We start from the raw sequence: 72,089 nt of genomic DNA on the forward strand, positions 1-72,089 counted from the left end.
GGTTTACCTTTATGACATGACAACAAAGAAAGGCAAGTTTTGAGACCGTTTCTCTTCTGACGCTCATTTAATTCATGTGGTACCCATCTACCCAGCTTCTTTACCTTGCCCATTTGTTTCAAATGATCCAATATTGTTGGAATAATAATGTCAAACCTTGCTGCTAATTCATGTGTAGGTTGAGATGGATTCGCTTCACTATAGCTTTTAGTTCATCATTATCCACCTTGGTGTCAGGTCTTCCACGTGGCTCATTTTCAAGGCTAAAATCCCAGAATGGAACTTCTCAAATCATCCATGTACTGTGAGTTCATTAGCACATCCTTCCCAAACACTTCGTTGATATTCCAAGCTGCTTGTGCTGCATTGGTTCCAGGATAGAACTCATGGTTTGACAAAACTTTTTCTAAAAAAATTTGAAAGATAATCAAGCCAAAATGTGCATTTGAAAGATTTAGTATGTACCTTCACAACATAAAACAAAAAGTGTCAAGGTGAAACGTCAGAGAGATCAATTGTCAAACTTGGTACTTAAGGAAATCGGACATTTCGTATTTAATAACCTAATACAAAATATGTCGTGGCTATTGCACATATACACAGATGAGCAAGACGTAGAGATTCTTTGAGCATATGAGACTTCCAAATACTCTCAAATAAAGCCCCAACTAGCCGGGTGCGGTGGCTCACGCCTGTAATCCTAGCTCTTGGGAGGCCGAGGCGGGCGGATTGCTCAAGGTCAGGAGTTCAAAACCAGCCTGAGCAAGAGCGAGACCCCGTCTCTACTATAAATAGAAAGAAATTTATTGGCCAACTGATATATATATATAAAAAAAAAATTAGCCAGGCATGGTGGCTCATGCCTGTAGTCCCAGCTACTCGGGAGGCTGAGGCAGAAGGATCGCTCGAGCCCAGGAGTTTGAGGTTGCTGTGAGCTAGGCTGACGCCACGGCACTCACTCTAGCCTGGACAACAAAGTGAGACTCTGTCTCAAAAAAAAAAAAAAAAAAAGCCCCAACTAAATGTGTATTGGGCATAAGGTGGCAACATAAGCTTAATTTATTGAGAAGCAGTAGAGAAATTTGATAATTTGTATCATTTTAAGCAAATATCAAGACATAAATCATTCATTCAAAAAGACTTAGTGGTTAAAAGTGCCATAATTTCAAAAGAGGGTGGGAGAGGTTGGTTAAGGGCAGACTGTAAGCAATCTTTCTGTATGGAATAGGCATCTAATACATCATGATTTAATAAGGGAACTAATGAATAAAAGCAAAAGTCATTGAGGTCAAATTAAAACATGATATCAAATTTAAGTGAGAACTAAAACACACACACAAGCAAAGTTTCCTGGCTATCCTAGATCCTAGTAATCTTTGTCCTCTCTAGTTCCATCCTACCCAAACCTTGGACTCCACTCTCTACTGCTAGGCAATAAAAACAAAATAGGAGGTATCAATTTACCAGACTTCAAACTATACGACAAGGCTATAGTCATTCAAACAGCTTTTTATTGGCACGAGAACAGAGTTTGTAGAATTCTAATGCGGAGATTCAGTTTCATCACTCAGTCCTGAGCCAATATTGCCTGAGCATGCCAGAGCCCTATCCTCAGAAGCAAATAAAGTCTCGGGTTAGTTTTATCATCCTCAATAGTATCTGGTATGCTATGATTCTGAGACACATCATACCCACCAAACTTTAGCTTTCAAGTTCTCACTTTAGTTCATTTAGCAAGACCTTTGTCAGGGTTTTGTGTTGGGGAACTGTTTGCTCACTTTCCTGTGATATGTAAAGATGACTTTTTTTTTTTTTAAAGGAACTATGTAAGAGGAAATTGACCCCTGATTTTTGTTACCTCTGCTGTCTGGAGTCCTGCTTCTCATGGAAAGGATCTTCTGAGATATAACAATGCTATTCATCTAACCAACTGCATAAAGTCATAGCAGAATGATCCCTTGGAAAGTGATATCGAGTCTATTGCCTATTGTTTCACATCTTTTGCTCCTCCAATCACCCTTGCAGCTAGATTAGTACTCATATATTCCTCACACTCTGCAAATATATAATGTAATGAACAGTGTGTTAGGAACTCAAAATAAACTAAAAATTCTTGTTACTTCCAAACAACTTCCCAGACTAGTCATCCTGGATATAACAATTTGAATCTTCTTTTCCTTTCCCCATAATTTAGCAAGTCAGATTGTGAAATGCTGTGTGACACTTGAGAAATTTAGATGAAATCGAATGTAATGTAATTAATTCCCCACATACATCCTAAGTCAAGAAGAATTTGTGAGACTCTATCACTTGGGTCACTCAACATTAAGTCAAACTTGCTTTTAGTACATATTATTGCCTGATCTTCGAAAGCAGATTTCTTATCTTCTTTCCGTTTTCTAGTAATAAGATTCACATTCTTGTAATCTTCACAGTTGCCTTTTATTCTCACTAAAGCCAAGCAATCATGAACCTCCATCAGCCCAGTATCATGCACTTTTGACCTACTGATGCAAAATTATTTCCTGTCTCAGTTGTGTTGAGGAAATGCCTAAAAGTGGAATTTCTGGCTACTTTCAAGATTTTGTATCACTTCTTTTATGAAACTTTATTATGCTGTGTGTACATGTGTGTGTGTGTGTGTATGTGTGTGTGTGTGTGTGTGTATTTGTATGATTGTCTATCTGTATTTGTGATACACTGAGATTCTTGGAACTATCAGTTTACAGTTTCTCAAATCTGTGAAAGTTTTGGCATTATTTCTTTAAGTTTTTTTTTCCTCTCTCATCTGGCCTCCTCTTTTTCTTGGATCTTTAAGTACATATATTCTATACCATCTGGTAATGTATACAGTTCACTAAGTTTTTTCTTCTCTTTTTCTGTGCTTTATTTTAGATAATTTCTATTGCTAAGGCTTCTTCTCCCTTGATATTTTCTTGTACAAGTCTATTCTTCTGTAATCCCAGCCAATGGAATTTCCATTTTAAATGTTGTAATTTTCATTTTTCTAAATTTGAGTCTTTTTTACATCTCCCATTTGTCTCTTTATTATGTTTCTGTTTTCTTTTATATCCCTGAACATATTTACAATAGCAGTAGAGCTGTTTATTAAGTTGATTTAAAATAAATTGAATCTGGAAACCAGTGGAGAGTTTATTGTAATAATACAGGAAAGCACCAGGACAAGTGGGAAAGGAAAGAATGGAGTAGATGGAAAAGAGACTGGGAAAGTGGATTCCACATGAGTAGATAACTAATAGTGTGACAATCAACCCAGAAGGGAAAATATCACCACTGAATCTAAAGGTTTCAACGTGAGTACCATCAAAAAGAATGATTCTTTTGTTATTGATTTACTTATTTACTTATGAAAGATAAAAGGGAAAGCAACTCTATTATAATGAGTATTAACATTCAGAATGTTGCTCAAGAAACAGTCTTAAAAAAGCTTTTGAAAACTTTAGGCAAGACTTCTAGAGGAAATAAAAGGTCATAGTTGATATCAAAGTTGATAAGGTCATGAAAGTAGAAAGTCGCGACTGAAGACAGAGCCCTTGATCACACTTATATTTAGTGTTCAAGAAAAATTGCACAATACACAAAACCATTTTTTATGAGTGGAAAATAGTATGTTTGTGGAAATTTGGGATCAAAATTTGTACTTATATAAAATACTTACAGAAAGAGAGGATTTTATATACTTTTGTAAAAACTTCTTAAAATTGGGATTAATGAGTAAATGATAATAATCTCAAGAAAGACAAAAAGGCTTGAGTAAAACAATGGCATGCTTACTTGGCTTCCAATTGTGTTAAATTTAATTATTTGACAGCTGGGTTTATTTTCAAACACATAGAGCTTGTTCTTTACTCCCAGTGGGAGAGAAAACACATGTTAATCAGAAAATAGTATACATAAACTATTTATATTGCTACACTAAATATCCTATTGTTTAATAGGTGATTGAGCTTTTAAGCAAGCCTATTTTGCAAGTTATCAGAAGTGAAATAATATCACATTAATTTTAAAGCCTTATATATACAAAGAACTTGTCTATTTTTTATTTTCCAACCAAAGTGGAGTCTTAATGTAACATAATGTTATAGGAGGAGAAAAAAATAAACAAATAAAATGTCTATCTGTGGTATTTGCTCAAGAAAAGAGGATGATAAATATTCTCTTCACCCCTGGCTCATACACACATGCATATAGGCAGAGAAACATAGGGGCTCTGACCTTCAATCCTGCTTGAGTAATTGATCTAAGACCTGGGCGGTTATGCAAGAAAAATAGCCATTTCAAAGACTGAGTTTTGCTAAAGATGGATTCTCCAAATCATTTTTGAGGGTAGAAAGTACTTCTCTTTTGGAAAATACAGTTGAAAGGATCTTGAGTCAGATCAAGCTAAAGAAAAACCCAAAATGGCAAAGTTCAGAGCAATAGGGAGCTTACTGAATACTAATGTACCATGGTTATTTTATTTGAAGAATTTTTAAAGGATATTTTTAGTTTTCCCTGGTGTCTAAGAGATCAGCTTATTGAAAGAATCTGGAAATAGATTAAAGAAGATATAAGAGAAATTATTAGCTACCTCTTGATTCCTAGGAAAGGAGTTCTAATACAGGAAGCCAAGGATGGGCGGGGTGGGGTGGGGGGAGAAACCTTGCCAGTTAGGCATTCCTTGTGTCAGACTTTGGTAACAGTATTATTTGATATACAAAGTTATCTGCCTTGCATTCTGTAATTACTCTTTTACCTCCATCCTACTTTCAACTTTCAATAGATAATTAAAATACAGAAGTATGATAAGTGTATTGATTTGAAATCTAAGAATAAAAGAAAAGAAATTCAAATATATTGTAATAAAATTGGCTGTGACAGAAACAAAGTCAACTATTTTGAGGCAAGTTATAGTATCTTTTCAACTCTCAATGTTACATTTATTCTCCTGAATGTTTCAACTTTGTTTTTGACATGGAAGTACACACAGTTTAATATCCTTTGCTGTCTTATATTTTAAAAGTTTTCTTTTAAAGTGACTCCTAGAGACTTGAATATATCAGAGTACAATTTGCATAGATAGGATAGTTCTGCCTCATTAGTTTGAATTAGAATGAGATATGTTTGAATCACAGGTGGGAGCCTTGGACATCATCTACTAAACTTGTGGAACAACTAATGAGTCTTTTCTTCATGAAGAAAGAATCATAAAGACACACTAAATTGCCAGCTTAGACTCAGTAGTTTCAAGAAAACTCTGTTATTGCAGGGAAAAAAAAGAGGTTTTAGAAGTCTTACAATCACATTGTCTTATCAAAAGAAGAAATGGCAAATGAAATAACATTGTCCTTTTTATTAACTTTCAGGGAAATATATACCTTTAGATGTTCCTAATAATACATATAATATATCGGATAAGCTACATATAAAATGGTCTATAACATAAAGAAAAAATTAAATAACTTAAATAGAAAAACAGATTGGATTCTGGGATATAACTTTGAATTACGGAGATTAGTTATTTCATTGTGATCTTTTAAAATAATTTTATTTTCATAATATTTCACAAGTCCTAGAAAATAAAGACCATTTTCCCTCCAGGAAGATAAAAACAGTGAGAAGATATGATAGATGTGAGGAAATGAGGACAAAATGGCAAATCCGTCTTAAAAAATGATAAGTAAAATTTTCGTAGTCAATTCATGTGCATTGCACAAATTTTATCTCTACTTCTTTAAAAATATAAAGAATTGTGTAGATTAACATGTCATTTGGAGATATCCATAAAAAATAAATATTTATTTCTTCCATATATACTTATATTTCTCCTACACATATACACACATACATATATATACATACATACATTCATGTAACCTGAGCCACCAATCAGGACTTTAGGTCTATGCTGATAAGTATTTTAGAAATATTGGTCACTGAATTTCATAGATGTAGAAATTACAGGAGTGAAAAGTCGCTTTGGTGTTTAGTTTCAACTCTCTTAAATTCAACTTCTTCATTTTGCTGCCTATTATTTTTGTAATGGCTGATTCTCTTAAGTGATTTTGTGACTTTTTGCCTAAAAGTAAAGATATCTGCTCTCAATATTCATGTTTAGAGAACCTAATGTTTGGGTGATATGAAATACGAGCCGGAAAGTTCTTATTCTATTTGAACATTGAATCCAAAAGAAATATTACAATAACTACCTAATGATATTATAGCACATTATACTAACACTTTGCTTATGCAAGCCTTATTTTTCCAAGAGCCCCATCCATCCAGAATGCAGCTTAGAAAAATGAAAATATTTTTAAAGCTTTTGAACATTTGAAATCAATGTCATTCATTAAATATTCTTAACATAAAGAAAACTCTCAGACAATCACTAATACCTTATTTCCCCTTCCTTTAAATATTTTGCGATGATATTTGGTTTTGTGATTGCTTAACTTAGGAAGCTTAGAAAAGCATGAAGCTGCAGGGCAAAATGGGCACACTGATGATTGTCAGAAATGATATCTGCTAAATGGAAAGTGCATGGGAAATCAGAAAACAATTCTAATATTTTGAGAAAAAAAACAGGATAGAAGAGCAATTGGGGTACATGTAGGGTAGGAATAATGAGTTACACATATTTCAAAACTCCCCAAGGTTTTATCTGTCTTTTGCCACTGTAAAATAATTGGTGCACAACCCCATAACCTTCATTTTTTATAAACAAGCTACAATTAATCTTGATATATTTTGTTGAAGTCATCATAGTATTGTTAAAATGACTCTTAGATGGATTTTTAAATCTGCAATTTTGGTAATTAAAGGATAAATTTGAATTATCTAAAAAAATTCAATTGGCCTAGAATGGAATCACTCCTTTCTTTGTGGGTTTGATGTTATGGAACATTTCATGTTTCCTAGTTATAGCTGAGAAATGATGTCTGATAACATTCATTACATATGTTAGATGTAGTACACTAAAGGAGTAGTCTGTGAAATAATACCACCCCTGGAAGCAGGGTCAGCAGCTCAGAAATGCTTTAATCCTCATATCTTTGTCTTTCATACAAAGCAAACAAAAATATCAAAGCCTTTAAAACCTATATTTTGTGTGTGTGTTTGACAAATAGCATGTTGTTTGTGTCCTTCATTCTCTGATGTGGTAGATGCTATAGAATCATTTAATGATATTTCTAGATGCTGTCTAGTCCAACCCTCTCATTAGATCGATGAGGGAAAAGCACCCAGAGAGCTCAGAATATGTTTTCATGCTCTTACCATTAGTACTGTCGACTCTCGAGCTCAGATCTAAATTTCATCGTTTCCAGTTTTTTTTTTTCTCTCTTTGACTATGGCTCTAAGTAAAACTTGAATCTTTGAAAAGATACATCAAGTTGAAATGGGTTCATAAATCTAAGATACCCTAGAAATATATTCTTTGTTTTCCCCAGGATAAAAGCTTTGTTCCTTGGAACTGAAGTAAGTCTTTTTAACCTGCTCCAAACTAAACTGGACTAGACTTCTTGGTTTTATTCAATACTAGGCTACATTTCTGAAGCTGCATGACTACCTAGAGTTCTTAGTGACTTCTTCACTCTGCCAGGACAAGAGTTGCTAATTTGAAGTTCAGAATCACTTATAATAATGAAGCTAGCATCATCAGGTACTTAATATGTATCCTGAGTAATTTTCATGCATTAACTCACTTTAAAAAAAAATTTTAAGACAGGGTCTTGCTCTGTTGCCTGGGCTACAGTGCAATGGTGTTATCACAGCACACTGGCAACCTCAAAACCCCTGGGCTCAAGCAGATCCTCCTGCCTCAGGCTCCCAACTAGCTGGGACTACAGGCAAATGCCACCACGCCCAGCTAATTTTTCTATTTTTTGTAGAAACAAGGTCTCACTCTTGCTCAGGCTAGTCTCGAACTCTTGGCTTCAAGCAATCTTCCCACCTGGGCCTCCTAAAGTGCTAAAATTAAAGGCATGAGCCACTGCACCCGGCAACATTAACTCACTTAATCATCCCACCTGGGACTATTGTTACTGCCTTTTTTGCAGATGACTAAACAGATACAGTAAAGAGGTGAAAGAGTTGACATGTTGACTAAGATTGCATCACTATTATGAGGACAAAGTTTAGATTCATATCCAGGCAGATAGGCTTCAAAGCCCACACCTTTGGACCACTACCCCAAACTATAGCTCAAAGTCTAGTGGATGAATCTGTATTGGTCCCACCACACCTAGGAGATAAATTTTATATTTTATTAGGAAAAGGTTTTCATCTAACTAAGCATTACAAGAAGAAAAATAAATGTTTTATACAAGTAAAATTTTTATCTCTCAAAGTCAGTTGTATTCACTCAACCAATATTGGAAAAAAAAGAAGTGATTGAAATGTACAAAATCAATCTGCTCTAATAGGACACAACACAGAACAACTAAACAAATAAGCATACATGCTTATTGGTTTATCTGAAATTATTACTTGTTTATCTGAGATTAAAATTTGACTAGGCATCCTGTATTTATGAGGTGGTGAGAAGTACCATAAAAGAGGGAGTCGATTTTACTTGAGTAATTTGAGTCATTGAGTATTTGGGATATCCTAATTACTTAACAATTCTCAGCTGAATAAATGCATTAATAACAGTGTCTAATATTTACCATTGCCCCAATTTACAATTAAATTTGTCTTATATAGCCATATTTTGGCCATAGAAAGGGGGACGGTCTAACCTGCTTGCCTTAAGATGGTAGTACCTTGTCCTCCCTGAATTGGCTAGAATCACCTCCTCTTTGGGCAAACACCGTCATCTAGTGCTACTTACTATGTACCTATGATTACATCCTGTCTCAAGACCTCCATATAGCTGTCTTTAAAACTCCAGTTCTCTGATGGTTCACCTACCCTTTCAGCTTTTTATTTTCCCTATTGTTTCGTAGTGGGAGGAAAGGTGACTCATAGGAGGTCTGAATCACCCCATATAGAAAAAAATTAAGCCATGTCAGAAATTGATGGTGAAGGGAAATGAGAGCATTTTTCCCATATTTCGAGAGAGATTTGGGTTACACCAATGTATGCATTTGTCAAAATTTAGTAAGTGTACACTTCAAATTTGTGCACTTCATTGTGTGTGGCTTTTATCTCAAAATAAAAATTAACTGCACATGAGTACAAACATTTATGCTGAAATATTTAGAGAAGAATTGTAGAACAAAAGTCTGTAGTTAACTTTGGAATGTTTCAATGAATAAGATGGGCTGATGGATGGATAAAAGTATAAACAGATGATAAATGTACTCCAATGTTAATGGTACAATGCATGGAGGGGTACACAGTTATTTACTATAAAGCTCTTTCACCTTTGCCCTAAATGTGAACATTTTCATAATAAAATGTTGGAGTGGGTCCTGATTTATAGGAAGCCAGTACATTATCTCAGGGATTTTTTAACTTGGAGAAACTGTATCTTAAGAATCCCATGGTTAGAATTTATGAGGTCCATACTGTGGGACTGAAACAAATCCTACATTTTATTTTCACAATACCTATGAGATTTTTACCTATAGAAATAATTTTGAGAGGCCAATATGGTGGGCTAAAATCAGCCTTCTCAAAGAGAAGATAGAAAGTTGCAAGTAGATGGACCCTCTTGGAGAGAGTATTGTGAATCCTCAAAGAGGTGATGGAAGACACTCGGAGTGAAGGAGACAGGGACAGGGAGATCCACTCGCCAAGATCAGAAGGTACCTGAGGGAGATGGCTACACTTGGGGAATTGATAAAGAAGGGAGCCCCAGAGCCCCACGCTCCCTGCACAGACACTGTGACTTGAGCTGTGGGGGGCTCCCCAGTCACCACTGAGGACTGCTATTCTGATCAGGAAACTGCTTGCAGACTATATGGTAAAGTTGCTTCAGAGAGCAGGCTCAGCAGGGACTCGCCGACCTCTGTTCCTGGGTTGTTGGAGCTGATGCCACTAAAAGCTCTTGAGCTGGAGCTCCCAGTCTATACAGGGACTGACTTCACTGCAACTGCTCACATATTACCCCTTGCTGGGCCAGGGAGGGAGCAGGAGAGGAGACACTCTCACACACTTGTGACTGACAGCCAAACATCACCCTCCACCAGGGACTTTGAGGTGAGTGGGCACTGATACTATTCAAGGGGTCCAATGGTAGCAGCCCCAGAAAGGCCTGAGTGAGGAGGGAGCCCCAACCAGCAGCCCAGCTCAAGAGTCCTGCCTGCTGACCAGTGAAACAAGCCCCACAACCCGGCATGCCACCGCACAGAGGTCCACACCCCCTCAGAACTGCACACCAGCTGGTGGGAACACAGCCCCTTGGATCCGTGTACCAAATGGAGGAGAAAACCCCTTTCCCCATGTGCCATGTGAAGGTACATGTCCTCAAGGACCGGCAAACTGTGCGGTGGACAATGCCCCCAGCCCTGTGTGCCAACCAGCAAGCCACAGCCTTTAAGACCCCAACACCATGTGGAGGGCCATGATTCCTGCCTGGCCTTGTGCACCAGGCCTAGAAGTAATAACCCCCAGCCCTGTGTGCTGTACCATGGGCCACACCTCTACAGGCCCCAATCCTAAGTGGTGGGTCACACTTCTTGGTCTTGTATTCCAGCAGTCAGGCCATGTCCCTAGGACCCACAGCTCAATATACCACATTGAGGTTCATTTCCACCCCCCTGCAAACTTGCACTGCAGTGACAGGCCACATCCCCCAGCATTGTGTGCCAGTAGGAGGCCATGGCTCCATGGCACCATGTGATGCCACATGAGCCATTCAGCTCTCCACCATAAACCTGCTAGCCACAATCTGCCCCCTGCTGCATAACACCAGTGCATCTAAATCTGAGTGAAACAGACACCTGCAGCCCTGACACCTGTGACCACTGCCCAGATAGCCTCATTAAGCAGCCACTGCCACTGTAACCACCACTGCCACTGTCTCAGGGAGACTGAGAACACATGCCTCTATGAAGTGGAACTTACCCAGTCCCCTGCCAGAGCTTCCAACAGTGGCCCAGGAACAAACAACTCCAGAAAATGATCCCCCAGCACTGTCTTGGACTATGACAACTACAGGGGAACTGGACAATGTAGAATAGCTACATTGCAATATCACAGTTCATCCACCCCTCTTCTACCAAATCAATCTTCTAGAATAGGACACAAAAATGCCACCTAGGGACCTCTTCTTCTTCTCACTAAATAGAAAAGTTCTCAGCAAATGAGAATAGGAGCACTGAAAACCTACTTGTCCTAAACTGAAAGAAGAGTTTTCAGATGAGAAAAACCAGAAATGAATTCTGGTAACATGAAAAAACAAGCTAGTTCGACACCCCAAAGGATCACAATAGACCTACAGCAAGCGACCCCAACAAAAGGAAATTGTTGAAATGTTAATAATGAAAATCAGAATATGGATGGAAAATAAGATGAAAGTGATCTAAGGGAAAGTTGAAAGTGAAAACAAAAAGCTAAAAAATATTTCAGGACATGAATGAAAAAGAAAAAAAGTAGCTAGAGAGATAGACAACATTAAAAAAGATATAACAGAACTTAAAGGAAAGAGCCACTTAGGCAAGTTCAAAATACAGCAGAAAACTTCAAAAACAGGCTAGACTAAGTAGAAGAAAGAATTTCAGAGCTTGAAGACAAGGCTTTCAAACTAATCCAGTCAGTCAAATATGCAGAAAAAAGAATACAAAAGAATGAATAATTACTCAGAGAAATATGGGACTGTGTAAAGTGAACAAACATACGAATTGTAGGTATACCTAAGGGAGGGGGAGAAAAAGTAAAAAGCGTGGAAAATTTATTCAAGAGAATTATTGAAGAAACTTCTCCTATATCACTACAGATTCATATATCCAGATACAAGAAGGTCACTAAACGCCAGGAAGATATCTAGCAAGAAGGACATCTCCCAGATACATAGTCATCAACCTGGCCAAAGTCAGAAAGAAGGAAAAGATTCTCTATAGGCTGAAAGACGAAAGCAACAACTAATTTACAAAGAAAAACCCATCAGGCTAATAGGAGATTTCTCAGCAGAGACCTTACAAGCCAGAAGGGATTGGAGCCCCATTTTTAGTCTTTTTAAACAGAACAACTGCTAGCCAGGGATTTTGTATCCTGCAAAACGAAGTTTCATAAATAATAGAGAAATAAAGACTTTTCCAGCAAAGCAAACACTAAGGGAATTTGTCACTACTAGACCTGCCCTACAGGAAATGCTCAATAGTGTACTACAAGTGGAACAGCACAGGAGATACCTGTAAGTGTAAAAACACCTGAAAATTAAAGCTCACAGCTCTTGTGAAAAAATAACACAAGAGGGAAAGCAAAGCAACAAGTTATCATTCAACATGATGAGCAGCACTCCACGTATCGATACTAACACTGAACATGAATAATATTAAAGAGCTTCTGCACAGCAAAGAAAATAATTAATCAACAGGCAGCCTATAGAATGGGAGAAAATTTTCACAAATTATACATCTGAAAAAAGTATGATTTCAAAAAATCTCAAACTAAGCAGCAAGATAAAACCAAACAACCTGATCAAAAAGTGGTCAAAAGACATGAACAGAAATTTTTTCAAAAGAAGACAAATGGCCAACAGACATATGGAAAGATGTTCAATATTACTCATTATCAGGGAAATGTAAGTTGAAACCACAAAGAGATACCCTATTACTACTGTCAGAATGGCTGTTATTAAAAAGTCAAAAAGCAACAGATGCTGCTGTGCATACAGAGAAAAGGGCACGCTTATACACTGTAGTGGGAATGTAAACTAGTCCAATCCCTATGGAAATCAGTATGGAGATTCCTCAAACAGCTAAAAGTAAATCTACCATTCAACCCAGCAATCCCACTACTGGGTATCTACCCAAAGGAAAATAAATCATTTTATCAAAAAGATACCTGAACTCGAATGTTTATTGCAGCACAATTCACAATTGTCAACATGTGGAATCAACCTAAGTGATCATCAATTCATGAATGAATAAATAAAATGTGCAATATATATATACCATGGAGTATTACTAAGTCATAAAAAGGAATGAAATAATATCATTCACAGTAATGTGGATGGAAGTGGAAACTATTATCCTAAGTATCTTAGGAATGGAAAAGCAAATACCACATGTTGTCATTAGTAAGTGGGAGGTAAGCCATGGGTGCACATGGGCACAAAAGGACATAAAGGACATTGTACTATAAGAAGGGGGAGGTTAGGTGGGGTGCAAGGGATAAAAACTTACTTATCAGGTACAATGAAGAATCCCCTGGTGGCAAGCACACTGAAATCCCTGATTTTAGCATTATAGAGTGTATCTATGTAACAGAAACTTTTCTACCTACTTAATGTTTTGATATAAATAATAATTTTGACATCACACTACAATTATTTCACATAATTTGAATTATGTTTATAACCATTACTATTTTGAAATTAAAGATTTTTAGATCTATAACTAGTACTTATTATTTATTGTCTTAATTATAAGCAAATACAACATCACAACTTTTTAAAATTACTTTGATAACTATAGTTTATGTTTTATGTATTTGATAACATTTTTTTATTTTTAACATTTTTAAATTTTCAATTATTATGGAGGAAAAAAACCTCATTATTTTGGGAAGGAGTCCACAAGCACCAGACTATCTCTGTGACACAAAAAAGTTGAAGATCTCCTGACAGATTCTCCACCATGCTCTGCTATTCTTCCTGTGCCATGTCTAATGTGGCACCCCATAGCCTGTTAAACTTCTATGGAAGCTTTGCAGCATTCTCCCAGTCAATCTCAAGCCCTGAGGACCTGTCACCTGACTGTTCAAATTCAGAAGTATGACTAGATACCGATATTTTCACTTTATCACTTTGTCTCCTTTCTTCCCATGCAGTATTTGGAGGACATACCTACACTAAAAAATTACTTGTTTATCTGAAATTGAAATTTAACTGAGTATGCTATATTTTATCTATTCATCTTAGAGGATCCAGAAGTGTCCCCATGGGTAATTGAGCCAAAATATACAAACCTCATGAGGTGACATCAACATGCAAGTAGGGCCATGTGGGTTTGGATCTGGCAGTAGAAGTCCAGGAATTACCACCAGCTAGGTGTATGAGTTTGTATTGGTTCTCATTCTATTAAGTTCACAATGACTCTATCATGTGCATTCAATGCGGATTGACTTTTTTGGACCTCATTCATTGCATTATAATGAAGTTTTGCTGTTACTCAGTTGTTCCTATTCATTCTCTAATTTAAATCTCATAACTGTGTTTCTCAGTTTAGAGAGGAGGTTCTGGGGGTTTAGGGAAGTTAATAAAATCACCTTAATTCATACAATCATTAATTGTTAAAGAGAGGGATTCAACCTAAATTTGTCTGGTTTATGCTTTTTCCACATACTACATTGTTTCTCATGTCTAGTCAGAAAATGTCAGAAATGGAGCACATTATGCTAAATGTGTTACAGAATTTCATATTTTAATGGAGGGAAATAATAGGGCAGAACTAAAGAATATTTACAATTGTATAGTTCCACTGATACTAAAAACAATAAAAATAAAATTGTTTCTTTTTTTAAACATCGAATCAGATTGTATTAACAAAGCAATGTTTTTCTCCCAGCATTAGGAAATGCTCTGAGAGATGTGATAAAAATTAATAAAGATGGGGGACAAGGGCAATGTATGTAACCTTAACAATTGTAGCCCCATAATATTCTGAAATAAAAAAAATTAACAAAAATAAAAATGTGTAAAAGTTGGTTTTTAAATTAAATATGGTTAAAATATCAAAAGCCCAAACATAATAGTACAGGATGAAAAATCCTAATGTTTGGCATGTATACTAATGAAACAGCAGAAATCAAGTGATTCTAAAAGAAAAGCAAATAATATATAATACAAAAAGTAAGCGATGCAGAATATAGTATTTAAACAATGGAAAGCATAGTTGAATGGCTGTACATGCAATGTCTTCTTTGTATATTAGAAAATATGAACTCTATCTTCTCTAATGTAGGTCCCTGGGAAAAACAAAACTATTGGTGATCCTGAAGAGGATGAGATATCAGAAAAACAAATAAAATTTATGCTTGTTAAGTACAATGGCAATAACTTTGCACTTTTAATTGAATTATAATAAACACATCAGTTTTGTTTAAGAAAGAAAAATATTTCTAGAGACTAATGGAGTTTTTCAAAAAAGATACTATGCAACTCTAGAAAATTGCCAAAGAAGTTTCCTTATTGTGTACAACATAACTGCTTTTCTAATATTTGGGTGTTGATTCATGTGTGGTGTGTGTGTGTGTGTGTGTGTGTGTGTGTGTGTGTGTGTGAATTAAACATTGTAAATAAATTAGTGGAGGTATTTTTAAGAACCATTTATTATATCTGTTAAAAAGTATATTACTTTATAATAAATAAACACCTAATAAACTCCTCATAATTTGACTCTACAAATTTTGTATTTTGAAAACTACCTTTATAAGTGCAGGACAACTCTTTATAACAACACAAGTGTTTATAGTAAAGTATGGTTTTTCTTTTTGCTAATTAATGTATTCTGTTGTATAGCATATATTTTAATTTATAAATATTCATCACTGTATCACAAATAATTTGAATGAAATCATAAGGCCATTCAGGGAAGCTGGCAAGCTACAATTATGTATTACAATCATGGAAATAACTATTATTATTTCACTTACATACAATTTATTATAGAGGTGTGAGTAAAAAACCAGGTGGCCTTATTTTTATGTCTAACACCCCCTCCTCCAAATTCTGAATGGTGGAATTTTCATAAGAGTTGTTTCTATATTTGTTTTGCTAAGTTGACTCTTGATGTGCCAAGCATTTTCTTAAATGCCAGATATGGGCAAGGATGAATAAAAGATTTAAAATGAAAAATAGTCCATCAACTTGTTGATTTTTCTCCAGGATACCAAATAATATATTTTATTCTTATGATGTTCTATAAATTGACTCCTCAGGATGCTCTTTCTTCACCAATGATACCTCTGACTGAATGTACATCTATTCCCTTAAATACTACCATGCGCAAATTAGCTCGTGTGGAACATCAGCCTAAAAAACCACAGGCAATTTACTTAAACCCTTAAACACAGAACTCATGTTAACACCATTGAATAGACCTGACTCTTCACTTTTGCATTCTGTGACAGACTCTGAAATTTCAATTATAGATTAATATAAAAATCACCAGTACAGGGTATACACTGGAGTTGAAAGAAATGCATTTCCCTGAAATGCTCCCTGACATACAAAAAGAAAGAATCCAGGGATGGAACCATTGGTAAAAGCTCCACAGGTATATTGTGTGTGCCATGACTGAAAGATGGCTCTAGACTTGTATTTTTTGTTCCCTTTCTTCCTCTTTCTGCCTGTCTCCTGATATTTGGCCTTTAACTTTACACAGAAGCCCTGTGTCTAATATCCCTGAGTTTAGATCCATAAACCATTTACTTGCTTGGGCCTTACTTAAATTATTTGGTTAATTTATTTTGGTTTCAGTTTCTACTTTCTCTCTATGGTCGCACTTGTGTGTGTCATTCTCCCAATTCCCACTTCCCCAACCCCCCAAAAAACTTTTTTTCATTCTTCAGGATATTTTGTTACATCTCAAAATATAATAATGCCCAGGATGTTCCATCATCTCAAAATTAGAAAAACAAACAAAATCCTGTTATATTTTTTGAGAATGTATTATTATTTTATTTTGTATTATTATTTATAATTAAGCATTCTATAAATATGCAAGGGTCTCACAAAAATATTTTATAAATTAAATTCTATCATTAATCCTTACAGCTAGGGAGCATGGCAATATTGCTATATAATGCTATGTATCATTTTTTGCACGTGAGGGATTTTAGTGATACTTTCAGGTAGACGTTTTGAGTCAGAATTTTGGGGTCTGGCAAAGGAACTATTATGCTATTCAGATGTTACCCTAACACCTTTGGATCCCAAGGCCTAACTCACATTATTGAATCACTGTTTCAAAGGCATAAAGTCATTCAATATTAAAAGCATTAATATTTTATTTTTTGCCTCCCAGCTAAAACATTTCTTCTACCACTGTGCATCATAAAGTCATGCTGATAAAGGGTGGACAGGTGTAGGCATATTATTCGGTTCACTTATTCCTAGTTAATTGCCTTTATGGTTCAAATACCAAGTGATAATAGAAAAGCATGATAAATAGTTCTCCATTAAAATGCTTGGGATATTATAAAAAACGGCTTGCTTTCTGCCAGCCAATTCTCAGCATATTTTTATCCATATCATAGTATATTGTCTCCAGAACAAGACATAGATACTTTTTCCCTATCAGAGGTATATGTGATAAAGCCTCAAGCCAGCTACAACATGCCAATAAAATATTTGCACTTTATTGCAACATGCCAATAAAATATTAAGCACTTTAACAAGTAATTTACCTTTTTCATTTACTTAAGAAAATATATTTAAGATTAAATTTCCATATGCATTTTACTTGTAAATTCATATATTATGAAAGCATAGAAAACATGTCTATTCTGTAAGATTAATTGATATTGCTAGAAAGAGATTTCATTTTTTTTATTTATTTATTTTTTTTTTTTTGAGACAGAGTCTCGCTTGTTGCCCAGGCTAGAGTGAGTGCCGTGGCGTCAGCCTAGCTCACAGCAACCTCAAACTCCTGGGCTCAAGCAATCCTGCTGCCTCAGCCTCCCGAGTAGCTGGGACTACAGGCATGCGCCACCATGCCCGGCTAATTTTCTATATATATTAGTCGGCCAATTAATTTCTTTCTATTTATAGTAGAGACGGGGTCTCGCTCTTGCTCAGGCTGGTTTTGAACTCCTGACCTTGAGCAATCCGCCCGCCTCAGCCTCCCAGAGTGCTAGGATTACAGGCGTGAGCCACCGCGCCCGGCTCTAGAAAGAGATTTTAAATATTAGTGTTTGAGGATACTGCTATCTTTGTTGGGAAAATATATTTCTAAACTTTTCATAATGGTTTACATGAGGTAGAATTAAGGTTAAATATAGTATAAGTGTAAAGTCCTCAAAAATTGGAATGATTTTCTTGAAGAGAGGGACGAATAAAATGTTGAGGATTTAGAAGGACAAGAGGTGAGGAATGTCGTGGTAGGCAGAATAATAGCCCTATCCCAAAGATATTCACCTTCTAATTCCAAGAACCTGTGACTATGTTACCTTACGTGATAGAGAGAAATTGATGTTGTAGATGGAATTAAAGTTGTCTATCAGCTGACCTTAAAATAGAGAGATTAGCCTGGAATATCCAGCTGGGCCCAATGTAATCCCAAGTGCTTTTATGAACTAAAGAAGGAGGCAGAAGTGAAGAGACGGAGAGGGACATGTGCCTATGTGAGGCAGAGCAGGGAGACACAAGATTACTGGCTTTTAAGACAGAGGAAGCAGGCCAAGGTTGCCTCTAAAAACTGGAAAAGGGAAAGAAAGAGGTTCTCCCTGAAAGCCTCCCAAAGGAACATAGCCTTGTTGAAACCTTGATTTTACCTAATGAGGCCTGTGTCAGATTTATGACCTACAGAACTGTAAGATAATAAATTCCTATTGTTTTTAAGCCACCAAGGTTTGATAATTTGCTATATCAGCAATAGAAAACTAATGCAAGTTGTGTTATTCTTCAAAAAAAGATACCATTATTCTGCTTTCTGATAGCCACTGAGTTGGAAATATGTCCAAGGAACTTCATTTTAGGTTATATGCAAAGGACGTACTTTAGTACTTAGACAAACTTGATACTTACGTGAGTGGTAGCTACTGGAATATGGTATCACTGTTTGAAAGAAGTGGTGAGCTATATTCTACAGGTGTTACAAGAAAACATCAGAGAGAACTGGCCATGGTGGCTCACATCTGTAAACCCAGTGACTTGGGAGGCTGAGGCAGAAAGATATCTTGAGCCCAGGAGTTCAAGACCATCCTGAGCAACAAAGTGAGAACCAATCTCTAAAAAAATAAGAAAAATTAATTGGGCATGGTGGTATGGGCCTATACTCCTGGATGAGGCAACACAATTGCTTGAGCCCAGGAGTTTGAGGGTGCAGTGAGCTAAGATTGCACCACTACACTCCAGCCTGGACAACAGAACAAGATATCTCATCTCTTAAAAAATAAAATCAGAGACTTCCACTTCTGGGTAGCATATAGAAATTCTCAAAAAACAATTGCTCCCATTTTAGCAATAGGAGAAAGTTGAATAAACTAGACATGCATAATTCTTGGATAGAATAGAAAGCCTATTGGAGAGTTGAGGATGCAAATAAATGCAAATAGACTAAATTCTAGAGAGCTTTTCTTAGAAGGAGATGTACATGTTTGCTTTCATATTGATGGAGCAGTGATAAGAGAAGTATGTACTATACATGGAGTTAAAGAGAAAACAGACAAATTTTTAACAAACTTTTTAATAGCTGTGATTGGAAGGACATGATGGATTTGAATCCTGAGGAACTCCAGCCATAGTGAGTCTGCCTCAACCTACCAAATCTTTCCTATAAACTTTCACTAAATGCACAGAAGTAATACATTGAAGTGTGGGTGCAAGGAAGGAGAGATGAGAGAGATAATACCTGAGGTGTGCATGGCCTTCTCCAAATTCATGGCAACAGTCATCTGAAGGCTGAGTTTAAAGCAGGAGAAATGAGAGAATTCCCTCCAAAGCACATCAAGTCTTCGTCAAGTAAACTGAAGCTGACCTCCATAACTCAGCTCAGGGTAAGTATACTGAGAAAAATTGCTTCAAGGCATCAAGACATTCCAAGGTGTATGACCAAATGCTGAAGGCTGACGGCAGGGCAGATGGGCTGAAAGAATTCTCAATGAGTACACTGCAGTAGCCCTCTGGAGACAGGGAAAGGATTGGAAGATGACATGATGTGCAGTTTAAATGAATATCAGCGGGCAAAAAGAACTTTACAAAGAGCCAACAATCTGGCAATGAGGACACAAAGCAGAGAAAGATCTCTCTCAGTTTGAAAAGATAGCAGTCAGCCTAGAGGGTACAATAAAAATTTCAGTGTCTTTACATGTTCTCAGACCACAAATGTTGCTGAAGTAAAATTCTTTTTTTTTTATTTCAGCATATTATGCGGGTACAAATTTTAAGGTTTCAAATAATGCCCTTGCCCCCCCCCACACACACACAAGTCTGAGCTTCAAGTGTGACCATCCTCCAGATGGTCCACATCTCACTCATTATGTATGTATATACCCACCTTCTCCTCCCCCCTCTCACCTGCCCAATACCCAATTACTGTAGTTCCTATGTGTCCACTTAGGTGCTGATCAGTTAATACCAATTTGCTGGTGAGTATATGTGGTGCCAGAACTCACAAAAATCAGTAAGAAAAAAATCAAACAACCCTATCAAAAAGTGGGCAAAGGACATGAACAGAAACTTTTCTAAAGAAGACAGAATAATGGCTAACAAACATATGAAAAAATGTTCAACATCTCTAATCATTAGGGAAATGCAAATCAAAAATACAATGAGATATCACTTATTTCCAGTAAGAATGGCCTTTATCAAAAGTTTCAAAACAATAGATGTTGGCGTGGGTGCGGAGAGATAGGAACACTCCTACCCTGCTGGTGGGACTGCAAACTAGTTCAACCTCTAGGAAAGCAATATGGAGATACCTTAAAGTGATACAAGTAGATCTACCATTTGATCCAGCAATCCTATAACTGGGCATCTACCCAAAAGATCAAATGATACTCTACAAAAAAGACACCTGCACTCGAATGTTTATAGCAGCACAATTCACAATTGCAAAGCTGTGAAAACAACCCAAGTGCCCATCAATTCATGAGTGGATTAATAAAATGTGGTATATGTATACCATGGAGTACTATTCAGCTCTAAGAAACAACAGTGATATAGCACATCTTGTATTATCCTGGATAGAGCTGGAACCCATACTACTAAGTGAAGTATCCCAAGAATGAAGTAAAATTCTTGATCTCACTTCAAAATATTGAAAGTCAGTGACACAAAATTTAAAATCTCACTCAAAAACAGATTAGATAGAATTTCTCACTCAATCAATTGAGCTGACAGAACAGGCATAGTCGATTTTGTGATTAAATAGTATTATTTCAGTCTCTATTGTTCTTTTATACACAATGTCTGGCATAAAAATAAACAAAAGAAGAAAAAAATTGACCTGTGATCAATTTTTCATATAAATATTTCATATAAACATGCACATAGATACCCCAAGTGTTTTAAATATTAGTCAATGACTTTAAGTAACTAGGATAAGTAGGCCTAAAGGATCTAGTACCAAAGGAGGGTTATTTATATGTGTGGATAGATGTAGAAATTCACCAAAGCAATGAAAAGTACAAAAACTGCAAAGCTGTAAACCATAAAACTATAAATTATTTAAAAAAATTACAAGCAATGGAAGCTAGTAAAGAAATTCTACATGAATGAAGGATTCACTCAATGGGCTTAATAACGCACAGCTCATTCTCTACACAGTTGAGGAAAAAATTAGTTATTTGAAAGAAAACAACAGAAATTATTCAAATCAAATACAAAGTATAAAGAAATGCTACAGAGCACCCAATATGTGCTGCAAAATATTCATGTTCTTAGAATCTCAGAACAAGGGTAGAAAAAAAATGTAACAGAAGGAATGTCAGAAGTTATTACTATTACAAACATATCTCCAGGGGAGTGATGATGATAAGGATTATGGCAGATGTCTTATCAAAAAACAATGAAGGCCAGAAGAAACTGGAATTCAAAGTGTTGACATTTTTTAAAAAAGAAAAAATTAAAAGAGAACATAATAAAGATAATGATATGTCCACAGGAAAAAATGTGAGAGATTCCTCTCCAGTAAACTTGTATTATAGAAAATGCTAAAATAAATTAGTCTGAAAGGAAATGTACTTGATAGAAGACCACATCCACAGAAAGGAATACAGAGAATTAGGGTAAATATGTGGATACATTTTTAAATTATTTTTATTTTACTCATAGTAAGCAAGAAGAATGAAATAATAAAGGTTAGAAGAAAAAAAATCAGTAAAATAGAAAATAGACAAACAGTAGAGAACATCAATAAAACCAAATGTTAGTTATTTAAAAAGACTGATAAAATCAATCAACACCTACCAAAACAGACCAAGAAAATAAGGGAGGTGATACAAATTAGCAATATGAGAAAGAAAAGATATCACTACAGATCCTACATTCATTAAAAAGATAACGGGGGATTTCATAAATAACATTATGTCAATAAATTTAACAACTTAGATGAAATGGATAAATTCCTTAGAAGAATACAACTTACCCAAACTGAATAAGATGGAATAAAAATACAAATATGAGTATCTAAGTATGTTTCAAAAATTTTAAAAATGTGGTATATGTATACCATGGAGTACTGCTCAGCTATAAAAACTGAATTAATACCTTTTCCAACAATCTTGATGGAACTGGGGACCATCCTCCTAAGTGAAGTATTGCAAGAATGGAAAAACAAACACTGCATGTACTCACTGTCAAATGGGAACTAACTGATCAGCACTCATGTGCACAACATAAAACTCAATGGAAATCATACAGGTAGTAGTGAGGAGGAAGGGATGGGTGAAATCATACCTAACATGTATAATGTACACTATCTAGGTGATGGGCACACTTATAACTTTGACTCAAACAGTACAAGAGCAATCCATGTAACCAAAACATTTGTACTCCTGTAATATTCTGAAATTTTAAAAAATGAAAAAAGTAAACAATAATAATGTCCAATAACAATAAACAAAAATGATTTTTTTTATATATAGGACTCAAATGTTTGACATAATCATAATATAAAATCCACCAGTCCACATTTATATATAAAAATGATGCAAGTATATCTGTATGGCATGAGCATGTCTACCCACAAATGAGAACACATTCATCCCAATGCATCTATTCCATCTAAAGTAGGACATATATTTGGTGATTTATCTTTGTGTTAAATTTGCAGCATTGCTGAATAAATCCAGAATTATATAAATATTTCTAATATGTAATGCCTTCCCAGAACTGTTTTATGTCCTGAAAGGAATAGAAAAAAAATATTGTAATGTATGTTTTATTAGGCAAAGTATATGACAACCTATCTGAGAAATGACAATTGAGCAAATTAGATTATAATACTCATAAAATCATCAAAATATCATGAGTTAGATTAAATTATAAGTGTTCTACAAATTATTTAAATATATTACTGACCAAATTCTCAAAATTCAATTCTATCCTTCACTCCTTTTTGTATGCTAGGCCATGTGTTTTTGAAATATCATTTCCATTTCTTATCCAATATTATAATTAATTTATTTTAAATGTAAATATATACTATTTAATACATAATACAATGTATGTATTTTATGTAAAAATTAAAAAGTATTGTAATAAATTAAGTACCCAGAACCCACCATCTAACTTAAGAATTATAAGATCCTTCTTTCATCTCTGGGCTCTGCTTTATATCTTCATCCTGCCCTCTTGTAACCACTATTATAAGTGTTGTGTTTGTATCTCCCTGTTCTTAAAATATAATCATAGTATAATGTTATTTGATACCTTTTACCTTCTCCCAAATAGTGCAAAAAATCCCTAAAGCATTTTAATAACATTAAACTTCCTTTTGACTTATTTTATTACTCATTTTGATTCTGTTTAAGATCAGACATTATAATTTTGTCCTATTTATTTAATTTTAATTTCTTCATAAATCTCTCTGCTTTTGAGAGATTTCTTTCTTTATTGCTGTTTCACAACTTTTAGTAATTCTTTTGGACTGGGTCTGTTCATGGCAAATTCTAGTTTTAGCTTTTTTTGTTTTGTTTCTTTTATTTATTTTTTGGTGTTTTTAATGTTTTTGTTTTTTGTTTTTTTCTTTTTTTGAGACAGAGTCTCACTCTGTTACCCAGGCTAGAGTGCCGTGGTGTCAGCCTAGTTCACAGCAACCTCAAACTCCTGGGCTCAAGCAATCCTTCTGCCTCAGCCTCCTGAGAAGCTGGGACTACAGGCATGTGACACCATGTCTGGCTAATTTTATATATATATATATATATATATATATATTTAGTTGGCCAATTAATTTCTTTCTATTCATAGTAGAGATGGAGTCTCACTCTTGCTCAGGCTGGTTTCAAACTCCTGACCTTGAGCTGTCTTCCCGCCTTGGCCTCCCAGAGTGCTAGGATTACAGGCGTGAGCCACCACGCCCAGCCTGTTTTGTTTCTTTTATATTAGTTTTGTAAAAATGTTTTCCCTAGATATGGATATAGGATTTAATTTACTTTTTTAAAAAAATTGAACAAATCATTCTATTTTCTTCTGAATTCTATTGTAACTTACAATAGGTCTCCCCTTTGAGGATTATCTAATTTTCATTACGTGATTGTTTATCTTTCATTTGCTTTTTTTCCTGTTTACTATAATGTGTTCACTGACTGTAAGTATGTGTCTTAATCTTGATGGAGATTTACTGGGTTACTTGCATGTATGGCATGATATCTTTCATATTTTTTAGAAATTTTTTCAGCCACTATCTCTTCAAATATTGCCTCTTCCCTTTTAACTCTCTTCTCCTTCTAACTGATATTAACTATATATTATACATTCTTACTGTATACTCTATGACTTTTATCCTATGCTTTGGATTTTTGTTTTACTAAACTTTATTCTAAGTTTTTTCCGACCTATCTTCCAGTTCACTAATGTTCTATATAAATATTTTATGACTTGCTTCCAGTTCATTAATTCTTTCTTCAGCTCTGTTAATCTGCTGTTAAACATATATACCAAATTCTCAATTTTAATTATCTTATTTTTCTGTTCTATTTATTGTGTTTTGTTTTGTGTACATTATGTCATGTTTTGTTATTTTTTTCATGAATATATGTTTAAGCCTTTCTTTTAATGCACTGAAGAAAACATAGTTATTTATATGCTGATATTTTCAACATTTCTCAGACTTTTATGGTCTGTTCTACTGCTTCTCAAATTTTTTGTCTTATTTTCTTATGTTCTTCCTTATATTACCATAAGGCCATTAAAAACTACAGCTCAGTTTCACAGCTGTTTGTTATAAAAAGCAATGCCCTGAGGGGGAAAATATCACTTCAGTGCTGAGCTTACTTCTCTTGAGTCTAGCAATTCCACCCCCACTACATCTTTGTCTGGTAAACTCTTACTGTGTTGTTAGATATTTTATGCTCCTAGGAATTTAGTTTAAAAGTTCATCCAACTCTTTTAATTGTCCTCAGCAGGAAGGTTGGTAATATTTCTCTAACTCTCCAGAAGTAGAAGTCACAAGATGGTCTTATTCCTTTAATTTGTAAATATTGTTTTGTTACATTGGTTTGTATATCTAAAAATATGCTGTTTAGCTTTCCATATTTGGATTCCATATAAAAATAGTATTGCATAATACATATATTATTGTCACCTAATATTTTCACTCAGTGTAGGAATTTATGATCTTTATTGATATATAAATTTTCCATTTACAGATACTTTGAAATCTCTGAATGATTAGAAAATAGCAATAAAATATCATAAATATCAAACTATTTAAAGAATCAGAAGATAAATTTTTTCTATAGCCTTTTTTAAAAATAAAAAAACAAATCTTTCGCAATAGACAATATAGAATTTTACATGTGAAAAACCCTTAATTTTCCCACCAAAAATATAATTGAGAATATTTTGCTATAATTTCTTCCTGCCTTTCTCTCATGTGTGTGTATATATATGTCTATGTTTTAAATTTTTAGTCTAAAACTGTCCTATAAAGCCATTGCATACACGATTCATGATGTTTTTTAAAACTTTAGTTATAAAGTGGTTAGTTTGCTATTTAACAATGGACCCCTTAATTTACACACACAATGGATAGTGTACATGGGGCTAAAATATCACATTACATATACTTCACTATTTCTAAAAAGACAAAAGCATTTTTGATTAAGATATGTCTCACACTGATTTCTAATGTGGCAGTTTTAAGATTTATAGTTACGCTGACTCAGATATCATAGAAACATAAATTTCAAAATATATTTCTTTAGTATAATTTACTTTGCTCATTAGTTATTATTTTAACCTGTAAGTGGGAAAAATTGTAATAGCCCCACTAACAGTTAACTTTGTAAAACACTGTGCTTTCTCATTCATAAAGTTTGGTGTTTTATTTAAAGAATATCTTCTTTATTAGCCAGTTATCCTCTCTTATTTTTAAGACCAAAGACTTCATCTAAAATCATAGCCATAGTCTCAAATTTATGCTGTGAGTCACAATGAGGACCAGGTAAAAGACCTTTACATTTTTAGCTATTTTTTTCATTTAAATAAATATTTTAATTATGAATCATTTCAAACATATAGAAGAGTACAGATAATCATGTAACAAACTCCCTTCAATTTAACAAATATTGATACTTGCCAATATTTGTCTCAGTTATTTGTAAAACAAAATGTAGCAAATACAAATGAACGGAATGTTAGAAATACTTCTCCTCTCCTTAGGAGAATCACCACAAACACTATGTACCCTTACTATCCATGTTTCATATTTAACTATATATGTATATATCTTTAAACACATAACTATAGTTTTTATGTATTTTTATAATTTATGTAAATATTACCATACCATATCTTTTCACAACTTGTGTGTTTGCACTCAAAGTTATATTTGGCAGTGTATCCATTTTGATACATATTAGATCTAATTTATTCATGATTATTGATGCTTAGTATTCATTAAATTCTGTTTATTTTCTTCATGTTATTATTCTTAAACAATTATGTTGTTTCCAATTATTAACTAATAAAATGCACTGACATTTTTGAGGATGCCTCCTCATTTGATAATCAGCCAGGATATATAACTTGGAAGCATATTCACTGCCTTGTAGGGTATACATATCTTCAACTCCGTAGATATTATGCTTTTCAAAGTGGATGTGCCTAATAGTATCAGTATTTGAAAGTTCTTTTATTCCCATGCTATTGCCAATACTTCATATGATCAGAGTTTTTAAATTTTGCCAATCTATTGGTTATGATATGTTCCATTTAAACATTCTTTTATTTCAATAGATTTAGGGGTATAAGTTGAATTCTGTTACATGTATATATTGTGTAGTAGTGATGTCTGGGCTTTTGGTGTACTCATCACCTGAATAGCATACATTGTACCATATAGGTAAATTTTCATCACTTACCCCCTCCCAACCTCCCTCCTTTTATGTCTCTGTTGTCAATTATACCACTCTATGTGTCATTGCATAGCCATAACTTAGCTCCCACTTACAAGTGAGAATATACTGCATTTATTTTTCTGTTCCTGAGCTACTTTACTTAGGATAATGGCCTTGAGTTCCATACAAGTTGTTGCAAAAGACATTGTTTTATTCTTTCTTATGGCTATCACTCAGGAACTTTGAATTGAACTTCTGTGCCTCGAGGCAGCTTTGGGAATTGAGTAAAGTAGGTGATTGCTGCTAATTCTGCGGGGCAATAAATACTGAGGATGAGAAGGTAGCAAATATGAACCACTCTAAACTGGAGTTGGCAATTTAACAATTTTCAGAAATATTGAAAATTGACAAGATGTATCAACACCCCTCAATCATTGAACTTGGTTTCCCAGTATTTATTCACTCCGATTTTTGCCCCCAGAAGAACATCAAGTAACTTTTGATCAAGAAGTTACTTCATTTAGAGGATTCCCTGCTACAGTAATTCTGAATTAAGTGCTTGTCTTCACCTCTAACAAGTCTTGATTTCTGCTTTGACATTTTAGTCATCTCCAATTTATATATGAGTCTCTTTTGGGGTAATGTGATCTCTGTTGAGCAAATACACAAATTTCAAGGTTTCTTATTCCCTTTTCCAAGGGTCATATTTGAGATAATGAGAAACTTATTATGGCATTGAGATGAACAGTTTGATAGCCATATCCCAGTGGCCTTCACTGAAAGGTCTTTTGCCATTTGGCCTCTGAATGTTGGTTTCCATAGAAGCTACAGCTGCTCCTACACTGTGTTTGGACATGGATTAGTACCTGCTTTGAATTTTCCTAATCCCTGCTGTGATATCTGGTTTAAAGGTCATCCTTTTCCCAATCCTTGATTTTCTGCTATTGACTAAACTTCATAGAGCTTATGTATTCACTAGGGGCATGTGGAAATTTATTTATAAACAAAGTGACATTCTTTTCCTGTATATACCCTGTCACAATTTCTCCTCTTCCAAAGAAACACAATTTTGACCCTTGAAATTGAGCCTTGTGCAGTTCCAGAATTCAATTTTGGAAATTAATTACAGGTTTCCAATAGCTTAGGTTCCATCTTAAACCTAGCTGAGGTTTCTACTTTTCTCTCTCAAGTGCCTGGCTTTTGAAAATGAAAACCTGTTTTTCACTACTCTTATTTCTAAAAATTGGCTCTGTGAAGCTCCTTTAGATTTCCAAATGTGAACAATGACTCTTTCTTCTGCTTTCCAGATACAGTATAGGGCTCCCTGAGGAATGGAGCACTCTGGCTGCATAAGGAGAAATTCAAAGAAAAGCATATTAATAGATTTCAAAATATTACCTTTCTACAAATGTCATGACTTTAAAAAAATGTTTTTATTGAATTAATTCTTTTCCATTAAACTATAAAAGTAAAGACACACTGATAACTAGATAATGTAATAAAGACAATAAAATCACTAATTTATATATATTTTTATCCTTAAATTCTTTTTTTTTATTTTTTTTTATTTAATTTTTTTAAAATTTTATCTGTGCCCAAGCCTTGATATCCTTAAATTCTTAAATTGTTTCTTCAGCAAGTTTAGTTTTAAAGAGACAATATCTCAATTAATTAATTTTGAAGTCAAAATGCCTACACTACTTAAATATACTTTTATATTGATAATTACTTCATCAAATATATTGAGTTGGTCAAAGAAATTGTGTTTCATTTCAGTTAGTGAAATGTCAACTTCCTCAGCTTGTTTTGATTTTGTTTTAGCATTTATTTATCTTGGCTACACATCACTTTTTAGCCACCAAGTAAAATATAAGTAACCTTCCATGGGATACAGAACATAGAAAGTTATTTTATACTTGTGCCTCCATTTCATCATTTGCAATCTATGAAATTAACAACATGCTTAAGCCAGTATTATTATGAAGGTTAAATGAGACAATGTAGGTATCAATTTCATACCACAGTACGTACTGAATATGTTAACAATTCCCTCCCCCATTTAAAATTTTCCATTTGTTTTTTTTCTCTAGGTTGCATAAGGAACATTACAGTTCTAATGCCCTTTTCTCTAATTTAATGTAAGAATTTATCACTTCTTACTCTTATAAGCAAAATTATAAAGTTCTTGTTTTGTTTTGTTTCTTAATTATCATAGAATACATTGGTCTAGGTTTCAGATTTAATAGGTATTCACTCACCAGTTTGTCCCTAAGTAGCTTTCTCTAAAAACAATTTCAAACAAAAATGACTTAGCAACAATAGATACTTAAATTTTTTGTTATATTTCTGGAATTTAAAGACTGAAAAAAGCAGTTGAAGATTTTGCTGTAAGAGATATTCTACATTCATTGAAAAGAAGAATTACACAAGGAAATAACCATATCTAAAGTCACAGGGCCCACGTTTTCAAATACACACAGTATTTAAACCCATTCTGACTTGGTAAGAAAGTCACTCTCACCTAACATTCATGGTTTTCCTAAAAAATGTAACAATGTATGAAATCTTCCAAATATTGCATAAACTTGTAGGCAAATATGCCATTACATACCATGTTAGAAAATTTCTTAGGAATAATTTCTATTAGGCAACCCAGAGTAGTGGAATCTAAGCTAACAAAGTCAAAATCACATGTATAGCTGGAGCAAGCCTGGAAGCTCCAAATACCTATTTTTGCCTCATAAATAGAGAAGGACAAAGAAAAAAAAAATACTCAGATATCTATATAATCTTCCCAATTCACCTGAAATCCTTCCAATTTAACCCTTTCCTCCAGGTAGTATTTCTCTTACAAAGAACACTCTTAGAAGAGAAGAAACAAAATGGTTGCCCTAAGACACCAGCTGCCAGAGTGTCTCAGTAAGAAGAAGTTTTAGATGAAAAAGAAAAAACAGATAGATATAGATCAGATGCGGATCTGAAGCAAGGGTGCCAGAAACTTCAGGAGACTCCACAGAAAGAAGTTGCAGAGCTGAACAAGAAGGAACAATAAGATAATGGCAAAAATCAACCCACGAGAGGCTTGGAGTCTAGTGAGAAGGGTAGATGGAGCGGTTTGTTTCTCCCTCCAACGTATCTCTGACAGTCAGTGGGTTTCTGAGCTGCCAGAGAGACTTTGTGCCCATACGAGCCCAAACATTGCTGCTGCCAGTGAGCTGGGAACTGCTCGTGGACAGGGCACCAGGCTCCCAGCCCCCCTCCTCACCCCAAAGACCCGAGCCAAGACAGCAGGCTTCTCTACCCACCGTGTGCCTTTGTCCTCAGGTTTCATCTTTCTCATTCCCACACAGACATTTCCCAACTCTGGTCTAGACTGCAGGAGCCAGAGGGATCCAGTGGGTCCCAGGTGATCTGTGTGACTCCAGAACCTAGACATTCTGGACAGATTGCCTCCCTGAGAGAGGATTGGAGACAACCAGAGTGCTAGCGTTTCTCGGTACAGACTCTTTTCCTCCCCTTCCCTTCTCCCACCCATGGCTGCTGAGAGAGACAATTGAGCCACCACACCGAGGCTTCCACAGAGAGTGGGGTTCAGGCCTTTCCTCTTGGGGTCCTACAGCAGACTTAGGGGTGCTCGGTTTATAAGCTCCCTACTTGCCAGCCCTCCCTAGTATTGGTTTCCCAGTGGTTCCATTAGAGCAGGGCATACTCCAAGGCAGAGGGACATCAATCAGGCTCAGGCACCCCATGAGTGACTTGGGACCAGCATGCTTTTCCATAGCATAGTCAGTGATTGATCTTCTTGATCTCGGGAGGTGAGAGAATGAGTGTGGGCAGGTCTCGGAGGAGAGTGCAGTGTGGGCCTAGCTACAGTGTGCTCATGGGACACCCCTTCCCCCATGGAAGGGCCGCACTCTCAGCTCAGGCAGGGATATTGGGCTGGGAACCTCCCAGCCCAAAGCCAGAGGGGAGCTCGGCTGGTTTGAGGTTCTGCCTGCTGAGAGATGACAGGGCAAAATCATGGAATAGAGGAGGGGGTAGAGGAGTGAGGCCCACTGCAGACTGCCAGATTGTGAATCTCAGATAGTCTTTCATTCACAAGCAGACTTTCTGGTTGGGTGGGGCCACTTCAGTTCCTCCCTGGTGGCAGTGGGCAGAAGATAAGAGCAGATGTTTAACCCTTGCCAAAACATCTAACTTGTTAGTCTCATAGAGCCTGAGGGCAAACTGATCCAACCCAGCCCCACCTAGCTGTACTTCCCCAACTTCCTCTACTATGGCAGAGAATAAGGACTCTCCTGGAAGTACCAGAACTCCATCCACCATCTAGGGCATTCAAGTACTTCTCCTAAGGGACCAAAGATGGTCACAGTACACAAAAACAATATCACAGCTTGTTCCTTCCAGCAAGCACAATCTACTGACAGGGAGGTCAATTTGCACACACTTTACAGCATTTATAGACTCAATTTTATTTGGTGCAAGGGGGTCCAAGGAGTGGCCATTTGGGAGAGCATCAACTCCTCCCCACATAAAAACTGCACTGCAGGATAAAGGTGGAAAGATCTCAGTGCAGAGCCTTAGCATATAAGCATATAGGCCCTTCCCCATGAGCAGCCCTCACGGATTGGAGAGCTTGTCCTGACCCTTCTACCAGCAGCTCCCCCTAGTAGCTGGTAAAGCAACTTCTGAGCCCAACTGAGGCTTTGCAAAGCATTTCGGGCAATCCAGCCACGATTAGTCTTGCTCCTACCCCCACCTCAGTGGGAGTAGAGATTAAGAAAACCCCTGGAGGACTACAGGGTCCCTCCTAAAGCTTGAGTCATTCATATGCCCCACCTGGGAGACCGGACCTTACCATGGCACAAAAGACCATCTCAGAAGCTGGATCTTCTGCACAAACATTAATGATGGGGGAACAACCACATAGCTAAGCATAGCGCCCCCCAACCCAAGCAAATAGTGAGTGGATGAATCTTACTCACAAGTAGCATTCAACATCACCAAGATTAAGCTGAGGGGCCAAACTCGCTATACATTGTTGGGAAGAGGTGAAGACATCAGGTCAGAGGTAACTTAAGAAGTACACCAAACCTGCTAGAACAACCCATAGTCAACTCAGGATCAGGAATCGTCTCCCTGGAATGCTCAGGGATTGATCTTCAGGGACCCAGGGACACGCCCATAAGCCAGGCCTAGCAACTCCAGGTCTCCACTGAGAGGCCAGATGAGAAGGAATCAGTGAAAGAAGACTGGAAACATGAAAAATCAGAGTGAAAGGACACCCTAAAAAGAAAAAAATAACTCTCTATCAATTGATTCCAATGAAAATGATAAGATTGAAATGATAGACGAACAATTTTGACTATGGATTGTAAGGAAGCTCAATGAAACACAAGAGAAAATAGAAACCCAACACAAAGAAACCACAAAAGCAATACAGGAAATCAATGAAAAATTTACCAAGGAAATTGAAATATTAAAAAATCAAAGAGAACTTATGAAAATGAATATTTCATTCAATGAAATACAAAACACACTGGAAACCCTTAATAATAGCCTAGACCAGGCAGAAGAATCTCAGAGCTTGAAGACAACACCTTTGAATTAAATGAAGGAACTATGGGAGATTCATCATGAAGAGGCAAGCACCGTGACACATAGCCATCAGACTGACCAAAGTAAGCATGAAGGAGGCACTGCTATAAGCCAGAAGGTGAAAGCAACAGGTCACTTACAAAGGAAAACTCATCAGAGTAACTGAAGACTTCTCAACTGAGACCTTACAAGCCAGAAGGTGATAGAGCCACATTCTCAAGTCATCTCATACAGAATAATGCCCAGCCTAGAAATTTGTATCCTGCAAAGTTAAGTTTCTTATATAAGGCAGAAATAAAGACATTCTCAGATAAACAAACACTGAAGGAATTTGTCAAGACCAAACCTGCCCTGTAGGAAGTACTCAGAACTGCATTATATATGGATCAACATAATAGTCACCCACTGGTATCCAATCACCCAAAAGCTAAAGCTCAGGGCCCATATACCATAATGGCTAAACTAGTAAAACAAAGCAATAAAGTTCTATTCAATAGGATGAACAAAAATCCACCCCACTTATCAATTCTTTCAATAAATGTGAGAAGCTTGAACTCCCCACTCAAGAGACATAGGCTGGCTGAATGTGTGTAAAAAATATAAGCCAGTTATCTGCTGTATACAGGTAACATATCTAACCCACAAGGACTCATACAGACTCAAGGTAAAGGATGGAAAAACGTATTCCCTGCAAATGGAAGCCAAAAGAAAGCTGACATAGCTGTTATCATATAACATAGACTTCAAATCAGCAAAAGTAAAGACAGATAAAGATGGTCATTATATAATCATGAAGAAAATAATTAAACAAGAAGACATAACAATCCTAAATATTTATGCACCTAACACAGGTGCACCTAGATGCATAAATCAAACCATATTTGATCTAAACAAAATGGAAAGCAGCAGCATTATAATAGCCAGGGACTTCAACACTCCACTGATAGAAAAGGGCAGATCCTCAAGTTGAAAATAAGCAAAGAAACAATGAATGTAAATAGAACTCTAGAACAAAAGGGCCTAACAGACATTAACAGAATAAACTACCCCCAAACCACTGTGTATACATTCTTCTCATCAGCTCACGAAATAGTCTCTAACATCAATCACATCCTAGGCCACAAAACATGACTCAACAAATTTTAAAAAATTGAAATTATGCCATGTATCTTCTCAGACCACAGTGGAATAAAGTTAGAAATCAATTCCAACAAAAACACTCAACTCTACACAAATTTGTAGAAATTAAACAATCATCTGATGAACGATTATTGGGTAAAGGAGAAAATTAAGATGGAAATCAAAAGATTCTTTGAACTAAATGACAAAAGGGATACAATTTATCATTATCTATAAGATTTAGCAAAAGCAGTCATAAGAAGAAAATTTAAAGCCATAATTGCCTACATCCAAAGGACAGAAAGATCATAAATCAATAATCTAACAAATGTCTCAAGAAATTAGAAAAGAAAGACCAAATCAATCCCAAATGACATCTATAACAAAAAAAAATTATACAGAGGATGAACAAAATAAAAATTTTGTTCTTTGAAAAGATGAAAAACATTGACAGGCCTCTCGTTAGATTAACCAGACACAGAAAAGAAAGGACCCTAATAAGCTCCATTAGAAATGAAAAAGGAGTTATTACAACTAATACTACAGAGATACAAAATATCATTTCTGAATACTATAAAATCTCTATGCACAAAAACTTGAAAACATGGAGGAAATGGACAAATTCATGGAAATACACAACCTCACTAGGCTCAATCAAGAAGAAACAGAACTCCTGAGAGGATCAATATCAAGTAACAAAATTAAAGCAGCAATAAAATGTCTCCCAACAACACAAAAGTCCCAGACCAGATGGTTTCACACCTCAATTTTACCAGACTTATGAAGAATGGTACCCCAACAAAAATTATTTCATAATATAAAGAAGGAAGGAATCCTCCCCAACTCATTTTACGAAGGCAACATCACCTTGATACCAAAGCTAGAAAAGGACACAACAAAAAAAGAAAACTACAGACCAATATGCCTCATGAATATAGATGTAAAAATTCTCAGTAAAATCCTAGCATACCAAATTAGGCTATGCATCAAAAAAAATAATGATAATCAACCATGATAAAGAGGGCTTCATCCCAGAGATGCAAGTATTGTTGAACATACACAAATCTATCAATGTGATTCACCACATAAATAGAAGCAAAAACAAATACCATATGGGCCTCTTCATAGACACAGAAAAAGCATGTGACAAAATTCAGCACTCTTTTATGATAAGAACTCTTAACAAAATAGGCATAGATAAAACATATCTGAATATTATAAAAGTCATATACAAAAAACCCACAGCGAACATCATACTAATCAGGGAAAAAAAATGAAAGCATTCCTGTTATGTCTGGTGGAAGGTAAACAGGAGGCAACGAAGTGGCTAAGTATGGAGAGCAGGAACAAATTGTTCATAGGAACCACTGTGTCTAGGAACTGTTCCTTGATGGAAGCTTACATAGTATAAAGTTCCTAGTAAGCATTAACTGATTTAAAGGTCATTACCATCTAATTAGCATGACATGGGTGGAGCTATGTGAAGGATTCTGAGGAAGTTGCATCCACAGTAAGGAAACTGTTATATAACTCAACCTATTATGTAATCTGTTATATAACCCCAACCTGTCAATCATCCTAAAAGGCAGAAAACACCAACCAATCCTATCAAGAGAAAGGTGGTACAAACTAGTGAGATTTTATAAAAGGCAGTGTGTGCTCAGACTTCGGGGTCTTTCCCCAGTTGTGGAAACTGACCTGTTCCACTCTCTCTGGAACATATCTTCACTTTTGTAGCTTCCTTCTTTATTTTCATTCTGCCTTTTATGTAATAAACCAGGAGTCCACAAACTTTTTAAACAGGGGGCCAGTTCACTGTCCCTCAGACCATTGGAGGGCCAGACTATAGTTTTAAAAAAACTATGAACAAATTCCAATGCACACTGCACATATCTTATTTTGAAGTAAAAAAACAAACAAGCAAAAACACCTGCGTATGGCCCGTGGGCCATAGTTTGAGGACACCTGTGATAAACTATTTATATATGATTGCTCTCTATTTGTGATCACTCCATCATTGGCTTGACTCAATACCAGTACTCATTCTTGACACTGGGAACTGGGGAACCATGGAAAATCCAGACAAACCTAACATTCCCTATTAGAACAGGAACCAGACAAGGTTGCCCACTATCACCACTTCTGTTCAACATAGTGCTGGAAGTCCTAGCCAGAGCAATCAGTCGAGAGAAAGAAACCAAGGCCATCCAAATGAGGACAGAAGAGGTCAAACTATCACTCGTTGCTGATGATATGATATTATATCTAGAAAACCCCAAATATTCTGCCAAGAGACTCCTGAAATTGATAAATAAATTGAGCAAAGTCTCAGGTTACAAAATCAATGCATATACATCACTAGCATTCCTATACACCAACAAGAGTTAAGCTGAAAATCAAATCAAAGACTCAATAACTTTTACAATAGCAATGTAGAAAACTAAATACCTAGTAATACATTTAACCAAGGAGGTGAAAGTCCTTTACAGGGAGTACTATGAAACTCTGAGGAAAGAAATCACAGAAGATGTAAAAACAAATTGAAACAAATGGAAAACCATATCATGGTCATGGATCAGCAGAATTGACATTGTTAAAATGACTATACTGCCCAAAGTAATCTACACATTCAATGCAGTCTCCATCAAAATACCAATGTAATTTTCTGATGATTTGGAAAAAATAAATCTACATTTCTTATGGAAACAGAAAAGACCCCAAATAGCGAAAGCAACCTTAACCAAAAAGACCAAATCAGGAGGCATCACTTTATCAGACTTCAAGCTATACTATAAGGCTATAGTAACCAAAACATCATGGTACTGGCATTAGAAAAGAGACTTTGACCAGTGGATCAGAAGAAATAATCCAGATATAAGACCTTCCTCATGTTGCCATCTGATCTTTTACAAAGCAGACAAAAGCATACACTGGGGAAAAGGATCACTATTCAATAAATGTTGCTGGGACAACTGGATAGCCATATGTAGAAGACTGAAACAGGATTTGCGCCTCTCACCACTCAAAAATTACTTCACAATGGATAACAGACTTATAATTAAGGCATGAAACTACAAGAATTCTAGAAGAAAAGGTTAGAAAAGTTCTTGTAGACATCAGCCTAGGCAAAGAATTTATGAAGAAGACCCTAAAGGCAATCACAACAACAAAAATAAATAAATGGGACCTGATTGAATTAAAAAGCTTCTGTGCAGCCAAGGAAACAATCAATAGACTGAATAGAAAATCTACATATTAGGAGAAAATACTTGCATGCTATGCATCCAATAAAAGGCTCAGAATAAGAATCTACAAAGAACTCAAGTGAATCAGCAAGAAAACATCAAACAAGCCCATTAAAAAGTTGGCAAAGGACATGAACAGAAACTTTCCAAAAGAATATAGACCAATAGCTAACAAACATATGAAAAAATGCTCAACATCTCTAATCATCAGGGAAATGCAAATCAAAACCACAATGAGATATCACTTATCTCCAGTGAGAACAGCTTTTATCAAAAAGTCCCAAAACAACAGATGCTGGTGTGGATGTGGAGAGAAAGGAACATTTATACACTGTTGGTGGGACTGCAAACTACTACAGCCTCTATGGAAAGTGGTATGGAGATACCTCAAAGAACTAAAAGTAGACCTACCATTTGATCCACCAATCCCATGACTAGGTATTTACCCAAAGGAAAAAAGACATTTTATAAAAAGACGTCTGCACTAGAATGTTTATAGCAACACAATTCATAGTGACAAAGATGTGGAAACACCTAAGTGCCCATCAATATATTAGTGGGTTAATAAACTGTGGTATATGTACACCACGGAGTACTATTCAGTCATTAAAAAATGGTGAGCTAATACCTTTTGTAACCGCCTGGATGGAACTGGAGACCATCCTTTTAAGTGAGGTACTACAAGAATGGAAAAATGAATGCTACATCCACTCACTTTTAAATTGGAACTGATAGAGCAATACTCATGTGCACATATGGTAGTAAAATTCAACAGAAATGGAGCAGGTGGGACAGGGGAGCAGGTGATGAGTAAATTCACACTTAATGGATACAATGCAAACTATCTGGGTGATGGACATACTTATAACTTTGACACAAACTCTACAAAAGCAATTCATGTAACCATGTTTGTAGCCCTATAATATTTTGAAATAAAAAAAAGAATACTCTTAAAATGACAACATCTATTTCAAAGAAGTAACACATTATGGCATTGTTTGCCATTAGTCTAGTTTCTATGATTAAGTTTGGACTGGTTCCCAGGTGCACCTCCCTCAGAATCTCAGATAGTAAGAGTGAGTCTTGGCTAAGGAATCTGTATATTATGACAAGCATCCCCAATGAGTCTCCTGTGGTTGACCTAGCATTATATTTTGTAGGAATGCTGCCTAGGAAGTCAGGGATTCTGTACAAAGCTAATAAACTGATGGAGGAAATTTTGAATTGGAAAGTGATTATAAGATAGGAGACAAAAACTTTGAGAGAAAATCATGTATTTGTAGTCTTGGCCAAGGCAGGCCTCTGATGACATCCCTTTTAGACTGTGTGGTCATCTCTTAAAGTGTCTGAAGTTAAAACCACTAAAAAGTAGAGCATATTAACAAGATAGATTCCAAATATATGCTTTGATTTAAATTTTTATAACCATGTGTCTTTGAAATATATTATAAATAATCCATTGTAATTTTGAGCCTGAAGTTATCAATCATCATTCATAATTTTTTATTTTAATTTATAACAGTATTGTGGGAAGACCTATAAAAATGAAATATAATTTCCTGGTTTTTCACAATCCTAGCAACCAGAGTGCATTTGCTCTTAATGAGGTTAATTTATGTTTTTATGTAAAGCCATTTGATAAGAATGGTTTATATCACTGTATTTTCTTTCAGGTTTTAGAATTTTTAATAATAAAATATATGTGATTTTAATACTTATGATTAAAATGGAAATTTGGCACCTCAGTATGCTCCATTTAAATTGGACTTTATGATACATTATTTAAAGCATAAATAGGTTTGAGGATGCAAAGCCTCATTTTAGCAACTGGGCCCAGTATTTAACACATTAATTGCCATGTGAGTTGTACTGCAAAAGTAATTGCAGTTTTAGCATTGTTGAAATTTGCTCTTTGATATTGGAATACATTCTTAAATAAATGCAGTTATGTTATACATCATTTTAACGCACATTTCTCGCTTTATGTTGTTTTGCTAATGACTTATTACTTTCTGTTTATTTTATATTTATTTTAGGCTATGGAAATGATGTTAGACAATAAGCAAATTCCAGCAATTTTCTTGTTTGAGTTCAAAATGGGTCATAAAGCAGTGTAGACAACTCACAAGATCAACAACACATTTGGCCCAGAAACTGCTAACAAGTATACAGTGCAGTGGTGGTTCAAGAAGTTTGCAAAGGAGACAAGAGCCTTGAAGATGAGGAGTACAGTGACTGGCCATCAGAAGTTGACAATGACCAATTGAGAGCAATCATCAAAGCTGATTCTTTTACAACTGCATGAGAAGTTGCCAAAGAACTCAACATGGACCATTTTATGGTTATTTGGCATTTGAAGCATGTTGGAAAGGTGAGAAAGCTCGATAAGTGGGTGCTTCATGAGCTGGCAGAAAATTAAAAAAAAAATTGTATTTTTAAGTGTTGTCTTCCCTTCTTATATACAACAATGACAAACCATTTGTCAATTGGATTGTACCGTGAGACGGAAAGTGGATTTTATATGACAACCGGCAATGATCAGCTCAGTGGTTGGACTGAGAAGAAGCTCCAAAGCACTTCGCAAAGCCAAACGTTCACCAAAAATAGGTCATGGTACTGTTTGGTGGTCTGCTGCCAGTGTGATCCATACAGCTTTCTGAATTCTGGTGAAGCCATTACATCTGAGAAGTATGCTCAGCAAATTGATAAGATGCACCGAAAGCTGTAATGCCTGCAGCTGGAATTGGTCAACATAAAGGGCCCAATTCTTCTCCACAAGAATGCCCAACTGCACCTTGCACAACCAATGCTTCGAAAGTTGAACAAATTGGGCCACGAATTTTTGCCTCATCCACCATATTCACCTGACCTCTTGCTAACCCACTACCACTTCTTCAAGCATCTCAACAACTTTTTGCAGGGAAAACGCTTTCACAACCAGCAGGATGGAGAAAATACTTTCCAAGTGTTCATCAAATCCCAAAGCACAGATTTTTGTGCTACAGGAATTAAAGAAACGTATTTCCCATTGGCAAAAATGTGTTGATTGTAACGGTCCCTATTTTGATTAATAAAGATGTGTTTGAGCCTGGTTATAATGATTTAAAATTCATGGTCCAAAACTGCAATTACTTTCACACCAAAGTAATATTTAATTCCCACGGATCTTGAGCCTGGTTCTTTGCAAAGCATATATGACTCACATGTCTCTTTACCTTGAGAGCACCAGCACATTGCACAGGCAACTAATGCTGCCATGCTGTAGGACAGTGGTCTCCAACCTTTTTGGCACCAGGGACCAGGAACTGTTGTAAATACAGATGAAGCTTTGCTTGCTTGCCCTATTGCTCACCTCCTGCTGTGCAGCCTGGTTCCTAAGTTTCATAGAAGACAATTTTTCCACAGATGGGGAGGCAGGGGGGTTAGAACTCTGCCAACTGGTTCTTAACCATGCACAGATCTGTACCGGTCCATAGCCTGGGGATTGAGAACTGTAGCTGTAGCATACATGTTATGTGATGGGTGGCCCCCTAGGCAAAAGCCTGCAGTTGGTTCATAAAAGTCTTATTTGTTGATGTTCTTATTCATACAATTAATATTGACAATTTAATTGCATATAACTCATGCACAGAAAACAATAAAAATAGAGAATTTTTCATTAAGTTAGAAAGGATTGTTTTGTTTTCAAAGTTTTTATTCTATTTCCCTAATAAAACATCGTGGCCCCAAGGGAAAAAAAATTTTTTTCTAGAGTGTCAGCAAAGGTGTTAAAACATGTTCTAGGTAGCAGTAAGATTTACACCACATTTTAGAGTCCCTTTATACCTATTTTTCAAACTATTTACAAAGATTAACACTTCTATCACTGAGATAGGAAATATCTGAGACTAAAAACTATAATTTTATAGACAATTTGTCTTTGTGTTAATATACTTATAATTGACTATAAAATACATTGAAAACTGGCCTCCACAGGCAGGAAATCATTACAAATAAATGCTGTTCGATAAGATGTTCCAGCATTCTTTAATTCAATTTCAGTTTGAATCTTTTTGAAACTAAACAACTGACATTGTTAACTAGGTGTTACAGTTGGATTTTAATAGCTTTTAGTTTGTTTTCTGTAGAATAAAATCAAAGGCTTGTAATGATAAAAAGAAACTTAGTGTTCATACGTCATGGATTTAAAGCAGGGGTGGACAAACATTTTCTGCAAAATGCCAGATAGTAAATCTTTTCCGTTTTGAGATCACAGACAGTCTCTGTCACAACTACTCAACTCTGGCATTGTAACTTGAAATCAGCCATAGACAGTACATAAACAAATGGACATGCCTGTGTTCCATTAATGCTTTATTTACAAAAGCAGTCAAAGTGCTGATCCCTGATTTATAAAACATAGAATACAAGTACACAACAGAAAACTGGATATATTTTTATATAGAAGCTGAACTTTGAGCCAGGTGTATGTCATCATCACTGACCATTTCTGAACTTCTTAATTCACATGAATTTTTTGAAAAGAAAAAGTAAATACCAATTTCCTTTATTTTCTATTGCTTCATCATCCTTTGAGCACAGGGCCTATATATAACCCAGATAGTTATGTATTTGTTATTAGACAATTGAAATTACAAAATCATTAAAAACATCAATCACTTCTATAAAGAATAATCATTGGTCCCAAATAATAAAAATGTCCTAAAAATCTGTGGTAGAAAATTTTTCCTTTATAAAAGGAAAAAGATTGCATTATCATTGTAGAAGGCCCATAGATTGACAATGGTAGAGGATTCTTTTTCGATTTTCAGTGGAGAAATTTAGAACAAAGATTTACTCAGAGTTAAGTATATGAAAGGATTGGCATAAAATCCAGCTATGTGTTTGATAACATTAAAGGTATCTAAGTAAAGACCATTGTTCATCTTATTGTGTTCTCAAGGAAGATGAAAAAATCCAATTTTCTGATTTGGTCAATTGCTTAAGTATAATGTGTGCATCCTAATGGTAGAAAACATTAAAAAATATTGTGACAGGGAATATTACTTTTCCCCAATATCAATATTTCTTTTCTTTTTTGAGACATACACATTTCTTTGTTCCTTGGAAGTTATGCAGAGCCAAGTGGTTGCATTCTGGACAATAAAATATGTACAGAAGTGATTATTTTCAAGACTGGTTTTAAAAGCATCTGCAGAAATGCTCATGTTCTTTTTCTTAGTTTATTACCTGGCCACACAGAAGGTAGAGTAGAGGTACCCAAGGCCCAAGAGTGATTGGGACATAAAATTATGTAATTAAAGAGAGGTCTGGCTGGAAATGAGTTTAAGAGGAAAGGTTGTATTAGGTCATTAAATATGAAATGTCTGATTTTGAATCAAAAGTTTATTTTATTATATCTCAAACAAGAAGCAGTACAATTAATCAAAGTACATAGCTAAACTATCAACACAGTTTTGTCATCTTAATGGTAGCTTTTTTATGCCATCAGTGAAGAAGTCAAGAGTGCGAGTGGCAATGAAATCACGGAAGACGTTTTCCACAGCTTGTTGAGAATTGAATATTTTTCTAGCAAGAAGTGGTCCAAAGCCTGGAAGAAATGGTATCAGTTGGTGCAAGGTCTGGTGAATAGGGTGGATGACAGAGAGTTCCAAGTTCAGCTTCTGTAGTTTGAGCAGCATTGCTTGTGTGACATGTGGTCAAGTGTTGTCTTTCAAGAGGATTGGCTTATCTCTATTGACCAATCTCTGCTGCTCAATCACAAGCATCATCATCATTTCATCCAATTGATTGCAATAGACATCTGCTGTAATAGATTGAACAGGTTTCCTGAAACTACAGTGGATGATACCAGAGCTGGACCACCAAACAGACACCATTAAATTTTTTGATGAATATATTTGGTTTTGGACTGTGTTTTGGCACTTCATCTTTATCCATCTATTGTGCCAAATGCTTGCAATTGTGAAAAAAATTCCATTTTCCATCACACATAACAATAGGGTATAGAAACGGTTCACCTTTATGTTGTGACAGCAAAGAAAGGCAAAATTCCAGAGATTTCGCTTCTCATGCCTGTTTAATTCATGTGCAACCCACCTATCAAGCTTCTTTACCTTGCTGATTTGTTTCAAATGGCCTGATATTGTTAGAATAGTAATGTCAAACCTTGCTGCTAATTCACGCATAGGTTGAGATGGATTTGCTTCCACTATAGCCTTTAGCTCATCATTATTCACCTTGGTCCCACATCGCCCACATGGCTCATTTTCAAGATTAAAATCACCAGAATGGAATTTCTCAAACCATTGACATATTTTGTGTTCATTAGCCACATACTTCCCAAACACTTTGTTGATATTTCGAGCTTTCTGGGCAGCATTGGTTCCAAGATGGAACTCATATCTGCAAATAACACAAATTTCTGACTTATCCATGGTTTCACAAAAATTACTCTAAAAAAATTTGACAGATAATCACAAATCAAACTGGGTGTTTCAAAGAATGAGGATGTACCTTCACAATAAAAATAAAACATTTCAAAGTGAAATGTTAGAGAAATCAACTGTCAAACTTAGTACTTAAGGAAATCGGATGTTTAACACTTAATAACCTAATAATATATTAAAATAAATAAATGAATAATGATAATTAATGTCAAGCATATACCTTTTCTGGCTGTAATTTAGTATTACATAAAATACTTCCATCTATAATAATTATAGTATATATTTATAGTATAGTATATACTATATAATTATAATATAGTAATATATATTTATATGTAAATATATTAATATATGTGTATAGTGTGTGTGTTTATATATAAATTTCCCAGAGGTCTCTTTAGAACAAATTTTAAATTATAGCTCAGAAAACAGATACCAATCTCCCTTAATTATCTTTTGACATAGTGTTTAAATCTAAACTGTTCAATTCTAATAGAGTATCTTTCTGAAAGTAGACCACAGTGGAAATTTACTCTTTTGTTCATCTTTCCTCTTCCTAAATACCAATGTATATGACAAAGACTTTATGTCTTTTAATAGTTGATATGAGAAATGCAGATGCAAATAATTTGCCTTATTGTATTTCATAGAATAATGTTTATCCTTTGCATTTTGCAATAATTTTAAAAATGAAATGTTTCTAAATAAAATAGATTACCTGAAAAATCTTAAATTATAAAAATAAATAATGCAGTCACATTTTTAAATCTGATTTAAAATTTGTGATAATCAATTGTTTCACTTTTATATATCTTGCTACAATATAAAGCAAGAGAAAAATGAAAAAAGAGTCAGTCATAAGTTAAATTTTTATGATATAAATTCCTACTTTATATTTTAATTCTAATAAAAGCATACTTTTTACCTATATGCTTAAAATTATTTTATATTGATCCTATACAAATTATGCTTAATAACCAATTTAAAAAATTAAATTTCAATAAAAGAGACACATTACATTATGAATTCAGGGAAAAAAATCTCAAGCTCTTATTTTAGTGCATCTGGATCTTAAACTATAATTGTAATTTTTAGTAGGGTATGCAAAAGTACCAAGGAGTTACAGGCAAAATGCCTGCTGAATAACTGAAATAATATAGCAAATGCTTTGAGAGTTGAACTAATGAAATTGCTCATTAAGGAGATTTCTCATGTTATTAGTAAATGAATTTAGAGTTACATGAGACAAGTTGTTAAAAAGGAAACATTACCAGTTATAAGATGCATACAGTCCACTATGATGTACCTCCACCTTTTAAACAGTAAATCACCTTTTAACATCATAAAATAATGAGAATTTTAAAATAACAGAAAACATAAAAAAGGTTAAAATGAGAATTATTATATGTAGTAGTATCGCATCAGAAAAATACTCCATGGATGACAGGAAAATAACATAAAACTGATACAAACCTATTTCAATGTCTGGGTTTTGTCAATATAGCATGGAATCTAAATCTATTTATTAGATTGTTTTACTTGGTATATTTATATTTTGAGAATTAAGGTACGGTTTTTAACTGTACATATGCAATCCTAATCAAATTTATGTTTAAGTGATTTTAATATTCATTTCCTATCTGTTATGGACTGAATGTTTATGCCCATGCCAAAATTCATATGTTAAAGGCCTAACCCCTGATGTGACTACATTTACAGATAGGACTTTTACAGAAGTAATTAAAGTTAAATGAGGTTATAAGGATGGGGCCCTAATCTGATAGAATTAGTGTCCTTTAGTATCCTTATAAGAAGATACACCAGAGTGTGCTCCTCCATTGCTTGTTTGTGCAGGTGTGCGTGTGTACGCTCTCACGCTCGCTCTCTCTCTCTTTCCAAGCACACACCTAGATAGAAAAGGCCATCTGAGGACACAGAGAGAATGCAGCCATCTGCAAACCAGGAAGAGAGCCTTTACCAGAAACTAGCACCTCGATCTTGGAGTTCTAGTCTCCAGAATTGTGACAGAATAAATTTCTGTTGTTTAAGACACCTAATTTGAGGTATTTTGTTATGTTAGCCAAAGCGGACTAAATACCATGTCTTTGAAATCCAAAATTTCATTCCTGACTCTGCAACGTTGAGTCCATTCTCAATGTTAGAGTAGTTTTGTCAGGAAGAGTGCTCTGGTAATACATGCTTGAGCCTTCATATACCGAAAGATAATTTTGTGTGTGTGTTAACATGTTAACATATCATGAATTCTTATCTGCATATAGCAGTAAAGAGTCATAGATATTTTCCTCTCAAAACTTAGTGTTTCTGGTATTTAGCATCATGGGGAAAGTACTGAGAGAATTCAGATGTATTTTCCTTTGTATGTGACTTAATATATCTGCTTAATGAATGTTTATGTGATCTTTTTTGTTCATCCTTGAAATTAAAAAATAATCAGGATATATATTGGTTTTAGTCAATTTTTAATAATTTTGCCAGATACAATTTGTGCATCCTTTTAGATTGCATGTCTTTATTGCTGTTGTTTTTCTTGAGATCACAGATTGCTCCACTAAATCTTTCACTATTGCTTCCATTAGTTGCTATTACTTTGCTTTAAGAACACCAATCATCAATTTGTTTGGTTCCATTCTCTCTTCTTACCATCTGTAATATGCGTTTTCTGGCATTATAGCTTTCTTCATTTCCTCTGTATTTTGGAAGAGTTTCTGACATTTGCTTTATATATTTTGCAACTGTGTGGTTAGATGTAGAAATCATCATGAAAGTTCTTTTCTATTTATATTAAGACATTTGCGAAATTTTTAACAACTTTTATCAGTTTTGTCCGTTTGACCTGGACTATTGTTTTGTCTCTTTCTTATATTGCAACTATTGTGTCTTCCTTCTTCTTCTCATATGCATAATATATAATTACCTCTGCATTTTCAGTCTTTATCATCATTTTAGCTTATGTGTATCTTTGTAAATAAAATATACCTGGGTTTTCTTGTCTTGGATAGTGATGTAAGTATCTATATTTTAGATAGACAAATTAGCTTATAACATATTCAAAGTAATCACTGATATGTTTGGATGCCTATTTTGCCATCCTATTTTACATGATTTCTTATTGTTTCTTTTAGCTTCTTTCCTGTCTGTCATTGATTTGTTCAAGTTTTATTTTTATTCCATTTATTTCCCTTTACTTTTTATACAGCTTTACATGAATACTCCTAAGTTTTAATAATTACTTCATTTTATCCAATGAAATATTTCATTTTAGAAAGAAGCTATACAAAAATCATAAAAACATCCAAGTTCCATCAACCAAGTTCAGAAAGAGACATTACAATATACTTCCTCCTTCCTTCCAATTGCATCCCCAGTCATTTTGACCATACCACCTAAGACTGGGGCCAATCAGTCATTTCCCTTTGTTAGACATTCCCACTTGGCCCCTGTAGAATAACCCAACAGCCAAAGTTTATGTGTCTCTTACACACTTCCAGTAGGCATAGTCTCAAGGTAAAGGTCAATGATTAAGAGAGAAAATGGAAACATGTAAGTGTCTTGTGAAGCCTCTGCTTGGGTCAAGTTTGCTAACACTCTATTGGCCAAAGCAAGTCATATGGAAGAGCCCAGAATAAAGATGTGTAGCAGAACAACCTACGTAGAGAAGGCATTGCAAGGTTCTATGGAAAGGTCAAGGTTATAAGAAAGGGTGAAGAATTAGGGCCATTATTGAAATTGGTCTACCACACACTGTGAATATTAATTCCTGACAACCTGGGTACTACAGAATCTATTTCTTAAAGCACACCTAGAGGTTATCTACAGTCATAAGATTAACCAAATCTCCACTTGAAAATGCACTGTAAGAAAAAGGACAGAAAGACATGAGGAATAACTGAAAATCACCAGCTTTTGGAAGCTATGGTTAGTTTAAAAATTATTATTACAAGCACATCTGCTTGCCAGTTAATGTCATGGCTTTAGAGGTTTTATTTGCCAATGCTTTTAACAGATATAGTTTTTGGGAGCTGGATGTTGAAACAATTGATGTTAAGAATTTGGAGAAGAAATACTATGAAGATGGACATAAAAAATAAATATCAAACAACATAGTAACGCTGCAAACTGACAAGAAAATGTGTTTTATTCTTTTTGTGACTCTGTTGAATTAATAAATCCTGAGTTCCACAGATAGATCAAAATGCATCTCTGGGATCCTGTTTATCATTTTCAAATATGAGAGAATGAAAGAGAGAAAACATCTTTGAAAAATTTATCAGCTTATCCATAAAAGGCTTAATGTATATACAGTGAATACATATTGACATTATAGCCATAACTGAGTGACAGCCAAAAGTGTTTACTCAACCTCCTTGTTTGTGGTCTAACTATACAAGTGGATAACTCTGAATGGATTAGAAAAACACTTTTCTTGAACTTCAGCTTGAATAAAGAAATATATCAAATGAACCCTACAGGCTGGGCGCGGTGGCTAGCGCCTGTAATCCTAGCACTCTGGGAGGCCGAGGTAGGCGGATTGCTCGAGGTCAGGAGTTCGAAACCAGCCTGAGCAAGAGCGAGACCCTGTCTCTACTATAAATAGAAAGAAATTAATTGGCCAACTAATATATATAGAAAAAATTAGCCGGGCATATTGGCACACACCTGTAGTCCCAGCTACTTGGGAGGCTGAGGCAGCAGGATAGCTAGAGCCCAGAAGTTTGAGGTTGCTGTGAGCTAGGCTGATGCACGGCACTCACTATAGCCTGAGCAGCAAAGCGAGACTCCGTCTCAAAAAAAAAAAAAAAAAAAAATGAACCCTACAGATATTCAAAAGCTAAGACCTGGCATTGAAAGAGAATTTTAAGCTAATCATAAATTGCTATAGATATAACAAGAAATTATTGGATTGAATAAACCCATGATTTTACCTATTTTGGACACTATTATATTGTCACCATAATTTCTACTCTTGTTTCTTCTTAGTGGATGCTATACATCGAGGAATGACCTAATTCTTAATGGAAGGAGGAAAAGATCACATAAACTGAGCCATTCTAGAGGGGCAGAGAAGTCAAATTAAAGATCTCAACAAAGTAGAAGACAACATTATGGTATAATTAGCAAACTTCCAGGTGGACAACACACTGGAAAAGTTTAATATTCCCCTCTCTCTATAATAATTAAATATTATTATATTGTACTAACCATATTAGTAGTAATAAAAATAACTACCATTTCTTGACCTCTGGCAATATGCCAGGCACCTGCCAAGTACATTTCTTCTTGAGGTCTGTATTATTGCCCCTATATGATGAAGAGAAAACTGAGACTCAGAGAAGATAATATTCATAGTCATAAATTTGGGGAAGAACTCAGAATTAAACCCAGGTTTGTAGGACTTTAGGTTTCCTATTTGTTTTTTGTCACTAAGGATGTTACCTCTTAGAAAGACTTGGTTACTAGACAGACTACCAAGAAAATTGGCCCCCTAAAACAAACAAAAACAAAGCAAACAAATAAGTATCAGAATTTGAAGGCAGGGTTTATTTCAAGATCATTTGTCAGTACTGGAACTCAAATTCAGAGTAGGACAAGCAGTAAGAATATCGACATGCTGAGTCCCATTGTTCAGCAAGACCAGAGACATTCAAATATTTAAATTTATTTTAGTTGTTGGTTTTTTTTTTCCCTCTGAACTTCTTTTCTGGGTTTTTACTTCCAATCTTATTGAAGTAGTTTTTTTATAATTTCAAAATATTAAGAGACTGAAAATATTTTTGTTACATGGTTCCATTGTATACTGTGTTTCTATAGGTCTATTCTGATCCTTTGGGGGTGTTGAATTAGCTTGTCTTTTCATGTTGTCAGAGTTCTTTTACTGGTTTCTTGTCATCTGAAACCTCTTCTCTCAGTTCATGGCAGGTAGGTTTGTGGTGCACCTGTTCTTTGCTAGGATCTCTCCTACTTAGTGAGAAGAAGGTGAGATCCCTAGATGGTACATTTGTGTCCTATTCTAGAAAATTGATTTGGTAGGAGACGGGTGGATGCAATTAGAACCTGTTACATTGGTGTTCTCCACTGTCCCATTCCCTTGTGGTTGTCACACTTCAAGCTGGTGCTGGAGGATCTTTGTGAAGAATGATGGGTTGGTACATAGGCCACTGTTGGAAACCTGGGCAGGGGACTGTGTGAGTCCCTCTCCATGGAAGCAATCATTGCTGGTGATTGCTCTGCCTGGGTCTCCCTGTGGTGGTGAAGTGGCTTCTGTACAAGGCTATCGCGATGGTGGATGTGAGTGTAAGGGCCATGGGCATTTGCCCCACCTAGTGCAGGTGTTATGGTGGGATATGGCAGGGAGTAGCTCATGCCTAGTGGGTCTGTGGTATAGTACTGGACCTTAGGCATGGTGTCATGTGGGGCCATGGAAACATGCCCCCCCAAGTGGTGTATGGGGCCACAGGGGTGTGTTACACCCACATGGGCCAGCTGCTGGACAGATGTGGCTCTTTCCCCATGCAGATCCTGCTGAGGTTGTTACCATGGGATCTATCTATTCAAATTCACCAGCAGGAGGTGGCACTTGGCTCTGAATCATGGGGAATGTGAAAGTATCTGCTCTCCCTGCTTACTCTCTGGCCTGGCAGAGATGATGTGGAAGCAGTTCCAATGAAATCAATCCCTGTGTAAACTGAGTGCTCTGGATCTGAGATCTTAAAATAGTATCAGTTGCAGTGACCATGGAACAGAAGACAGTTGGGTCCCTGCTGAGCCTATTGTCCAGTGCAACCTTAATGCACAGTCTCCAAGCAGTTCCCTGATCAGTATGGAGGCCTATGGTGGTGGGGGGGGGGGCCCTTCACAGCTCGAGTTGTAGTGTCCATGAGGGGATCATGGAATCTCAGGTTTCTCTCCTTTGTCCTTTCTCTATTTGTGTGTGCCTCCTCTAGATATTTTCTGATCTTGGCAAGTGGACCTCCCTGTTCCCTCTTCCTTTACTTTGAATATCTCCAGTCACATCTCTGATGATTTACAATGCTCTCTCCAAGAGGGTACATCCATAGGTGGGCATCTAGTAGAAACTTTTGATCTTCTCCTTGAGAGTGGCATGTGTGGCTGCTTCTAGTCTGCCATTTTGGCCCCTTCTTACTGAGGTTTAATTGACAAATAAAAAGTGTAAACATTCTCACATACTTTCACTGTTGTCGTTGTTGCTGTTTTGTAGTAAGAATACTTCAGATTGACTCACTTGTTTTTAAAATAGGTCATATGATCAGAAGCCCTCCAAAACTGGTTATTCTGTTTATTCTCTTAAATCCATTCTTCCCCATTTTCTGCCTTACTCTAGATATCAGGCAGATGACTTCCATAGAGTGCATCAGAATGTTTGCCTGCTGGATTCTGGTTGGACTCAATCAACAAGAGACACCAGTAGAAGACTGGACAGTGGAAACAGGGAGAAACTTGGGACTCTCTCTGTCCCTAACCCCAGCCCTGGAAGTGACTGCCTTCCTTCACATCTACAATTCTGAAAGGCATCCCTTCTTTTACAGTTTTTATAGAGTTGTACCTAGCACTTCTCTGCTTCTTACTTCCTCAATCCTGCTGTTGTTAATCCATGGTCTTGATATTTCTTATCAGATGTCGCATACTACCAACATTTCTATACTTTATTATTTTGTTGAATTCTTTTCAGTTAAAATTTTCCCAATTTGTCATCTATTTTCTGCCTGGAACTAAAATACAAAAGGTGACTATATGACACTGGTTACATCTGCTGCTATGGGGTAAATTTTAATAGCTTCTTTTCACTCTTAAAACCATCCTGGTCTGGAAGATAATTTATGTGGTCATCCTACTGATATGTCATATAAGTGTTAATTGAAAGTTCTTTTTATTTTTTTAATCCAAGAAACAATGTCAGAATTGGGAACTTAATTCACAAAGTCAGAATGGCAAAATAAACAATGCTTCAGAGTCAGGACGAGTAGGATTTTTCTCCGAATTGCCATTTATTAGCCCTATAAATGTGGACCACTTAGGAAATTTCTCTGAAACTGAGACATTATCTATAAATAGAGAATAATAAAACCCACAGTGAAGGATTGTTTTAAAGGATCAGGAAACATGTAAAGTGTCATGAAGACAGTATATGCTTAATAATATTATAAATTATTATAATTATTGTTGGAAGGCAAATATTTATCTTTGAAATCTCAGAACAGTCCTTGATACAGACAAAATACTCAAAAATGTTTAACGAAATAATTTAATGGATGATTTTCAAATGTGAATCAATTATAAACCCAAACTGGATTCATTGTTATCTTCACTTATGAAATAAATTTTCATTGTATTTTTCTTGTACAATTGTAATTTTCCTTAAATTTAAATGAGTTAGTAAACTTCAGCTTTGCTTAGGTGTTTAATTGGCAAAGTGCATATATTGAAGTTGTACAATGTGATATTTCGACACATGTATATATTATGGAATCATTATTGTAATCAAGCTAATTAATAAATTGATCACATCACATAGTTATCTTGTTTTGGTGTTGTTTTGTGGTAAGAATACTTAAGATCTACTCATTTGTTTTTAAAATAAGTCATTTGATCAGAAGCCCTCCCCTACTGGTATAGTTGTAAAAGCTATACAATTATTATAGCTAATTTCAATTATAATTATAAATTTATTCAAGCCTGTTAGCTTGTCTACTGTTAATACATGCAATAAGGCTTACCTTCTTTCTGTCTAGCCCCCTAGTTGATAGGTTTTAAGCAATAAGTAAAGAGGACTAGATAAAAATCTCAGGATACTTGCCTTTAGACCATTGGCAATAAGCTGAAGCAGAGTGGAGAGCTGCTTCTTACTCTCCGACCAAAATACTAGGAATCAAGATGGAACTGCACTGCATATGAGAGCCAGTAACTATACTATACCTCTGGGTTCATAAAATTTTATACAGACCTAGGAATTGCCTAGCATAACAGGGCTCAGGGGTACTTGACTGTTCCTCCAATCCTTCCTTCCATCTTCTGTGCAGGAACTCTACATCCCTTTATGTATACTCTGTATTTCCTCCTCCTTAATGTGGTACATTGATGACTTAAGCTCTTAATCAATGTCCTAAATTAAGCCACCTCAAGAAACACAAATAAAATAATATATGTCAAAAGATAATGTATACAAACTCTGGCTAGCACATAGTGCATAGGTTAAGTATATTTGTTATACGATTAATAACCACTTAATAAATATAAATTGCTTTCATACTAAATGGGGAAAAATTGAAATCATTCCCACTTAGAACTGGAACCAGACAAGGCTGCCCACTATCTCCACTTCTGTTCAACATAGTGCTGGAAGTCTTGGCTACAGCAATCAGACAGGAAAATGGAATCAAAGGTATCCAAATAGGGGCAGAAAAGATCAAACTTTCACTGTTTGCTGATGATATGATATTGTATCTAGAAAACCCCAAGGATTCAACCAAGAAACTCCTGGAACTGATCAATGAATTTAGTAAAGTCTCAGGATACAAAATCAATACACAGAAATCAGAGGCATTCATATACGCCAACAATAATCTAATTGAGAACCAAATCAAAGACTCAATTCCCTTCACAATAGCAACAAAGAAATTAAAGTACCTAGGAATTTACTTAACCAAGGACGTAAAAGACCTCTATAGGGAGAACTATGAAACACTGAGGAAGGAAATAGCAGAGGATGTAAACAGATGGAAATCCATACCATGCTCATGGATCAGCAGACTCAATATCATCAAAATGTCTATACTACCCAAACTGATCTACAGATTCAATGCAATACCTATTAAAATCCCATCAGCATTCTTCACAGATATAGAAAAAATAATTTTACGCTTCGTATGGAACCAAAGAAGACCCCGAATATCAAGAGCAATTCTAGGCAACAAAAACAAAATGGGAGGCATTAATAAGCCAGATATCAAACTATACTACAAAGCTGTAGTAATTAAAACAATATGGCATTGGCACAAAAACAGGAATATTGACCAGTGGAACAGATGTGAGAATCCTGATATAAAACCATCCTCATATAGCCATCTAATCTTTGACAAAGCAGACAAAAACATACGATGGGGAAAAGAATCCCTCTTCAATAAATGGTGCTGGGAAAACTGGATAGCCACCTGTAGAAGGCTAAAACAGGACCCACACCTTTCACCTCTCACAAAAACCAACTCACGCTGGATAACAGACTTAAACCTAAGATATGAAACTATTAGAACTCTAGAGGAAAAGGTTGGAAACACTCTCCTAGACATCGGCCTGGGCAAAGAGTTTATGAAGAAGTCCCCAAAGGCAATCACAGCAGCAACAAAAATAAATAAATGGGACATGATCAAACTACAAAGCTTCTGCACAGCCAAAGAAATAGTCATGAAAGTAAACAGACAACCTACAGAATGGGAGAAAATTTTTGCATCCTATGCATCCGATAAGGGACTGATAACTAGAATATACTTAGAACTCACGAAAATCAGGAAGAAAAAATCAAATAACCCCATTAAAAAGTGGGCAAAGGACTTGAACAGAAAATTTTCTAAAGAAGACAGAAGAATGGCCAACAAACATATGAAGAAATTCTCAACATCTCTAATCATCAGGGAAATGCAAATCAAAACCACAATGAGATATCACTTAACCCCAGTGAGAATGGCCTTTATCAAAAAATCTCCAAACAATAAATGCTGGCGTGGTGAGAGAGAGGAACACTCCTACACTGCTGGTGGGACTGCAAACTAGTTCAACCTCTGTGGAAAGCAATATGGAGATACCTTAAAGCGATACAAGTGAATCTACCATTTGATCCAGCAATCCAATTACTGGGCATCTACCCAAAAAAACAAAAGACACTCTACAAAAAATACATCTGCACTCGAATGTTTATAGTAGCACAATTCACAGTTGCAAAGCTGTGGAAACAACCCAAGTGCCCGTAAATACATGAGTGGATTAATAAAATGTGGCATATGTATACCATAGAGTACTATTCAGCTCTAAGAAACAATGGTGATATAGCACATCTTATATTTTCCTGGTTAGAGCTGGAACCCATACTACTAAGTGAAGTATCCCAAGAATGGAAAAGCAAGCACCAGATATATTCTCCAGCAAACTGGTATTAACTGAGTAGCACCTAAGTGGACACATAGGTGCTACAGTAATAGGGTATTGGGCAGGGGGGAGGGGGGAGGGGGGCGGGTATATACATACATAGTGAGTGAGATGTGCACCATCTGGGGGATGGTCATGATGGAGACTCAGACTTTTGGGGGGAGGGGGGGAAATGGGCATTTATTGAAACCTTAAAATCTGTACCCCCATAATATGCCAAAATAAAAAATAATATAAATTACTTTATCTCTTTTTATTATGAATGGAATATTTCACTCGTTACTATGAAGGATATAATATTGGTCAACTAGGATGATGTTCTATCCTAGCAGACTTATAACCTAGTAGGGGAGAAGTCAATACTGCTAACTGTGTCACAGATTCATACATCAACATTTATTTACTTTTGATTCATAGAAATTAGGTAACCTATTGGAGACATAAAGATAAGCCATAGTCTACTATTTTCAAGAAGTTCACCCTTTCTTGTAATTTTCCTCCAATTTCCCCGCCATTGTAATCAATGACTTTCTTAACTCTCTTTAAGTTTTATTCAGACATCAGTCATAATCTTTATTATAATTACAAATTCACAAACCAATCTTCTCTATTTTGTTACAAAATACATTGCCCATGAATGTTATATACATATGGATCAAAGACCTGGCCCAGAGTCCTGATAAATAGTATTATTAATATGTCCCTACTTAGTAGCAATATTCTGATTTAAAGTAAGTTGTGAGTCTTATGTTATTATAGCTGTTAAAAATGATTTCTTACCCCAGCAAAGGGGAGAATCTAAACCTAAATGTACCCTTAGGGCATTTTCATTTAGATTTTGGTGTGATGGGTAAGTATTTATCTCCTCCATTCCCTTTCATCTTGCGCTTTAAAAAAATAGTTATATTTCCTTTCTCAGGCCTCATCATTATACATACATATATATATATATATTACAGATTATATATATATATATATATATTTTTTTTTTTTTACTGCTAGGCTAGCAAAAAAAAGATAATAAGTAATCTCTTCAACCAAGATCTTTGATTCTTAACCTTTCCCCTCCCATTTCTTCTCCATTCTATCTTTTTAAATATCAACCAAAATATAAGATACTCTGTTTGTTTAACATAACTTTACCCACAAGTGAAATAGAACATGCTATCAAAGAAGAGAAAAATATGTGGAGGCTGATGGAGGGTACACATGAATAATCATTAACGTATCTTGTTTTGTTGTAACAATTTATTGGGTACCAGTTTGTCAAATTAGCTTAATTCTACTGCACAAGTAGTTAATTACTTCACATTTTTGTTTATTGTTATCAACCATGATCTCTCCTCTACCCCAGATAACATTTTAGGCTGTTCCCTTAGCTTTCTTGTAAATACATGAAATAATAATAATCTAATTTGATATTTTCTAATCCTTTTCTGTTACTGAATAGCACTAATATTACAAATTAGAACCTTAATCTCACATCCAATTTGATCCTCCTTTCCATCTTCACCTCAAGCTTCACACAAGATCTATGAACCTACACTAGGAGAGCAACATGATCTCTTTTTACACTCCTCCCCATCCTTTTCCCTTTGCTTTGAACTGCTTGTCAGAAATAGGGTGAGAGAGAATTAGAGGAAGAGGTACAAATGGCTTTACATCACCTCTAGTATTGTAGTACTTTCCTGACCAAAGCTGGCCAGTACAGCCTCTGTCACAGAAAGCAACAGAATACTTGATCTTTTGTAGGTCTTATTTGAGAGTTCTTTGGAAATTCTTCCTACGGGGATCTCTAGAATACACATTTCCTTTTCAGGGGAATATGCATTTTGGCTTACTTTGTGACCCCTCTGAATACTTGCTTCCTGACTTTTTATTGCTGGATTCCCTCATTCTGGCAAACAGCCTTCTTGGAAAAATAAGTTTCTATAAAATGAAAGGAAAGCATTTTAACTCAGAGATTCTATGGTATTATTTTTGTTAAATAATCATGTAATATTAAATATAACATATTAACGGAGTGAAGATAATTTGTTATAGAGGAATTCACACCAAACATCAACTAGTCATGTGAATAATCATGTATAAACAGTTTCTCAACAAAATTCAAGGCGCCTTTTATCAGAAGAGTCTTACTTGGAATTGTTGCATCTGTTGCCTTTTCAATGCTTCACTATTAAATTATATTCCTTTCCTGAACTCACTGTCTTCTTCCATAAAGCTCCATTTCTGAGTGCAATAACAGGCTAACTCAAGGTAAGCAAATTACCAGGATCCTCGCACTTAGGCAGTTACCACAGATGTTAAGATCATCACTGCTCCCATCAACATACACATCCTGCCCACCTCTAAACTACATGCAAATACAAAATTAAACCAAGAGTTTTGTCATATTTTAAAAAGATACATATAATTGCAATTTATGTAAAATGTGTGAATAAAGTAATATATGCCTTAATGTATGCACACAAAAGTCTCCACTGGAGATCAGGAACATATGTTAACATAGAGACCACAATAAACAATAGTTTGGGGTTTAGGCAAGAGTTCTTATTTTCTTTCTTTATGCTCTATCGACTAAAATTTGTATAACATTTCTTTTGAGAAAACATAGCCTCAAATGTTAAAGTACCCTCTGCAGTAGTTAGATGCTGGTTCATCTATGATCAGTAGATACTTCCAAGGCTTGGTATTACTACTAGAGTTTTGATGGCTGTAAAATTTGAAAGAGAGGACAAAAATAGGTAACTAAGCTTATTGTAAAAGAAAAAAACAATGGAACAATTATGTTGCTCCCAGTAAGTTTCCGTTTGCAATTCTAAAAATAAAGAACTCTACCCAGACAATGCAGGTAACTTTATTCCAAATCTACTGGGCTCTGAAAATTTAATTTTCAAAGTCAGATAAATGCAATATAAAACATTAAAAGATCTGTCTTTCATACTAAAATTTTTATAAACTACCAAACTAAGAAGAAACTATGAAATTGGCTTAGTTTGTTTTTAGCGTGATACTCTCTTTCTGAGCTGAATCTCAACCTCGGCATGTCCTTTTCCCTCACAATGCTTCCTTGACTAGTGCATTCATGCTTTGCAGAGTTTCTCCCATTAGAGAAAGAATGGTATGATAAATAGGATCACACACACAGTAAGATACTATAGATCCAGTATGCTCCATACAGCAGAGAAATTGGCACACCTACTCCAAGTAAGAATGTGTATTTTCATAAGCTCCCTATGTGCTTCATACACATTTTAATGAGATAACCAGGAGATTCACATGCACACTAAAGTTTGAGAAACATTGGTGGAGACTTTGCTGTTTTCCAGAGCAGTGGTTCTCAAAGTGTGTTTCCTGAGCTAGCAGTGTCAGCATCAGCATCACCTGAAAACATTTTAGAAATGTAAATTACCCAGCCTCACCCTAAACTTACTGATCAGAAACTCTGGGTATGGGGCTCAGCCATCTGTGTTTTAACAAGCACTCCAGGAGATTCTGCTGTATAAAAAAATTAAAGGACAACTGTTCCAGAGCAACTATGTGAAGAATTACTAATTTCAGAATGAAAGAGCTCAGTGTACCATTAAAAGTGAAAAGGAGTGGCAGTTTTATCCCATAGAACCTCCTGGCTTTCCTCCAACTTGCATAATCCTGAAATTCAAGAATTTTCCAAACATTCAGTGTGTAATTTTAAAGCCCCTTGAAACCATTTGGTTTAACTCAAGAATTCTGCTCCAGTACTTTAGGTATTTTAAACTGTGAAATTTCACACTATCAGGACTTTGGGTTGTACAACAATTTTAATTAGCTGCCTATAATATGGAGATCATTGACTTACTGGAAATAGTTCAGTAACTTAAAAGCTTCAGCAAAATTGAACTTTGTATCTTTTCTTTTCCTCCCCTGACTCATTGTCCAGATGCCCCTTGTTTAAATTTATTGACACTGTTTTTGAATCTAAACTGGTGTCTGCTTTCTGTTAAAAATTATGTTTCTATGTGTGTGTCAAGTAACTTCTGTTTCAGACCACAGCCTATTGATTGCTAGCAAATATTACTCCAAAGAGGTGTTGTTCACTGGTTTTAATATGCTTTCCAACTCAAAAAGGAGCAGCGATTAAAGCAGTTTAAACTCCAAAGTAAACAAAAAGCATATGAAAGTATGAATGATTGCCCTTCATACTGATCACATTGTAGAATGAGGCACTTTAAACAGCGAAAGTAGTTACAATATTTTTAATATTATTTTAAGATACCCTGTGGTGTTCTAAACAATGGATTAAGAGTCAACAACAGATTAAGGGAATGACTAGGCAACAATTGTCTGCACTATTCAAATAACTTGTCTGACGTTAAAAGTCTTTTCTCGGTGTTAAGAGAAAATTGCTCTTTGCTGAAATACTTTTCTAACAGTATGACTCAGTTTATTTCACTATTATGGCATTAACTTACTTGCTTTTACTTTCAACAATTCTTATTTTGTTTCAAACCATGAAATACTTGTTGTACATGATACATAGGAGTTAAGAAGTTAGTCTTGATGCCCAAGATAATTGGAGTGATCATTTCTTTGGCATATTCAGGAAAGCGTTAAGCATATTCAATTTCATTAACCCATAATAATAGCCTATTAGTTATGACACATTTGCTATCTTTAACAGGGGAGCACATTATTATAAGCACTGCAGACTTACAGCTTTATATGTGCTCTGAAGATGTGTCAAGACTTTCCTGCAAATTGTCCAAACTAAGTGAGAATCATAGAGAACAAAGAAAATCATCCCTCTGGGAACATTTCTGTGTCATATTAAAAATGATTTTTGGCACTTTCTCAGAGTGCAGCAACACTGAGGTTGGAATTAATGAATGCAAACTGATAATAACTATTAATTAATGTCCTTTCACAACACTGAAGTAAAGATAATCATTAAACCAGCCAAGAGTTTACCTTTTAAGAAACTTTTTGCAGAGTAGAAATATTGACTGAATTGAGAAGTTTACTGGAAATTAAAGAATGAGTGCAATTTCATCGTAACAGATCTAGGAAATAAAATCAGTTTACCTCTCTGGCATGCAGTAATGACTGTCATCAACTAGGAAATATTCACTTTGTAAATAAGTGGAAGTATAAACATAACTCTGAAGAATGTTTAGCTTACTCACAATTTAGAAAGTTGGGGGGTTTTGTACTATATTGCAAATATAAACTTACACTCAGTGCCTACATACTTCTGCATTCATCGTCTGTTGATCAAACTATGCATCTATTTTATTTCATTAATAGACTAAAGTCTTGTGTTTTAGACACTAATAGATATAATGAGACTAGCACTTATGCTTTTGTTTTATATGCTTCAACTTTTTACTAAAGTATAGCATACCGACAGTAAAGGTGGAAATTAATGTATATAATTTGTTTATTTTACTAACTTAATACAGTCACGGAATTAGCATTCAGAGCAGGAAACAATACCAGTACAAGTACCCTAGAAGTCTTTTTTGTTTGCCCCCTTCCAAATTCTAACCACCACTTCTCACTCAAAAATAACCACTATCCTGTCTTCTGACAGCCGATAGTCTCACTTTGCTTTATGCTGCATTGATAAAGCAATTTTTAAATATAAAATCAAAGCAAACAATCAATCAAACAAATCAAGCTTTCTTTGACTACCATGTTCCTTTGTGCCAGTAGCGGTATCTTTATGCTTTGTTTTGTGGTCTGGCATAGCTGCTAAAATGTATCCGATACAAATGTCTAGATTTCCTCTACTCCAACACTTCCTGAAGTGTGACCCAGAGACACTGGGGAAACGCTCAAGAAAAATTCAGGAGGTCCACAAGGTCAAAACTATTTTCGTAATAATACTAAAACACTATTCGCCTTTTCTACTAACTCTCTTATGTATGCATATTGGAGTTTTCCAGAGGCCTCAAGACATGTGATATCACAGCAGACTGAATGCAGAAACAAATATGAGAATCTAGTTGTCTTCTATTAAGCCAGGTTTTAAAGAGATTAACAAAAATGTAAAATAATGCCACTCTTTTCACTATTTTTTTCTTTGGAAAATATAGGTTTTGTAATCATATTTATGCTAACCTGTAATGAATTTATTATTGTTACTTTACAATGATTAATAATTACAATTTTTTAAACATTGGCATTCATTTCCAATACACAAATATTGATAGTATATCTCATATAAGCAAAGGTTTTTGGAGTCCCCAATAATTTATGAGTGAAAAGGGTTGTGAGACCAAAGTATTTGAGAACCACTGTCCTAGATATTCCAGAGTTTACTTCCCCTATCATTTCTCTGATTTGGCTCCCACTGAAGTTTAAAATAATTTAATTGTCAAAATCACTTATCATTTTTCACTCTTTTTTTACTTGAACTCTGTAAGTTTTAGGGGACTACCTTGTCTCCTATTTGTTTTTCTTTCACAACTCCTCATAACCTTGCTTCTGAAAAATGCCTCTAATATTTCATTATTTCTCAGGTTTATATACAGCCTCAACTTTATTTTTTTTTCAGGTTTCAGATGTTTTTGGATTTTGGAATATTTGCTTTATATAGTTAAGCATCCCTAATCTGAAAATAAGAAATGCTCCAATGATCATTTCCTTTGAGGGTCATATTGGTGCTCAAAAGGTTTTGGATTTGGGAGTGCTTCAGGTTTTAGATTTTTGGGTTAGGGATACTCAACCTGTATTTTTTTTTCAGCATATTATAGGGGTACAAATGTTAAGGTTACGTACATTGCCCTTGCCCCCCATTCCCCCTAGAGTCAGAGCTTCAAGCGTGTCCATCCCCCAGTTGGTGCACATCGTACTCATTATGTATGTATATACCCATCCCCTCCATCCCCCACCTGCCTGACACCCGATAAACGTTATTCCTATATGTCCACTTAGGTGTTGATCAGTTAATACCAATTTGCTGGTGAGTACATGTGGTGCTTATTTTTCCATTCGTGGGATACTTCACTTAATAGATTGGGTTCCAGCTCTATCCAGGAAAATACAAGAGGTGCTATATCATCATTGTTTCTTATAGCTGAATAGTACTCCATGGTATACATATGCCACATTTTATTAATCCACTCATGTATTTATGGGCACATGGGTTGTTTCCACATCTTTGCAACTGTGAATTGTGCTGCTATAAACATTCGAGTGCAGGTGTATTTTCTATAGAGTGTCTTTTGTTCTTTTGGGTAGATGCCCAGATAGGAACATTCCTACATTGCTGGTGGGACTGCAAACTAGTTCAACCTCTGTGGAAAGCAATATGGAGATACCCTAAAGCAATACAAGTGGATCTACCATTTGATCCAGTAATCCTATTACTCAGCCTTAACTTTAATTTCTCATCTTTGACATTGAAACTTTTTAATAACATAACCCATCATCAGGTCTGGATTTGATTTTACCTCACTTAAAAGCTAATAAGGTCAGGCGTGGTGGCTCACACCTGTAATCCTAGCACTCTGGGAGGCCGAGGCGGGTGGATCATTTGAGCTCCAGAGTTTGAGACCAGCCTGAGCAAAAGCGAGACCCCGTCTCTACCAAAAATAGAAAAAATTAGCCTGGCATGGTGGCGCATGCCTGTAGTCCCAGCTACTCAGGAGGCTGAGGCAGGAGGATCACTTGAGCCCAGGAGTTTGAGGTTTCTGTGAGCTAGGCTGATGCCACAGCAATCTAGCCAGGGTAACAGAGTAACAGAGTGAGACTCTGGTCTCCAAAAAAAAAAAAAAAAAAAGAAAAGCTAATAAATTATTAAGTTAGCCTTTTTACTATTTTATGCATGCTGAGACTCATAAGTCAAAAAAAAATATTATTCACAGCACAGTAAGATATAGGAACAACAATGTTTTCTGTTTTTGTTTTGGTTACCTTTTCCTCAAAGTCCCATGGTGGGGACATGGAAGGGCCCACATTGATATTATACATGCAGTGGTTTGCACTGCAGCTGAAGAACTTTGAGCTTGGAAAATTCTCCTTTTTATAGCATGCAGCAAGCCTTTCATCCTTCAGGATTGCTCCTGCTAACCCAAATCTGACAAATGGCCTGAGTAAAGAGCACTCAGGGCCTTGCAATCATGGCATTACCAGCAAGAATGTACAGAGATGTTCAGGGTCCATGGAGGACTATCTTTCCGAACACTCATTTGAGAAACTAACTCATCTGGGTACCCTATTTGCAAAATGGGAGACAGCTCCCCTCCCACACAAATGTCAAAAAGGTTAGAGGCTTCATACATCCTTCAGAGTACATCTAAGGACTCCTGCCTTAAATATTCACATTTCTTAGAGTACTACCATGACCTTCTTTTTATTTCAATCTACATACATTCCATGTATGATCAATTACAACTAGTGTAGGGGATCAGACCATTTTCATCAGCTTGAGATACTTTTATCCAACTTCATACAATATCAACTCATACCATGTATCTCTATCTGGTTGTCAAATAGGCACTTCAAATTCAACACAGTGTGAATCATCAAATCATAATTTTTCTGTCCCCCACCAAAGGTGCAAATTAATGAATTTTTCTGTGTTGTTTAAACTTATAAGCAGTCACCTGTCATTCCATCATCCAAGCTGAAATTTAATGCCATTTTTTTCTTTACCTTGTTCTGCAATATCCAAATATTTTACATGTCGGGTGTTATTTTTCTCTTAGCTATTTCTTGAATCCATTCTCTTCTCTTTATATCTAGCACTACAGCTTAGGTTCAGGAGCTCAGCATCCTTTGGTTCATCTACAGCAAAAATCCCTTAGTGATTCTCCATATATTTTGCCTCACTGCCCTCATTGCATCTTCCCCATCAATCTGAAATGAGGTAGGGGAAGAGAATGGGTTTTGGTATCAGACAAACTCTTTGACCCTGAGTCTGCAATCTTGGGCAATGTATTGACCTCTGTAAGACTGTTCCTTATTTATAACATCAGGGTGATACTTTCTCCATTATGAAGTAAATTGTTAGGATTACCTAATATGATATATGTATATTACAAGCACAATTTACGGCCCATAGCTATTAGTGAGTTCTTAAAATACTATTCCCCTCCTCCTATTCCTCTTAAAACAAGTAAAAGTCTTTCATTCACCATAAAAATAAATTCAAACTCTTTACCATCATAACTAAATTATTTTTTGACCTGCCAAATAGCTGGTCTCATTTTCCCATTGATTTTGACACTTTTTCAGTGATAGAATTCCACATTATTATATATCTTAAGTGACCTAGTGATCCTTACCACAGGAATATAATATTAAAATTCACTTCTACTACTGTACTATATAATAAAATATATAGGAAACTTATCTATTAATACTGATTAACAGTAACAAAAATAAATATGGCATCATCATATATTTTATTAAAATTTCTAATAAATACTTGATAGTTGAAGCCCCATCTGCCTCAAACATCACACAGTCCACAGAGAAAGTGAGCAAAGAATATACATAGAGATCTTTAATTTATATATGAAATACAGTGATGGGGTCCAAATTACAAGAAAAGAGTGAAAATATAAACATGTTTTAGGCCAATAAAAATTGCATGAGAGAAGTCCTTGCTGTAAAATATCACGGGAGGAGAGAAATCTGGAATCTGGAATATTTACTACATTAACAAAGTGTACTGGAGGATATGACCCCAAATTCTTCTTGGCCCACTACACTCTACACTGCAATGTCCAGTAATCTTCATGGTCATTCCATTTCTTAATAAAAGCTTTCAGTTTTGTACAATGTGATTATTCAATTATTTTTTCATGGCTGCAAAGTACTGTTCCAAGGAAGCAAATAGAATGGTACTAACTGGCTTTAAAACAATGACTTTGTATATAATACATAGACACTGATAACCTACATATATTTAAGGGTGACCTAGAAATATCAGCAAAAGTTAGTATCTATTTAATGTATTACCAGTTTGTATGCATTTCAGTGCCAAGACTAGAAGCAAGAATAACATATTTCTTCTTCCATATAAGGTCCATATTAACCAAACATTTACTGATGTGTATCTCAAGGGATCTTTTGAAAAAATAATGGTGAGGCTGACTTAATAATCTTGTTGGGTTGTAGTCTTTACTTTTTTATGATGCTCCATCTTACATACCTCTGAAAAGGCTAATCAGATTCCTGCTTCAGTATAGATATTGAATCAACAAAAGGGGGGCTTCTGGGTTTTCTTTAAATTTTAGAGGACCAACTGCAATTCCTAATTCTGATTAACAATTCTCCCTCTTTGTTTAGCGCCCTGTCAAGTAACTATTCATGTTGACCCAGAAAAGCATTCCCATTTCTCTTTGTTTCTATTTTATGCACATAATTAACCCAAGTAATTCTTGGGTCACAATATTTTGGGAGTCACAAAATAAGACATTAAAGAACCTATATAAAAGACTAGTGGACTTAAATGCATTGGAAAATAAATGCAAAATCACATGTGATTAATACATATTTCTATAAGGGTGAATGTAACTTTGATTTTATAAATAGCTGTATTTCTATCAGCATAACAATGAGTACATTATCAATAACAATTTATCACATCTTGATAATTTAGTGCCAAGTTGTCTTGACTGAGGATGACTGAGACCTTTTTTTCCCTTCCTTAGTAATTTCTGCACTGTGTATTTGATCTTGGGACAGATCATGTCTTACCGGTATATTGACCTTCAAACATCAGTACATAAGTTAACAAAGCTTATAATAAGAGTTCGAGGTCAGAGGTATCAGAACTACCATATATGGTTGTGCAGTTTAGCCCTGCACATAGTCACCTGACCGTGGGAGTGTTGAAGTACAAATTCAGCCCACGCTTGCCTAGCCAAAGCCCTGCACCCTTGAGTGAAACTGAGATTTTCAGATGATGGGGCACTATTTTCTTAACAAAAAGTATTGTCTATACCCAAGCCATAATGAGACTTCCCAGAAGGAGCCTTTAAAAAGTTCTATAATGTATTATCCTGGATGGAGCTGGAACCCATTCTTCTAAGTGAAGTATCAAAAGAATGGACAAACAAGCACCACATGTACTCACCATCAAATTGGTACTAATCGATCAACACTTACATGCACATATAGAAGTAATATTCATTGGGGATGGAGCAGATAAGAGGGGGGAGGAGGGGATGGTTAAATTCATACCTAATGGTTGTGGTGCACACTGTCTGGGAGATGGGCACACTTGTAGCTTTGACTCGGGTGGTATAATGGCAATTTATGTGACCAAAGCATTTGTATCCCCATACTATTCTGAAATAAAAAAGGATAATACTATCATGTAATATTCACTAGGTGCCAGTCAGGTGGAACGGGGGGTGGTGGGGGTGGGTAAACTCACAACTAATGGATGCGAAACACACTGTATGGGGGAAGGGTAAGTTTGTAGCCCTGGCTTGGGTGAGGCAAAGGCATTATATGTAACCAAAATGTTTGTACCCCCATAAAGTTCTGAAATAAAAATAAATACATAAATATCAGACTATTGAACATATTTAAAATTTTTTTAAAAAAAGAAGAAATAAAAATAAAATGTGCTGAATAGGGTTGAAGAGGCCCTGAGAGTGGTTTCTCTTCACAATCATACTGGTGTGTGAAGTGTTACCACTTTCATATAAAATTGAGTTTTTATAAAATCTGCTTTGTTTTTGCATATTAAATCTTAATGTAGTATAAACGAGGGTGCTTATGTATCAGAAACCACTTTTAATTTATGCCTTAATTAAAATTATGTTGAATTTTATAATATTCCAAATTAATAGGTTACTAACTATTCATAGGTTACACATTTCTACCATTTAAAATGACCTTGCACTTTATACATCAGAGCACTTAATTTTATTTATGGTATTCTGAAGGTGCAAATTTGTGTGTATTTGTGTGTGTGTGTGAGAGAGAGAGAGAGAGGGAAAGGGAGAGAGAGAGAGAGGAGAAAGAAAGAGAGAGGAAGAGAGAGATACAGCACACAATTACTCATATATCAGCGGAAAATAATTAAATAATTATTAGACCCATGATCAAGATTTAGTTGGTGATTATTTTTCTTTTAGAATTCTTTCAGAATGTGTTACCCCTTTTCTTTTTCTCTTTTTCTCAGTATGTTTATCCTTAGATATTGATAATAATAGTACAAATTAAAAACATCAGCTATCCTGATGATCAGAGTTAATGGAAGGGGACAATGTTTCAAAAGATATGATATAACAATAGTTTTTTTTTTTTTTTTTTTTAATTATTTTTTTTATTTTGGCATATTATGGGGGTACAGATTTTAAGGTTTCAATAAATGCCCATTTCCCCCCCTCCCCCCAAAAGTCTGAGTCTCCATCATGACCATCCCCCAGATGGTGCACATCTCACTCACTATGTATGTATATACCCGCCCCCCTCCCCCCTCCCACCTGCCCAATACCCTATTACTGTAGCACCTATGTGTCCACTTAGGTGCTACTCAGTTAATACCAGTTTGCTGGAGAATATATCTGGTGCTTGTTTTTCCATTCTTGGGATACTTCACTTAGTAGTATGGGTTCCAGCTCTAACCAGGAAAATATAAGGTGTGCTATATCACCATTGTTTCTTAGAGCTGAATAGTACTCCATGGTGTACATATACCACATTTTATTAATCCATTCTTTGATTGATGGGCACTTGGGCTGTTTCCACAGCCTTGCAATTATGAATTGTGCTGCTATAAACATTCGAGTGCAGGTGTCTTTTTTGTAGAGTGTCACTGGATCATTTGGGTAGATGCCCAGCAATGGGATTGCTGGATCAAATGGTAGATTCACTTGTATCGCTTTAAGGTATCTCCATATTGCTTTCCACAGAGGTTGAACTAGTTTGCAGTCCCACCAGCAGTGTAGGAGTGTTCCTCTCTCTCCGCAACCACGCCAGCATTTATTGTTTGGAGATTTTTTGATAAAGGCCATTCTCACTGGGGTTAAATGATATCTCATTGTGGTTTTGATTTGCATTTCCCTGATGATTAGAGATGTTGAGCATTTCTTCATATGTTTGTTGGCCATTCTTCTGTCTTCTTTAGAAAAATTTCTGTTCAAGTCCTTTGCCCACTTTTTAATGGGGTTATTTGATTTTTTCTTCCTAATTTTCGTGAGTTCTAAGTATATTCTAGTTATCAGTCCCTTATCGGATGCATAGGATGCAAAAATTTTCTCCCATTCTGTAGGTTGTCTGTTTACTTTCATGACTATTTCTTTGGCTGTGCAGAAGCTTTGTAGTTTGATCATGTCCCATTTATTTATTTTTGTTGCTGCTGTGATTGCCTTTGGGGACTTCTTCATAAACTCTTTGCCCAGGCCGATGTCTAGGAGAGTGTTTCCAACCTTTTCCTCTAGAGTTCTAATAGTTTCATATCTTAGGTTTAAGTCTGTTATCCAGCGTGAGTTGGTTTTTGTGAGAGGTGAAAGGTGTGGGTCCTGTTTTAGCCTTCTACAGGTGGCTATCCAGTTTTCCCAGCACCATTTATTGAAGAGGGATTCTTTTCCCCAGCGTATGTTTTTGTCTGCTTTGTCAAAGATGAGATGGCTATATGAGGATGGTTTTATATCAGGATTCTCACATCTGTTCCACTGGTCAATATTCCTGTTTTTGTGCCAATACCATATTGTTTTAATTACTACAGCTTTGTAGTATAGTTTGATATCTGGCATATTAATGCCTCCCATTTTGTTTTTGTTGCCTAGAATTGCTCTTGATATTCGGGGTCTTCTTTGGTTCCATACGAAGCGTAAAATTATTTTTTCTATATCTGTGAAGAATGCTGATGGGATTTTAATAGGTATTGCATTGAATCTGTAGATCAGTTTGGGTAGTATAGACATTTTGATGATATTGAGTCTGCCAATCCACGAGCATGGTATGGATTTCCATCTGTTTACATCCTCTGCTATTTCCTTCCTCAGTGTTTCATAGTTCTCCCTGTAGAGGTCTTTTACCTCTTTGGTTAAATATATTCCTAGGTACTTTAATTTCTTTGTTGCTATTGTGAAGGGAATTGAGTCTTTGATTTGGTTCTCAATTAGATTGTTGTTGGCGTATATGAATGCCTCTGATTTCTGTGTATTAATTTTGTATCCTGAGACTTTACTAAATTCATTGATCAGTTCCAGGAGTTTCTTGGTTGAATCCTTGGGGTTTTCTAGATACAATATCATATCATCAGCAAACAGTGAAAGTTTGATCTCTTCTGCCCCTATTTGGATACCTTTGATTCCATTTTCCTGTCTGATTGCTGTAGCCAAGACTTCCAGCACTATGTTGAACAGAAGTGGAGATAGTGGGCAGCCTTGTCTGGTTCCAGTTCTAAGTGGGAATGATTTCAATCTTTCCCCATTCAGTATAATGTTGGCTATGGGTCTGTCATATATGGCTTGTATCATTTTTAGGTATGTCCCTTCTATGCCTATTTTCTTAAGTGTTCGTATCATGAAAGGGTGTTGAATTTTGTCAAAAGCTTTTTCTGCATCTATTGAAAGAATCATGTGGTCTTTGTTTTTGCTTCGGTTTATGTGGTGAATTGCATTTATAGATTTACGTATGTTGAACCATCCCTGCATCCCTGGGATGAAGCCCACTTGGTCGTGGTGGATTATTTTTTTGATAAGTGTCTGGATTCGGTTAGCTAAGATTTTGTTGAAAATTTTTGCATCTATATTCATTAGGGATATTGGTCTGTAGTTTTCTTTTTTTGTTGCATCCTTTCCTGGTTTTGGTATCAGAGTAATATTCGCTTCATAAAAGGTGTCGGGGAGGTTTCCGTTCTTCTCGATGTTGTGGAATAGTTTCTGCAAGATAGGTACTAGTTCTTCTTTATAGGTATGGTAAAATTCAGGTGTGAAGCCATCTGGACCGGGACTTTTCTTTTTAGGGAGATTTTTAATTGCTGTTTCTATTTCAGCTGTTGAGATTGGTCTGTTCAGGGAATCTATTTCTTCCTGGTTGAGCCTAGGGAGGCTGTGTGTTTCTAGAAATTTGTCCATTTCCTCCACATTTTCCAGTTTGTGTGCATAAAGATTTTTGTAGTATTCATAAATTGTATCTTGTATCTCTTTGGGATCAGTTGTGATATCTCCTTTTTTATTCCTGATGGAGCTTATTAGAGATTTCTCTTTTCTGCTTTTCGTTAGCTTAGCCAATGGCGTGTCAATCTTGTTTATTTTTTCAAAGAACCAACTTTTTGTTTTATTAATCTCCTGAATAGCTTTCCTGTTTTCAATTTCGTTTAGTTCTGATTTGATCTTGTTGATTTCACTTCTTCTGCTGGGTTTGGGGTTGGTCTGTTCTTCTTTTTCCAGCTCTTTGAGTCGTTTCATTAGATTGTCTATTTGTGATCTTCTTGCCTTTTGGTTATAGGCATTTATGGAGATAAACTTTCCTCTTAGAACTGCTTTAGCTGTGTCCCAGAGGAGTTGATAACTTGTCTCTCCATTGTCGTTTTCTTCATAGAAGTTTTTTATTTCCGTCTTGATTTCTTCATTTACGAAGTAATCATTTAGTAGGAGGTTGTTTAATTTCCACGTTTTTGTGTAGAAATGTGAGTTTCTGTTAGGGTTGATTTCTAGTTTTATTCCACTGTGATCTGAGAAGGTACATGGTATGATTTCTATTTTTTTAAATTTCTTGAGATTTTCTTTGTGTCCTAGGATATGGTCAATCTTAGAGAATGTCCCGTGAGCTGATGAGAAGAACGTATATTCAGTGGATTTTGGGTAGAATGTTCTGTAGATGTCTGTCAGACCCAATTGTTCTAGAGTTTTGTTTAAGTCCATTATTTCTTTATTAATTTTCTGTTTGGAGGATCTGTCTCGTGCCGTCAGTGGGGTGTTGAAATCCCCGGCGATTATGGAGTTGCTATTAATCCATTTGCTTAGCTCCAGTAAGGTTTGCTTTATGAATCTTGGTGCACCTAAGTTGGGTGCATATATATTTAAAATTGTTATCTCTTCTTGTTGGACTGTGCCCTTCACCATTATATAATGACCCTCTTTGTCTTTTACTACTTTTGTTGGTTTAAAAACTAAATCGTCTGAAATTAGAACTGCCACACCAGCCTTCTTTTGGCTTCTATTTGCTTGGAATATTGATCTCCACCCTTTTATTTTTAGTCTATGTGCATCCTTGCAGGTTAAATGTGTTTCCTGAAGACAGCATATACTTGGCCTGTATTTTCTTATCCATTCAGCCAGCCTATGTCTCTTGAGTGGAGAGTTTAAGCCATTCACATTTATTGAGAGAACTGATAGGTAAGGTAGATTACTGATCATTCTGTTGGGTTGGATGTTGTTGCTATGATTTCTGTCTTGAGCCATTGTAATATCTGGCCTTTAATATCTTTGGGTTTTGGTTGTTTTTATATCCGTGGGTTATTATTATGATGTTCCGTGCATAACGCTGTTTTGAGTACTTCTTGTAGGGCTGGTCTTGTCTTGGTGAATTCTCTGAGCCTTTGCTTGTCTGAGAATGTTTTTATTTCTCCTTCATATATGAAGCTTAGTTTTGCAGGGAATAATATTCTAGGCTGGGCATTGTTTTGTTTCAAAAGAGTGAGAATGGGGCCCCAGTCTCTCCTTGCTTGTAAAGTCTCATTAGAGAAGTCTGATGTTATTCGAATTGGCTTTCCCTTGTATGTCACTTGCTTCTTTTGTCTTACAGCTCTTAGAAGGGCCTCTTTAGTTGATACTTTGGTCAGTCTAATGACTGCATGACGTGACGTCTTCCTGTTTGCATTGAATCTCCCAGGGGTCCTCTGGGCTTCTTGAACTTGTATATCGAGCTTTTGAGCAAGGCCTGGGAAATTTTCCTCTACTATATCTTCAAACAGCTTGTCCAACCCTTGAGTGTTGTCTTCTTCCCCTTCTTGTAACCCTATGACCCTCACATTAGGTTTCTTCACATAATCCCACAGCTCTTGTAGGCTTTGCTCTTTTCTCTTGTTTTTCTGCTCTATTTCTGTGACTGATTTATTTAATTGGAGGGTGTTATCTTCAAGCTCTGAGATTCTTTCTTCTGTTTCATCTACCCTGTTCTTGAGACTTTCCACTGTATTTTGTAGTTCCTTGAATTGATTCTTCATTTCCAGTAGTTCAGCTACACTTTTCTTCAATGTGTCTATTTC

At 35.7% G+C, this 72,089-nt stretch overlaps 1 pseudogene; it reads left to right on the plus strand.

Annotated features, from left to right (window-relative positions):
* Nucleotides 1–39,334: 39,334 nt before the first annotated feature.
* On the plus strand, nt 39,335–40,366 carry LOC109730281 (histone-lysine N-methyltransferase SETMAR-like; annotated as a pseudogene).
* The last annotated feature ends 31,723 nt before the right edge of the window (nt 40,367–72,089 follow it).

The sequence above is a fragment of the Microcebus murinus genome, chromosome X (genome assembly GCF_040939455.1).
Source record: "Microcebus murinus isolate Inina chromosome X, M.murinus_Inina_mat1.0, whole genome shotgun sequence".
Classification (NCBI taxonomy): domain Eukaryota; kingdom Metazoa; phylum Chordata; class Mammalia; order Primates; family Cheirogaleidae; genus Microcebus; species Microcebus murinus.